Source organism: Pleurodeles waltl, chromosome 1_2 (assembly GCF_031143425.1).
Source record: "Pleurodeles waltl isolate 20211129_DDA chromosome 1_2, aPleWal1.hap1.20221129, whole genome shotgun sequence".
Taxonomy (NCBI): Eukaryota; Metazoa; Chordata; class Amphibia; order Caudata; family Salamandridae; genus Pleurodeles; species Pleurodeles waltl.
The window spans coordinates 316298388-316370476 of record NC_090437.1 but is presented as its reverse complement, the minus strand read 5'-3'; the positions used below and the strand labels follow the sequence as shown (position 1 = coordinate 316370476).

Below are 72089 nucleotides of genomic sequence, written 5' to 3'. Positions count from 1 at the left end.
ATTATGAAGGGACTCATCCGATAGGTGTGTGCTAGCCCATCCGCCCCGCCGCCCCAAAATAGGCAGGAGGGAGGGAGGGAGGGCATAGGGCCCAATATACAAAACAGACAACAGAGCGGCTAATTTAAAGAATCTCTAGTGCTATAAGCATCCCAGCACCCTGAAAGAAGGGGCCCTCAGACCCCATTGCACAGCTCAGATCAGTCATTGTCACTTAAATCTGCATGCCCATCTCCCGGGGCAGCCGAGGCATCAGCGGCCGCTTTCTTAGGTACTGTCTTAGCAAACCTCGCCACCAGCTTAGGATCTGTAAAGAAGTACAATTTACCCCCAGGCTGTATCTTCAATTTCGTGGGATAAATAAGGGAGAATCTAGCATCCGTTTGGCTCAGAGTACGTTTAATCGGCCCAAAGGCTCTCTGTACACTGGGAGTGTAATCCGGGAAAATACGCAATTCGGAGTACTTGTAGATCACGGATCGTCTATCCCTGGCCAATCTGAAGACAGCATCTCGGTCGCGATAGTTCAACAGCCGGGTGATAATAGGATGCGGCGGAGCGCCGGGCGGGGGCCGAGGCCCCAAGGATCAATGCACCCTCTCAACCACCAACAGGTGGGAAAGTTCTCCTGGAAAAAGGTCGGTTAGCATACCCTCAACGAAATCCTCCATCCTGCTCATGTCTGTGGACTCCGGGAGACCAACGATACGAATGTTGTTACGTCGCGATTTGGCCTCCAAATCTTCATTTTTGCTGCGGATGACTTCCAGTACTCGTTCCATACTTGTCAGCTGTTCTCGCGCACCCTGGCGCTGATCCTCCAACTTCGATGTGCGTGCTTCCAACTGCTCAAACCACGAGTCATGGTCATCTACTCGCGCCTTAATTCGGTCTAGTTGTTCAGTCAGATGGTCGAGTTTAGCGTCAATACCGGAGAGGCTGCTTTTTAGATCTAAAAACATAGCTTTAACCAAGATGTCAGCAGCTCCTGCGACGCCCAGCAGCTCCTCCGGCTGAGAGGTGGAAGTACCGCCCTTCTTCTTACTACCATCAAAAGTAAGAATGGACTGCCTGTGCTCCCCCTTACCCCTCTTTACAACAGCAATGGCCCAATAGGCAGGGAGATCGCCAATTGCTAATGTTAAAAAGTCTATCCCTTCCCAGGGCACAGATCACGCAACAGCACTAATCACCCCAATGAGCAGGGTGGCCGGCACCGCTGCGCGGCAAACGAACCTTCAAGGTTCCACCGCCGCTAATTCACCAGTCCAACTCCGACACAGCATGGTGTCTTACACAGGGACTAGCCCTCAATCCCCACAAAGGTCTTCACAAGCAGCTCCCGGTAAAGTCTCAAAGGCACCGCGGCCTATTGGCACCCACTCCGGGACAAAAGTGTTGCAGTCTCCCTGAGTAAATCCAGGCAGACCCTCAGCGCTGCAAGGATCTTCCCCAACCACAAAGGGGCCCACTCTGGCCAAGGTGAGCAGCTCCCTGTCACTCACCAATCACACAGTCCTTCAAATGGAGGGTCCCACCAGGAAACCCCCGCTCCTTCTCCGCGACAAAAAGCTGACCTGAATCCTCCAGGCCCAGCTAGTCAATACATCTGGGGGGGGGGAGGACCACAGAATCCACCAGCGACCACCAAAAGAGGAGCAGGTGAAGAGCGCCCGCGCCCACCGCCCAGATCCCAGAGCAGGCTGCCGGGAGAAAGAGAAGCGCCAGGCCCCAACCAAGAGGCCGAAGCGGGCTAAAGTCCAAATTCCAACATCCGAGGTCGCGGTCCGGTCCAACTGCCGAAATGACCTCGGACGAATAGGCCACTGTCCCCCCCTCCGTCCTCGGAGGTGAAGCCCCGTAGCTCCTGCAACGGGAACCGCAATGCCGACCGAGAGGGAGCCTCCACAACAGGCAAAGCCTCCCGAGCCCAGGCCCGGCCGGGCAGCAGCAGCAGGAAAAAGAAAAAAAAAGGAAAAAAGAGCCACCCAGCTTCAACTGAGCCGGGCGTCCGGCCCAGAAGCACCAGCTGCCGCCCAACACAGAGCCGACTCTGCGCGACTTCCTACTCCCAGGGAGGAGACAGCACTCCAAGCCCGAGCGACTCAGGGCGCGCACAGCGGGAGGAGGCCGCAAGCAAGACGCCCCTCCCGCGCCTCGGGTCTGGCCGAGCCGCGGGGCCCACTCACACAGCGGCAGCAAAACCAGGGCAACCGGCCCCCTCCAGCGCCCGCCGCCGACACCAGACCAGGCACACCCACCGCAGAAGGGGGCCACGGGAGCAAATAAGATGAGGTAGCCGCTCCGTCGAGGATAAATGAATCAAAAAGGTTCCCAGCCCAACAGAGCTTTACAAGGTGACGGCCATCTTTCTGGCTGGCCTAGCCACGCCCCCTCGAGGTACAGTTTTTATCGGGAGACTTGGGGGAACGCTTAGTGGAAGGACCTTTGTGGCTCCTCTCATATTCCAGAACTTTCTGTCGCCGAAATGTGAGGAAAAGGTGTTTTTTTGGCCAAATTTTGAGATTTGCAAAGGATTCTGGGTCACAGAACCTGGGGAGAGCCCCACAAGCCACCCCATCTTGGATTCCCCTAGGTGTCTAGATTTAAAAAATGCACAGGTTTGGAAGGTTTCCCTGGGTGCCGGCTGAGCTAGAGCCCAAAATTCACAGCTAGGCACGTTGCAAAAAAACGGTCTGTTTTCTTTGGGAAAATGTTATGTTTCCACATTCTGTTTTGGGGCATATCCTGTCACGGGCGCTAGGCCTACCCACACAAGTGAGGTACCATTTTTATCGGAAGTCTTGGGGGAACGCTGGGTGGAAGGAAATTTGTGGCTCCTTTCAGAGTCCAGAACTTTCTGTCACTGAAATGTGAGGAAAAAGTGTTTTTTTGGCGAAATTTTGAGGTTTGCAAAGGATTCTGGGTAACAGAACCTGGTGAGAGCCCCACAAGTCACTCCATCTTGGATTCCCCTAGGTGTCTAGTTTTCACAAATGCGCAGGCCTGGTAGGTTTCCCTAGGTGCCGGCTGAGCTAGAGGCCAACATCTACAGCTAGGCACTTTGCAAGTAACACATCAGATTTCTGTGTAAAAATGTGATGTGTCCATGTTGCGTTTCCTGTCGCGAGCATTAGGCCTACCCAGGCAAGTGAGGTACCATTTTTATCGGGAGACTTTCTCTACATTTTTTCCTTCCAAATGTAAGACAGTGCGTAAAAAAGACGTCTATTTGAGAAATGCCCTGTAATTCACATGCTACTATGGGCACCCAGGAATTCAGAGATGTGCAAATAACCACTGCTTCTCAAAACCTTATCTTGTGCCCATTTTGGAAATACAAAGGTTTTCTTGATACCTATTTCTCACTTTTTATATTTCACCAAATTAATTGCTGTGTGCCCAGTATACAATGAAAACCCGTTGCAAGGTGCAACTCCTTTATTGGCTCTGTGTACCTAGAGTTCTTGATGAATCTACAAGCCCTATACATCTCCACAACCAGAAGAGTCCAGGAGACGTAACGGTATATGCTTTTGAAAATCTGACATTGCAGGAAAAAGTTACACAGTAAAGCGTGGAGAAAAATGGCTGTTTTTTTTACCTCAATTTCAATATTTTTTTATTTCAGCTGTTATTTTCTGTAGGAAACCCTTGTAGGATCTACACAAATTACCCCTTGCTGAATTCAGAATTTTGTCTACTTTTCAGAAATGTTTAGGATTCTGGGATCCAGCATTGGTTTCACACCCATTTCTGTCACTAACTGGAAGGAAGCTGAAAGCACAAAAATAGTAAAAATGGGGTATGTCCCAGTAAAAGGCCAAAATTGTGTTGAAAAATGAGGTTTTGTGATTCAAATCTGCCTGTTCATGAAAGCTGGGAAGATGGTGATTTTAGCACCGCAAACCCTTTGTTGATGCCATTTTCAGGGAACAAAACACAAGCCTTCTTCTGCAGCCCTTTTTTCCCATTGTTTTAAAAAAAAGAAAATGTTTGCTGTATTTTGGCTAATTTCTTGGTCTCCTTCAGGGGAACCCACAAAGTCTGGGTACCTCTAAAATCCCTAGGATGTTGGAAAAAAAGGACGCAAATTTGGCATGGGTAGCTTATGTGGAGAAAAAGTTATGAGGGCCTAAGCGCAAACTGCCCCAAATAGCCAAAAAAAGGCTCGGCACAGGAGGGGAAAAGGCCAGGCAGCGAAGGGGTTAAGAACATGAAGCATCACAAACATAAATTATATCTTCGGTTATGGTATATTAATACAAAATTTAAAAATTTTCACATTATTTAGTACTGTTAACACAGATGGTGACCATTCCCCGTGGGCACATTTTGCACATTACACGTTAATTTCAATTACTGTTAATCAAATGTCAAATTTTCTCATTAGTAAATATACGTAAATCATTTGCATATTCTCATATTAGCATATCAGCTGCAACAGTCCCTCCTCTGATGACTAAATTAGTATTAGTCAGAGGATTCTTTGAGCCTACACTAACATTTGGCACGGCTTATGCGCATCGTAACAATTTGACTTGCTTATTAACTCCTATGGAAAAGAGCTTTATTGGGCATACTGATGATAGGAGAAAAAAAGGACTTACAAAAATAATTATGCTTACACTGCTATTAAAACACAAGGGAAGTTAGCTTTAGATGCATTACATGTAGGGAAGCTTTGTATATATAGACCAAAATCACGCACTGACACTTTATTTGTGGGAACGAGTGAATGTAGGCATGTGTTTTTGTTTCAGGGTAAATGGACGTTCATGTTGAATGGCTACATTCACTCGTTCCCACAAATAAAGTGTCAGTGCGTGATTTTGGCCTATATATACAAAGCTCTTTTCCATAGGGAGTTAATAAGCAAGTCAAATTGTTACGATGCGCATAAGCTGTGCCAAATGTTAGTGTAGGCTCAAAGAATCCTCTGACTAATACTATATCATGATCCTTAGCTATCTTACTTAAATATCTAATTATAGGAACAAAAGAAAATACTAAGTCATAATTTGAATAAAAGTACTGAATGTACTCCTGGTTATAGAAGCGTGTTAGTAACAAACTACAACTTATACCGTAAGTCAGAGGTAGACCATGATAGGTAACCCCTTCTTCCACAGATGAAGGTATTTGTGTCCACACAAGACAATCCTTTGCATCCATCGTTTCCACATACTTATTCAATAAACGATAAAAGACGTTAGAAGACAAATCTCCCTTTGCGTTAGTATACGCATGCAAATATTGTTCATCTAATTTAAACTTTTCTATAGCTGTTAGTGTAGTAGTTTCAAGAACTGATGTAACTCTTGCTTCTTTCATCTCATGAATTGACATTCCCACAATCATTATTATAAACAATATTCCACACACAATAGCCATTCCTACACTCAATTATCTACAATATCTAATATACCTCACGTTATTAAATTAGGCATGATCTGTAAAGAAATCAGAAAGCAGTCTTCAACTCCTAATTATTATGCAACACAAAAATCAAAAATATACTACTTCTTTCTTCACACTTTTTACTTCACACAACAGGACCCCTTCTTCCTTTGTCAAAATCGGTTAGCAGCTGGTCAGTTCCAGGGTTTATATGTCATATCAGGCTATTCAATGTCTTTTCCGGTAAATCAGTAATCTCAATCTCGTTTCTGTATTCAACAACACAGTCTATTGTTTCTTTCCTTCAGGTTTCAACAAAATACTGATTTGGAACTTCTCTATCAAAACAAAAGGACAGAAACTCGTTCTGCCAATCACTTGTTGTGGCGTATGCCCATTCTGGTCCTGCGTACTTTCGACTTGCCACTCTCTTTCTTTTTAAACTCCTTTCCCCTGTCAGTTCTCCATCACTCAGTTCATCTTTCTTTGTGGTGTCGTGTTCTACCTCTATTGTTTAATTTATTATTAAGTCCTTTTTCGTGCCTATTTGAGACTCAGGCCAATGATCCCCTTTTCTTACTCCTTCTGTCAACAATCTCTTCAAGATCAGACTTTTCTCTTTCACCTTGTCTGATGTGCCCTCTCTTGATGGGCCTGCAACGGGTTCAGGAGGAGTCAGGTCACTTTTGCTTTGACATGCCTCAACTCTTTCCCCCTCAGGCTCTGGCACTGGATCTTCTTGTGTTTCAACACTCTTTGTTTTTGTGAGAACCTCTCCTGTGCATGGATCTCTGGTTACTTCTTCTGCATTGGTTTCTCGTTCAGCCTCTGCATTTTCTACATGCTCGTCTCTCACTGGGGTGATCGATCCTTCTGCCAAATCTGAGTCCACTTCCGGCTCAACTTGCCCTGGCTCTGGTTCAGGCAGAATTATTTGTTTTGCTGCTGCTGGCGTCCTCAGCAACACCTCTTCATGATCCTGGGGACTCACCACTTTTTTTGTATGGCTTGCATGTATCCAATTAGGCAATCCTGCACACTTCACAGCTGTGGTAGTTGTCAACACCACTTGATATGGACCTTTCCAACGTGGCTCTAGGCAGGTTTTCTGCACATGCGTTTTGATCAAGACCCAGTCTCCGGCTCTCAGGTTGTGACCTGGGTCATGGATAGGTGTCAGAGTAACAGCTTGTACCTGCTGAGAAAAAGATCGAACCATATCAGCTAGACCCTTGCAGTAGTCCAATACCATATCATCTGTAATATTGACAAGAGAGTTAGCTGGTACTGCCGGCAGTCTCATTGCTCTCCCCATGAGAATCTCATGTGGGGACAATCCTGTCTTCCTGTCAGGTACAATTCTCACTGGCATCAACACTAAAGGCAATGCATCTGGCCATTTCAGATTTGTGGCAGTGCACATTTTTTCAATTCTTGATTTGAGGGTACCATTCATTTGTTCTACCAATCCTGATGCCTCTGGACAAGAGCTGCAATGTAGCGTCTGTTCAATGTTTAGTGCTGCACATAAGAGTTTAATCACTTTGTTATTGAAGTGCATTCCCCTATCTGATTCTAAAGAGATCGGGAATCCAAACCTTGGTATCAATTCTCTAAGCAGTAGCTTTGCAACTGTGAGACTATCATTTCTACATGTGGGGTATGCTTCAATCCAATGACTAAACACACACACAATCACCAACACATACTTCAATCCACCACATGCGGGCATTTCAATGAAATCCAATTGCATTCTGCGGAATGGTCCTCCTGCTCTTCCTATGTGGCTCAAATTTACCACTGTCCCTTTTCCCATGTTTAACTGCTGGCAGATCACACATCTATGACACACTGCCTCAGCTGCTTGTCTAAATTTCAGATTGAACCAATCAACTTTGAACAATCTAATCATGGCATCCCTTCCAATGTGTGCCTGCCCATGGTAAATACCGAGCCATCTGAGACAACAGACAATTCGGTAGCACTATCTGGCCCTCCTCAGATACCCAGATCTCATCTGGTCTTTGTATACACTTTAGCTTTGCCCACAGCTTTTTCTCTTCCTTGTCTGCATTTTCTTGCAACTTTTTCAATTCCTCCAGAGTGTCAATTACTTTTAGAGCAATATTTGTACAATTGGTTTCTTCTTCGTGCATTAGTTCCCACTTATCCTTGAACGATATACAGTTCAGGGCGCAACATCTTGATACCTGATCTGCATACCCATTTCCCAAGGAAATGTAGTCTGGTGTTTTCTGGTGTGCACTGCATTTTACTACAGCAATTTCTTCAGGCAACTGTATTGCGTACAATAACTCTTTTATTCTGTCACCATTTCGTACTGGGGTTCCGCTGGAAGTCATGAACCCTCTTTGTGACCACAATTGACCAAAATCATGAACAATTCCAAAGCCATATTGGCTATCTGTGTATATTGTCACTCGCAGCCTGGTAAAGACATAGCATGCTCTAGTAAGAGCTACCAATTCCGCCACTTGTGCTGAATATACACCAGGGAGCCAAGATGCTTCTAGGGTCCCTGTAATAGTACATAAAGCATTTCCTGCTCTCAATGTACCTGTTCCATCTCTGAGGCATGAACCATCAACAAAAACAGTTTGATCATTTTCCTCTAGTCAGGTGTCTCTAATATCAGGTCTAGGCTTGGTGCAAAGGTCCATAACCTTGAGACAATCATGCTCTATATCTTCCTCCTTTTCAACTTCAACAGTATCACTTGGCAATAATGTTGCTGGATTCAACACTGTACATCTTTTCAAAGTAACATTTGGAGCTCCCAATATGCTCGTCTCATACCTTGTCAGTCGGGTCCCCGTCAAATGTTGTGTTTTTGTTCTCGTCAGCAAAATTTCAACTGAATGTGGCACCATTATTGTCACTGGGTATCCCATGACCACCCCTTCACATTGGGAAAGACTTTGACTAACTGCGGCTACTGCTCGCAAACAACCTGGTAAAGCTGCTGCAACTGGGTCCAAGGTAGCTGAAAAATAGGCTACTGGGTGATAAGCACCTCCATGGACCTGTATCAAGACAGACAAAGAACAAGCATCACGTTCATGACAAAACAGTGTGAAAGGCTTTGTGTAATCAGGCATTCCCAACGCTGGAGCTCTGCACAAACTCTCTCTCAATTCAGTGAAAGCCCTCATCTGATCATCATCTAGAGTAATTGGGTATGTAACTCCCTTATGTGTCAATTGTTGTAGAGGCTTGGCAATCTCAGCAAAATTTGGAATCCATTGTCTACAGTATCCTACCATTCCCAGGAACATGCTCACATCTTTCTGGGAAGTCGGTGGATTTCTCTGCAATATCATTGTAATCCTTTCTCGGGAAATTCTCCTTAACCCTTTCTCAATCTGATGACCCAAATATTTGACAGACTTCTGACAGTATTGCAGCTTTGCAGGTGAGACTTTGTGACCAAAGTCTCCCAGATGATTCAATAGAACAATCGAATCATGTTTACACTCGTCCCTTGTTCTCAATGCACTCAACAAGTCATCAATGTACTGTACAAGAGTCGACTGGCAAGGTAATTCCAAAGACTCCAGTTTTTTTTTCAGAATTTGATTAAACAAAGATGGTGACTCCGTATACCCTTGTGAAGCCTGCCCCAACTGTAGACTTTATTTAGGAATTTGAAACTGAAAACAAACTGACTATCCTCGTGAAGTGGTACTGAAATAAAGCTTTTGACAGATCGACTACTGTGAACCACTCTGCCTCGCATGGAATCTGAAACAGTATCAATGCTGGATTGGGCACAATCGGGCAACACTTAACCACCATGTCATTCACTTTTCGCAAATCCTGCACAATTCGCACTTTCCCACAGGGCTTTTTCAATCCCATTATCGGTGAATTACATGGACTGCTCAACACTTCCTTCAAAACACCCTGCTTCAAGAAATCCCCAATTATCTGTGCCACTATCATCAACACATCCTGTAGCATGTTGTACTGTAGAAGTTTTGGGAACTCAACATTCGGCTTCAAGGTGATTTTAATTGGTTCCACACCTTTGATCAAACCCACTTCTTTCCCTGTTAAATCCCAAACTTTCTCCTTCCCTGTAAATCTGCGTGCAACTCCTTCAAAGTGAACATTGGGAAAATCACAATCAAAGGGTACTCTTCAAATGTTTCATTAAGAACCATGGCTGATGCCTGCTCTTCCTCATCATCACTGTTTGTCTGGACTTCTATTCCTGCATCTGTACAATTTATGGAGCATTTGGTTTTACACAGTAAGGGGGTTATTCTAACTTTGGAGGAGGTGTTAATCCGTCCCAAAAGTGACGGAAAAGTGACGGATTTACCACCAGCCGTATTACGAGTCCATTATATCCTATGGAACTCGTAATACGGTTGGTGGTATATCCGTCACTTTTGGGACGGATTAACACTCCTCCAAAGTTAGAATAACCCCCTAAGTCTCTGCCTAACAAAGATGCAGGACTTGAGTCGCACACCACAAATCTATGCAGTCCTGTATAATTTCCAATTTCGATCTGTACTAGTTCGATAATAGGATTCGTTAACCTCCTATTCTCCACTCCCACAACCTGCACTGTTCTTCTGGAAAGGGGCAAATCCGGTACTTCTACACTCCTCTCTGTAGAGCGTGTAGCTCCATTGTCAACCAAGAATGAGACCTTATGTCCCATTACCTTTCCCTTCACAAAAGGCCCTCTCTGACCTACCTCTAGAGATGCGGCAAGAATACAGGCTCCTTCATCCGAACTGTCACTCATCCATTCATCGTTTATTTCATCCTCACTGTGAAATGAGAATTGGTGTACTGTATTGTTACTGTTATCTGATCTGTGACCGTTGACATGCTGAGTAAGGATAACTTGTTGCTGCTCCATCGGGGCTTGAGGTATGTGCATTTGCTGTCTAGGCACCATAGAAATCTGCTGCTGTACCGGTGCTAAAGGGGTAAATTGTGCTCGTGGCACCTGCATCTGTTGCACGGGGAAAAAGTTTTGACCTCGAGTTTGGACATTCGAGACTCGTCCCCTCACTCTGGGAACTCACTGTCTGTACTGTACTGACATCACCTTGCTGAACCATTCCTTCCTGTACCATCAATGGGCACTCCCGCTTCCCGTGTCCCACGTTTCCGCACAGGTGACATGGCAACATCCTTTTCATGCCCTGCATGTCATTCTGAATGACCACTGTATTCAGATCCGGACCACGCATCACATCCGTACCACGTCCCTTACCCCTCACTTGTGGCTGAAACGCGATAGCTCTCTGTTGCGGCGGCATCAACGGCAATAAAGCTCCTTGCACTCCTGATTGTGCTGCCTTAATCTGCATCACCATTGCCTTTTCCTTTAATTTCTTTTGCTTTAATTCAATCTCATCACTACAATATTTGGCATACTGCAACACCTCATCAATCGGCTTAGCCTGCCAACAAATCAAATGATTCTTAATCATCTGTCCTACTTCTGGTCTTAAACCTTCAACAAATCTGAACACGAAATGCAACATGTCCTTTGGTTCGACTGCTTCCTTACCAATGTACTACTTGAAAGCCTTTGACAATCTTTCTTAATAGGTGTGTATTGACTCTTTGGTTTCCTGAACTGTCCTGTCAATCAATATTTTTCGGAGAAATCCTAGTTTCTTTTTATTTTTCACATTATTTAGTACTGTTAACACAGATGGTGACCACTCCCCGTGGGCACATTTTGCACATTACACGTTAATTTCAATTACTGTTAATCAAATGTCAATTCTTCTCATTAGTAAATATACGTAAATCATTTGCATATTCTCATATTAGCATATCAGCTGCAACATTGCTATTGCCAAAGATCAGCTCTTCTGTCTTTGTTTTGTATGTTCAGCTTCAGGCAGTTGTACTTCATCCAGTCAGAGATGCTTGTCATGCATCTGTGGAAGTTGGTTCTGGTGGTGGAGGGGTTGTTGGTGAGTGAGATAATGAGTTGGGTGTCGTCTGTGTAGGAAATTATGTTGAGACCATGTGATTTGACTATGCTGGCCAGCGGGGTCATATCTGCGTTGAAGAGCATGGGGCCAATGGGGCGAGGACCAGTTAACAAGAAATATGTCTGAGTCCCACAGGTGCTAGGAGTTTCGATAGCAGAATCTCCCACCCTTTCATCTGGAGGAGAGTGATGTCAGTGACCTGAAGAATGGAGAACAAGTAGAATCTCGGTCAAGTGTCCTTGACTACAGAGACTAAAGACCTAAGAGAACCCTTTTCACTTAAGGCCACATACCCACCAGCCCACTAGACTCACGAGATTTTGTGTGTTCCTGTGTTCCAATTGGATCTAAGTTTATCAGGCAGCGTTGTGGACCGCATATCCCTTGTCAAAAAGGAAGATCATCCTAGAGTCATTCTAGAGTCATCGGATGACTTCAGCTGGGCTATTCCTGTAATTATATGAGGAAGTCATCCCAAGCCATCCTGAAGTATGTGTATAGGGCGAAATATTTAAATGAGATGACTCCAGAGTCAGCACAAAAACTACTCCAGGATGGTGTCCTGATTACCTTAATTAAAAATGCGTGATGATCTCGTACTACTCCAAGAATACTAATTGACAACTTCAGGAGGAGTGTGAATTACTCCATGATGATTTCAGGACGATGTCATGATTACTGTGGATAACCCATGGATGATTTCCTGACATCTTCAGAATGAGTGTGGATTACTCCAGGATGATTTTAAAACAACTTCAGAACGAGTGTGGATTACTCCAGGATGATTTTAGGACAACTTCAGGATGAGTGTGGATTACTCCAGGATGATTTCTTAAAATCTTCAGAATGAGTGTGGATTACACCAGAATTTTTTATAACAGCTTCATAATGAGTGTGAATTACTTTTAGAGGAGTTCATGCCTACTGAAGGATGACCAAAGATTACAGTTAACATACACCAGGAGAGTGGGGAAACACACACTATGGTACATCCCCATATCAGCACAAAACATCCAAGATCACCCAGTGGAAATAATCAGAAGTATTCCCTATTCGTAATAACCAAGAGTATCCAGTGGGTGGGTACTCTAGGTTGTTATGAATGGGGATTACTTCCGAATGATTCCATAAAATGTTTTTTAATGCGTGTGGATCACTCCTTAATGTTAAAATAGCGACTTAGGGTTGGATAATTTATTTTAGAGTCTGTGACGCAAGTACCTTCTCCTAATGACATTTATCCAATCCAGAATTCATGAAGTCTAATTTAAAAACACAAATCTGAAATTAAATACTTGGGAGAAACAGGACGTCCCTGTAAAAAAGAAATCTGATTGGGTTTAAAACATGTTTCTTCTTTAAACAAAGTGGTGAGGGATATAAAATGAATTTGTGAGGAAAGCAGATGTCAGCAAGTACGCCAACATGCATTTAGTAGCAGCCTTGATGACATTACCCCATACTCGCTGTGCAGTGTCTTCATTTGAGCTAAACAACATTACTCTAAGTTTTGATATGGTGGCCTGTGGCAATATACCGAACAATGTATTGGCTGAAATAAAATGAATTGAAATGACTTGCCATTGTTAACTTTTATTTAGCCAAAGCATGTACTTGGCTTCAAAGAGAAATAGGACACTGTAGAAGACAACATTACAAGCAAGCAACAAGAATTGTAAAAAGTCAACGAAACAAGCAACTGTGTTGTGTGTTTACAGATTCATAGTATTTTGTCCTCTTTTTCAATTGCAGATCATTATGGCAAGATTCCTCCTCATAGGTCAGTTGTTGAAAGGGAGCCAGCTTGCACAGAGATGTCATAACATTCTAAAAAAGATAACAAAAGCATATATTAGTATCCTTTCTTCAACCAAGTTACTTTAGGCTTTCTTTTAGACTGGCTGCTTTCATAAATCACTGGATCCCCCTCCAGCATAAAGGGTGCCTTAAGAGATGTTTTTAACCCTGCTTTGCTTATGGTGCTTGTTTCAAAAGTGCATGTGTGAAACTAGGACATTGTTAGATCGAAGGTGAAGAAAGAAAGTGTCCCTTTCTGGACTGTACAAGCAATGGGGCAAGTAAGATTCAGAATATCAGTCCTAGAGTTACAACATAACATAATGATAGAAAATCCTTTTTTCCCCCCTCAACAGACAAGGGAATATGCAGTTTCAATCTCTTCCATACATTAACACTATAGTTTGACAGCATAGTGTCTTTACACATTGCCCCTCTAACATACAGGATAAATCACAGATGTACAAAGGTTGAAAGCAGCAGGTTGTTGTGTTTTAAACTTCTATCTAAATGTCTAATATGTCTTTATGGAATGTATCAGCTGGAATTCCGATGACCTCACAGATTCTGAGCTGGGCAGTTGTGTGGAGTTGCCTTTGACTTGGTGGCTGTGAGGACGTTGGTGTTGACTGAGGAATAAATCTTCTTGTTCGAGACAAACAAGCTTCTTAGAGTTTCCCTTATTTCAGTGGAGGATACAACATCTTTTGGCGACGAGCTGGTCAACACCATTTGAACCCACGCGACCTCACCTATTTCTTCGTGTCCTTACAGCCTTTCCTTCGGTTACTTCTGTAATCTGTGTCCTTGCTGCCGGCATCCTTTTTCGGGAGATGTTCGCTGGATGACTGCGGTAACATTTCTAAAGCGCCGTTTTTCTCTGTTTTTCACTTACGTGCAACATTATTTTGTTGCCAGGTAACGGACGCCACGCGGAAGAGTGAGGCAATCTGTTATCTAGTTTCGGATCCACGAGAGATTACGGCGTCCGGACGCGTGCATTCCTGGCTCGCTACTCTGTTGGTTGCTAAGTAACAGACGCCACGTTTGCACGTTCTCTATCCTTCGAAGGCTAGATGTGTACGACAAGTTGTTACTGTTGACAGAGGAGTCAACTTTCCGGCTGTGTTGATCTTTATTGATTTTTCAATTCTGGTTATTCTGCCACTTTCTTGAACTGTGCGTGATCTACACATGTCAAGGACTTACTGAGCCTCTTGGAATCGCACGGCTCAGTATCTGCCTCAAGTTGGGTTGCTGAAACACAATACTCACCTAGTTCTCACTCTCATCACGGGTTTTGCACACGCCCTGTGCAGATTACTTGCAGCAAGTGTTTATTTCTGACTGGCGCTTCGCACGCTCACACCCAGCTGTCTGTCGTTTTATTTTACTTTCATTATGCAAACTGCTAACTTACCATTAACATTTCTTCCTGAACCTGGCATCCCAGTGATAAGATGGCAGCATTGGTTTAAATCCTTTGAGAGCTATTTGGTTGCTATTGATGGGGTTAACTTTTCTGCTGCTCGCAAGAAGGCGATTTTGTACAATTGCCTTGGCACAGAAGGGCAAAGAATTTTCGACCATCAACCTCAGGCGCAACCTTTAGCCACTGGTGATTGGGACGTGTTCACCGAAGCTGTGAGAAGATTAGAAAACCACTTCAAGGATGACCTCAGCATCATTGTTGAGAGACACACATTTTTTTACACGGAAACAACTTCAGCATGAATCAATTGACAGTTTTGTAGCTGAACTTCGAATGTTAGCATCTACTTGTGAATTTGTAGGTTCTTTGGACCAGTATCTCAGAGATCAACTTGTTGGTAATTGTTATGATTCTAAAATTCAAGAAAAGATCTTATGTTGTAGAGACCCAACGTTGAATGAAACGTTGGAAATTGCTAGAGGGATTGAACGTTCTATGTTAGCCTCCAAAGAATTGGGTAAAGTGAGAGGGTCACCAGTTGAAGATGTTTGTTTGGTATCACAGAAATCTAAAACAGTTATGCCCACTACCCCGGATTTGAAAAAGAGCAACACCAAAAAGCTTTTGTGTTTCAGGGGTGGCTCTAATTCACACTTGGGCAATTCCCCTATTTGTCCAGCTTTAGGAAAAATATGTATGAAGTGTAAGAAGACTGGCCATTTTGCTCGAGTGTGTAAACAAGATCAAAAGGTGATGTTGGTTGAATTGCAACAATTTGTTGAGAGGCAAGTGGGCGAGTGTGGTGATTTGCATCTCTCCAAAAAGTGTGTTCTGATGGTTAATGATGCATCCAATTGTAAGTCTGGTCTTAAGCGTTCCAAGGATCCGGTATGTGAAGTCATGATTGGTGAAGTTAAATTGAAAGTTACTGTGGATTCAGGTTCAGCAATAACGATTGTTTCTGACGCAAATTATCATTCCTTTTGGAGTGACTCTCCTTTATCTGCTCCTGATATAAAAACCATAGCATTTGATGGCCAAGAGATTGACATGTTGGGGTACTTTTTTGGAAAAATTGGTTACCAGCACAAGAACATCGACACTAAAGTGTATGTTGCCAAGAGAGGGTACAATATTTTGGGGTGGAAGGATCAGGGGCAGTTTGGTATGGTGCTTAGACCAGGCACCGATCAACCCATTACGTTGGTGGGGAAAGTGGAGGTTAAACTAGATTCCATCCAGGATGTTCTTATCAAACACTCAGAGGTTTTCAGCAATAAGCTTGGTTTGGTGAGGGGGTATGAACATAGAATTATTCTCAAACCTGATGCTGTTCCTGTTGTACATAGAGCACGTAATGTGCCTTTGAGTGTCAGGAGAAAATTGAAAGAGCATCTGTGTGAGTTATGCAGTGATGGGGTTATTGAACCAGTTGACTCTTCACAATGGGTGTCTCCAATTGTAGTCACGGTTAAGAAGACTGGGGAGTTAAGATTGTGTATAGACTTGAGATCTCTAAACAAAAACATTTTGGTTGATTGTTTTCCTTTGCCCAAAATTCAAGAGTTATTGGCTCGTTTAGGGGGAATGAAGGTTTTCTCTACGATTGAACTTAGGTCTGCCTATCATCAAGTGGAGTTGAGTAAGGAATCCCGTTCACTCACCACGTTTATTACCCCGTTTGGGGCTTTTAGATTTTTGCGAATGCCTTTTGGCTTAGCCTCCGCGGCGTCCGTATTCCAGAAACTTATGTTTCAGTTATTTGGTGATATACAGGGTGTTTAAGCTTACCAGGATGACATTCTAATTGGTTCGGAATCTTTTCAAGATCATGTACTCATGTTGGACAGAGTTTTGGGAATTCTGAATGACCATGGGATTACGGTTAGAAAAGACAAGTGTAAGTTTATGGTAGATTCAGTTGATTATCTAGGTCATCAAATTTCTGCACAAGGTATTCTTCCCAAAAGAGACTTATTATTGGCTATTGAGAATTCCCCTGCTCCTAATAATAAAGATCAGGTGAGATCCTTTTTGGGTCTTTGCGAGTACTACTCACGTTTTGTGCAAAATTTTGCTTACTTGTCGGAGCCGTTAAGGAGGATTCTGAGGAAGGGGGAAAAATTTTTATGGCTGGAGGAGCAGGAGCAAGCTTTAAGTCTCTCATTGTACAGGCTCCTGCTCTTCATCCATTTGACGAGGATCTACCTTCAGTGATTACTGTGGATGCAAGTGGTGTTGGTTTGGGAGCCATTCTTAGTCAGATGGAGAAAGGGAAGGAGCATACAATCGCATTTGCATCTAGACGTCTATCGGATGCTGAGATGAATTATAGCACGATCGAGAGAGAGGGGTTGGCTTGTGTATGGGGAGTTAATCATTTCTCAACATATGTTTGGGGAAGGGAGTTCACGCTTGTCACAGATCACAAGCCATTGGTCTATCTTTGGAACGACAAAGTTTTTAATAAAACCAGTCCTAGGCTGACCAGATTGTTAGCCAGGTTGTATGAATTTAATATGAAGGTGAAGCACATTGCAGGGTCAAATAACTGCAGGGCAGATTTCCTGTCTAGGTGTCCTGTCAATAACACTAGGATTGAGAAACTGTCAGTCGAGGAAGACGTCGTGGTGGGTATGATTGATGGTGTGGTTGCAGCTGGTGAAGTCATCTCTAGGCCAGTTTGGAAAGAGGCGGTGAGCAAGGATACGTTTTTACTACTCCTTAAGAAGTATTTTCGTGAAGGTTGGCCTACGGGTGGGGGATTGTCGGATGTAATGAAATCTTATGGCAAGATCAAGGAGGAGTTAAATGTGGAAGACGATTTAGTTTTGAGGGGTGAACGTTTGATTCCTCCCAGCGAGCTAAGGCTCAGATTGATAAAGTTGGCTCATCAAGGGCATGTTGGTATTACTGGTACGAGAAGGCGTTTACGTTTATATTATTGGTGGCCAGGTATGGATTCTGAAGTAGAAGTAGTAATTAAGAATTGTGGTAGTTGTAGAGTAGCAGATAAAAGTTTGCACACCAGGGAGGTGCCTTTGTGTTCTGTACCCTTCCCTGACAAGCCGTGGCAGAAGTTGGGTCTAGATTTTATGGGTCCGTTAAGAGTTTGCAATGATGTGAAGAAATATGTATTGGTTGCAGTGGATTATTTTTCTAAATGGGTATCATATACATTTTTAAGAGAACCAAATACCACCAGCGTGATTGATTTCTTGAAGGAGATTTTTCATTGGGAGGGGATTCCTGAGTTTTTAGTCACTGACAACGGTGTACAATTCATCTCACATCAGATAGTGAACTTTTTAAGGAAATGTAACATAAAGCATCTTACTACTGCTTTATATAGCCCGCAAGGGAATGGTTTAGTAGAAAGGGTGAACAGGATGATCAAGGAGACCATTCAATTGGCTGTCAGTTCGGGGGTTAACGTGCAGGAAGCAGTTTCAGAAAGGATCTGGAGTTATCACAACACGCCACATTCTTCTACATGTGTTGCTCCTTTTGTGCTTTTGAAGGGCAGACACTCTGGTAATGAACTCTCTCCTGAGTGGGTGGTGCAAGAAACCTTGGGGAGTGACGCAAACGTTGATTTCAGTCAAGTAAAAGAAAATGTAGAGAGACATCAAAGTAGGAGCAAAAGGAGATATGACAATCTCAAAAGAGTTAAGGTGTTTCCATTTGCTGTTGGTGATGCAGTTAGAGTGAAGAAACCTCAAGGGAAAGGGAAGGGAGTTTCTAGTTTTTTTCCTATCACTAAGGTTATTAGGGTGTCTAAACATTCTGTTATGGTGGAAGGAGGCAAATGGTGGAGCATGAGGAATGTGGTGAAGGTTGCTGTTCCGGTTCCAGAGCTGAATAAAGGGTTGTCTGAAATTTGGTTTGATGGATGTTATGATGTTAATGTGGGTGATGGTAGTACCTTGGAGAGGGGAGTGTGCGAGGAAGCGAGACAAGGTGGAGACCTTCAGGAAGGAGGTTCTGGACCGCTCTTAGGGAGTTCAGAAGGTGACTTACGGGGTGATGGAGCATTGGATGTTGGTAGTGGTACTCACACTACTTGCGTTTTGGACCAAACTGACAGGTCCAAGGAAGGTGTTATTCAGGTGGATACGAGGGAAGTGTTGGATAGACCTTGAAGTAACGTGTCTAAACCTAAGTATCTAAATCAATATGTTATGTATTGAGGGTGGCCACATTTTAATGGTGGTTTGGTGGGTTTTTTGTTTTTGTTTTTATTTTTGGCGTCATTTTATTTGAAAGGGGGAAGATGCGTTGTGTTTTAAAATTCTATCTAAATTTCTAATATGTCTTTATGGAATGTATCAGCTGGAATTCCGATGACCTCACAGATTCTGAGCTTGGCAGTTGTGTGGAGTTGCCTTTGACTCGGTGGCTGTGAGGACGTTGGTGTTGACTGAGAAATAAATCTTCTTGTTCGAGACAAACAAGCTTCTTGGAGTTTCCCTTATTTCAGTGGAGGATACAACACAGGTGTGTCCTCCAATTACCAGACGCGGTGAGTCACTAGATGTTGCCTGTGCAAACAGGGAGTAACCATCTTGGGGCCAACATATGCTGCCCTCTCGATGGATATTGGAGGTTGCACCATTGAACTATGCTTGCAGCTTGTCCATCTGAAAAGAAACAAACATTTGCAATGCAATGGGTCTCATGTTTGTTCGACTTCAAGCTATTAGCATTGAAAATTTCTAACTGGGCTTTTCTTGCCACACAAACTGAAAATAAAAAGTAAAAGAGTTGACATAAGTAAGCCAATTCAAACTGCCAAAGCCATCCTGAGCTTGAGCGCGAAGGAGAAAAACAAAAGGAAAAAGAAGTTCGCTTGCAGTCAAAGTGATCACCGAAAGAGCAATTATCCATGTAACAGGGTTGATGGCCAAGGTGGTAACAAAAAAGCCCCAAGGAGGGACAAACGTAAAGCATTTACCAATGAAAAACAAAGGATTTTTGAAAGGCAAGCCCATGAATGAGCGATAGTGATGGGTGTGGTTAAAAGCCCAGATACATACAAACATGTCGGAAAAGCAGCAATTGCGCTCTGCTATGCTTGACCTAAAAAATGAGTTAAGAGATTTCCATAGTGACCAGTACATGACTGTAGGAAAGTACCCCTTTTTTGCACGGGTATCCCCACTTTTTGCCTGTTGTCAGCATGTTTTGACTGTGTGCACTGGGATCCTGCTAACCAGGACGCCAGTGACTCTCTCCCTTTAAATTTAGTTGTTTGGACTACAAACCTCCCACATTTGGCATACTGGTGCCCCCTCATAAGTCCCTAGTATATGGTACCCAGGGCATTGGGGAATCAGGTGTTGACCGTGGGCTGCAGCATCTATTATGCCGCCCATTGGAACCCATGTAGAATGTGTCTACAGGCCTGCTTTTGCAGGCTGCGTGAAAAGGTGCATGCACCCTTTCACTTCCATATCAAACATGTCAGAATCAAACCCAAATACTGTTGCCAATATTGATTGTATGATGCCATGCACTTTAGGAGCTCCTTAGAGGATTCCCAGCATTGCTCCTAACAGTATTCAGTCCATCCTACAGACAGGTTTCTGCCCTCCTTCTGCTTGATCAGTTCAAGCGCAGGAAGGCAGAACAAAGAATTTTCCTTTGGGAGACAGCAGCAGCACCCTCTCCCTTTGGAAATAGGTGTTGCAGGAGGGGTAGCCTCCCCAAGTCACTGGTATGCTTTGAAGGGCACATTTGGTGACCTTCTTGCATAAACCAGTCTGCACCAGTTCAGGGACCTCCATCCCCTCCTCTGGCACAAAACTGAACAATGGAAATGGGAGTAACCACTACACTGTCCATCACCAACCCAGGGATGGTGCCCAGACCTCCTCCAGGTGGCCACTTGATTGTGCCATGTTGACTCCAAGGTGGGTAGAGGCCTCTGGGAGCATCTGAGTGGTGAGGTCAGGCAGCTGATTTCACAGCCCCCCTCCTGAAACTTGGTCACCCTGCTAGGTGACCAATCCACCTTCCAGGGCTATTTAGGGTCTCCCTCTTGGGTGGGTCCCCAGATTCGACGTGCACAACACCAGGAGGACTCCTCTGCAATGTTTACTTTGACTTCTGGCCAATGGAACCACAAATGTACTCAACAGGAACCTACAATCTACAGCTACAGTGACAACTCTGTTCTGCAACATTGTTTCTTCGGCTCCTTCCAGCACCTGCAACATTTCACCGGCTGTGAACACTCTGAGGGTGACAAGTCTTCAGTCTGCGCAAGAAGGAATCTCCCTTGGAGGGAACTGCAACATCCACTGGCTGCATGGGTCTCCTCTCACCCTGAGGTGCGGGGATCTTGCATCTCGGGTGGTGATCTGGAGTGGTCCCCTTGATCCTCTCTGCCAGCTGTCCAACTTTGGAGATGGTAGGCTCTTCCCTCTCCATGCAGGACAGTACTCCCATGCACCACGTCTCTTGCTGCTACCAAAACATGTTGGCATCTCATCCAAGGGATCTTCTGGCTCTGTGTAGCCCCAGCCCCCAGCACTCTTCCCTGCGACACACAGCTCTCTGCATGCTTCTCCAGCAACAGGGAACTCATTTCCAAGTTTGCTGCGTGGGCCTCACCGTGACACCTGTGCTTACTGCCCGTGGGTCATCTGTGGGGGCTGCCTCCTCTTCTTCTGGCTCTTGTGGTAGCTAAGGGTCACCTGGGACTTCCTTTCATGGGTTTAGTTCCCTTGGACCTTGCTGGGTCCCGGCAGCTCCACTTTTCTTCATTCGCGACATTTGCCTTTGCCAAGGCTTGTTGGTGGTTTATCCACACTACAGACCAACTAATTCTTCATCCAGCGTGGGACATCGACTGCATTAATCAGGAACTCTTCAGGTGCTCCAGTGCTGCATTGCTGACCGTTTTTGTCTCACCATCGACCAGATCTTGCATCCATACTAGGGTGGGTAGTGGCTCCTGCCATGACCGGACACTCCAACGTGAACTGGACTTGGTCCTCTTCTTTTCCAGGTCTTCCTCTTCCAGGATCCACCTCTGGTTTCTTGCAGTCTTGTCTGGGTCTTGCAATATCCTCCTTTGAAGTCTTTTTGGTGGGTTGGGGGAAAAAACAGTCACTTCCCTCTTTTCTCCTGGTTGCTGGCGGGCACTCTGGTACTTACCTTTAGGGTTTCCTAGTTCCTCCAGCTCACCTCTACCAATTCCACTTCCTTGGGTGGGCCCGACTTTTGCATTCCACTTTCTTCGTATATGGTTTGGGCACCCCCCCCCCCGGCCTTCAGTATTACCTATTGCTTTTCACTGATTTCTATAGCTCTTTATACCAATTTCTGATTGCTACTGTATATATAATAGTGTGTTTACTTACCTGCTATTGAAGTATTGCGTATCTAGCATTTTAGTATTTGCGTCACTAAAACAAAATACCTTTATTTTTGTAACACTGTGTGGTTCTTTCATGTGTGTAAGTGATGTGTGATTATAAGTGGTACTGCATAAGATTTGCATGTCTCCTAGATAAGCCATGGCTGCTCATCCACAGCTACCTCTAGAGAGCCTGGCTTCCTAGACACTGGCTACAATGTACTAATAGGGGATACCTGGTATAAGGTGATAATACCATAGATACTCAACACACACCAGGCCATCTTCCTACTATGATGGCCTACAAATAAGTGTTTAGACCACCAAAGAAGGTCCAAAGTAGAGCTGGATGCACTGCGTGCTCTCAGTGCTGTCACCAAGAGTTCTGGTTTAAGCCCTGTATGGCTTGCTTATCTGGGTAAAAGTGACTGAAGGAGTGGAAAGACAATACAAAACATCATTAAAAGAACACTCCTGTAATAATGTGAGCTGCTAGGGGACCACTTAAGCCTAAAGGTTTTATCGCTGAAAACAAATTGTAATGTTCATTACTGTTTTTACACAAACAATTTGCAGCTTTGATCTGAATGTTCATTATCAGAACGGTAATTAAGTTAACTGAAATATCTTACCAAATGAAGAATCAATTTTCAGTTGATCATTGCCCAATACAAGTCTCAGCACACAATCTTTGAAAATGAATAGGGCCCAATAAAACCTTCACCAGCTGCTGCATCTCAACCTGAAGATAACAATAGAAACCATTATTATACATGCCGTCATATATACATGCTTTGAAAAAGAAAAAAAAGGTTTCATTTCTGAATGGCTATTTGACATTCATAAGCGTCCTGTGTAATAGTGAAAAAAAACGTGGTGATTTAGTGCCAGAAATACACAGTAGCCATGTCAAAATTGTACTCCAATATGGATTTCGTTTTGCAGGGTATCTAGAATCTTTGTCAAAGCACAGTGCTGCCTGCATATGCAAAGATTGGGTATCATGCAAGGGATGCCTAGTTGCCAAGGAATACTGCTGTTATGTGAGGGTCAGCATGTCACCAGTGTGAGCAATAGGCGCAACACTTCCCACCCACGCACTCACAGAACATCAAATGTTTTTCTAACTTACCCTCTACTGCTGTCCTGACGCCAAATGGTGCTCCAGGCAGTTTAGCTTCTCCCTCACATAGGCAGCTGCAGTTCCCCGGTCATTACTCCTGGGAGAAGTGGGCGGGAGTCTTTGGGTAGACTGCAGGAGGCGGCAACTGGGAGCTTAGGGGAGGGTTTCAAACAGAAGAGTGTGGGAAGCAGCAAGCATGAGAGAGCATTAGCAGGTGGCCATCAGTGAGCATGGGCAGCTAGATGTTGCAGAGTTGAGAGACTATGTTATATGAAAAATGTAGGTCTGTTACACTCCTGTGTAAAGGCTTGCCAACATTTTCTGATAGGAGCATCAGAAAGAATGAAGTAAATAAGAATGCTAGCAGCTGAAGGACAGTATGAATCAGCATCCACAAATATTTTATTGAGTCATCCATTTAAACTCAATATTTGGTATCAGAACTTTCTATGTAGAAGCCTCCACACCCTTCCAACCCCACCACCTTCAAAAGTTACCAGAAAAAAAGACAGAGTTAAAGACTAAGGGGGTCATTACGACCTCTGCGGTCTTTTTGCAAGACCGCTGAGGGACCGCCGTGCGGAAGACCGCCTGTGCAGGCGGTTTGCCACTCGCGTATTATGACTGTTGGCTGCTCTCCGTCGTTATTCCGATGGAGAGCCGCCAACAGCCATACTTGCGGGCGGCGGGAAGTGGAGGTTGCTCCACCGCCACGCCAACAGACCACCGCCCAGCGAATCATGTCCTGTGATTCGCCTTGGCGGTGTTCTGTTGGCGGTGTGGTGTCGGCGGAGCTGCCCCCATGGCTCCGGTCCCCTCCCGGAGGATCGACGGACCAGGTAAGTCGATCGTCCGTTAGGGGAGGGGGATGGGAGGGTGTTGTGTGTGAGTGGGTGCATGGGGGTGTGTGTGTGTGTATGTAGAGGGGGTGTGTGAGTGTGTGTATGCTTGCTGGGGGGTGTTGTGTGTATGGGAATGAGTGCGTGTATGGCTGTGGGTATGTCTGTATGGATGTGTGCGTGTATGTTTGAATGTGGGTGTGCGTGTCTGACTGTGTGGATGTAGGCATGTATGTCGGGGTGTGTGCGTGTGTGTGTTGGTGGTGCCAGCATGTGTGTCGGGTGTGTGTGAGTTATGTTATGTTGGGAGTCGGGGTGGGGGAGACCCCTATCAGTGCCAGGGAAGGAATCCCCTGCCACTGATAGTGCTTACCGCCGGCGGTATACTGACGGCCGCTGGGCTGGAAACCCAGGTCTCCAGCCCGGCGGGCGGAACGGAGAACCGGCGGATGACCATGGCGGTAACCGCCATGGTCATAATTCCCCAAGATATGACCGCCAGCCTGTTGGCGGTCTTACCGCCGGTTCTCTGCCATCCGCCAGGGTTGTAATGACCCCCTAAGTAGTGTTTGAGAGATAGAGGCAGACAGGGAGTCTAGATGGTTCTGTCAGGTTTCTTTGGCCTTGAATATGTATTTAATTGTACCTCTATATACTATCTAAGCGTAGGGTAAGAGCAAAGACAGAGCTGGCGGCAGACAATATAGTTGGAGGAGGGATAGGAAATGGGATAGAGAAGAACAGTGAAAATAGTGGGTGAGATGGATGTTTCTTTTGGGATGCAGGGTAGAAGGGAGGTGAGCCTAGCCAGGGTTTTGTGGATGGGCCCAAGGCTTGTCAGCAACGCCCGTCTTCCAATATGTATTTGGACCTGTTTTTTAAAGAAATTTGAGGAAGCCTTTTCAGGTAGGGGCTGAGCAGCTGGATCCCCTGGTGAGTGGCACTTGATTGTTGCGCCCCCCCCCCCCTTTTACAAACATGTACTGGGTCTAGAGAACAAAAGTATGTGAAGCAAAATTTCTACCGCCACATGTGCAAAAGTTGAACAACAGGACATATCCCACAAACCAACGTCTTGTGAGATACAGGCAGACGAGGGGTCTAGTTTGTGGAGAAAATATCTCCTGCAAGTTATTTTCTGCTTGTACCAGTCTCATACAGAACAGAATTGCCCACACTTTAGCACTGTGAAATTCACATGATTTTGCATAAATTGAAATTCCCCAAGTGTTATGACAATTTTGGTAAGGCCTAGGCATACATTTGCTGTGGTGCTGGGAGATGTTCTAATAGGGAAGCTAGGTCAGTATCATCTGGTTTGAGGGTGAAGATGGTGAGGGGGACTCTGGCTTTGTAGCACCTAATTGAATGGGGATGTAAGGATTGTGAGTTGGTCTTGCTGCAGAGAACCCAATCTAAATATACACTATAGCCATTCCCAGTCGGGGCACCTTCCCTTTTAATCCTCCACCACTTCCAGGGTTTTCCTTGGATTACCTTAATGGGAAAACTGTGGATTTTTTTTAAAGTTACTTGCCATGGCATCCACATCAAAATGCTCTCCATTCCAGTATAGCGGCAAGGGTACAATGTATCCTATCACTGACACATGCTTCACTGTCCATTTTAAGCACCACAGAGCATTGCTATGAGGGCTTTTCTGCAGATGGTTACAAGCAATTGTTAAATTGAGCTTTTCTGTATTGTGGGTGGGACCTTGAATAGAGGCTCACTAGAGCAGGGAACATAGGTTGGGGAGGGTCATGTGGTGCAGAGACTGGATGGGTGCTCATTGCACTTATCCTAATACATGTCTATTTATCTGACATACATGTACATTTTCATCCAGTAAAACTGTTATGCAGTTCAGTACACTGGAAAGATAAAAGGCAGAGTTCACCTCACCAGGTTTCAAAGTGTACCCAGAGCTATGGGCCTTAAGTCACTGAACTATCTTACACTGTACAGGTTTAATGTCAAATAGTATTAGAAACTCTGTCAATAAGAACACTGCATGTTAGTGTGCCTGCTGTAAATAGCCTTGTGAAACATTCAAATTAGGGTTTGTACTCTGCCAATTCGGACTTTCACCTACCCATTCTAGATGGAATTTGGAACCTTTATATTTAGAAATCCTTGCATAATGATGATACAAAGGGCTTACAGTATATTTTGGAAAACAAAAGCTGCCAAGAATTATAGAAGCAGAAAAAACATGGTAACTTTCCCAATAGCTACAAATATTTTTAAGCAGTTTCACATAGAGCAAACTCGACCTGAAAGAACTGGAGTGGTTTACACAAGCATTAGTTAAAATACAGAAGGTCACATTCATTTCTGTTTTATGCATGGGCAGATTATGTGATTTGCCCATAATCACAGGATGTTGAGCAGACAACAGGACTGGAACCTGGTTCGCCAGTTTCAAAGCGGACAGCTCTGACCAGAACTCCACATAATTCTCTCCCCAATCACCATTAAAATACATTCCCTGAAGCACACCAAAAAATGAAGTAGAGAAATATGTTTTAAAAAAAGCAAACTAAAACGAGAAAAAACGATAATTTATGCATTTTTTTTTATTTCCCCAGTGCATTTCACTAAGTCAGCTATTTAATATTCAAGCCCACAAAGGCGCTGCAAATAAACTGAGCAACAAGAGTCACACAATCGTGACAAAACATAAATCTTTAACAGGACATTTCAGAAAGCCGAGATAGCTGAGAAACACACAAACAGATGTTTTTTTCTTAATGGGCACATCTGACTAGTGTGATACGAACCTCCAAACTGCGAGAAAGAAATGCCCCGCTCCATACCTGCTGCCTGCATTCCATTCACTAGCTTCTGAATAAATCTGTCCCCGTGGCCAGAAAAGACTTGCAGATTGTAAATGCATCCAGAGCGGGGAAAACGCCATAGTCCCCTTTTGCATAGACCTCGACTACTTTCTCACCATCGTGTTTTTTCCAAACTGCACAGTAAAGTGACGTAGCTTCCGGCAACACCGGAAGTGCGTGTGATGACCTACAAAGCATTTAGTTTCTTCTAGTGTTACGCGCGCAAACTTTGTCCAAGAGCATGATTGGAGTGGTTTGCATGAGCCCCAGAATTACTTTACACAAGGTCGGATTTTATTTTTATAGTTAAAGAGCAGGAGACAGTGATTTGCCCACAACCAAAGGATGTTGAACTGACTCCAGGCCTCTGCATGGTTACAATACCCTCTCTTTTTACAGCAAAGCTTGAATAGAAGTTTTAATTGTTTTAGGGTGTTCCCAGATGCACAGCTTCGATCTATTCATGAAGCACAGTGGGCATTAAAGAACTCTGAGCGGCTGAGGAGCCCTTAAACCAGGGGCCAGCATCGCCTACTTTCTACTGGACTTTATCACAGCATTGGGGACGGGAAAGAACTTGGGTTAAAAATAATATAATGCATCTAAATGAAGCGTTAGTTCACAGGGCTTTCTTCCAGCAATAGACAGTGCCACAATTTTAATTCTATATTAAGTGTGAAAAAGTGGTGTGACCATTATCTTTTTTCGTTTTGTGCTTGCAAAATGCTAATAATTCCGATTACGAATCGGTGTGCATTTCTTGCCTACTCTGCTTTACCGAAAAACTGATGAAACATTAGCCCGTCCTCTTTTTATAATTTGCTGGCTGGTACCTATGATTTAATACTTGCCACTTGAAAACCAAGACTACATGTCCTACAGTACAACCACTTCAGACAGTGAGCTAATAATGTGTGACGTCACCATTAGTTCTTTCTGTGACTATAAACTATTTCTGAAAGGGCAGAGTTTGTGAAATTCTCATCTATAACTGCCACCAAGGACAAAAATGACAGTAAGTCTGTTTTGGCTTACTTAATTGGTCACAAGCAGGTTGCACTTTAAACCACTTGACAGGGTTTAGGCACATGCTGCAGAAATGTTTGTGTCCAGCATTAATCAAGGCATTTTAACACTAGGAACACAACTGCTAGGGTAAATGTGATTGCTGGGGAGATCTGGGTTTTGTCTAGTTCCAGTTTCGATTCTTCATAAAGTAGCATGGAACTGCAAACATGAAACATGCATAAGACAAATTTGTATTTTATGTGGGTAGTTCTGTTCAGTGGGTTACTGCTTTTGTCACAGAAATACTTTCGTTACTTGCAGAGTAAAAACTGCAATACTTCTAATATTGCACAATGAGCCATAAACCAACACCAAAATGCAGCATGCAAATATAGAAACCTAGGGGCATATTTAAGAGCCTCTAGCGCCACTATAGTGTAATTTTTGTTACGTTAAGGCGGCGCTAAAGTGGCATTTTTTCCGCGCTATATTTACAAAGTGGTGCAATGCATGCATTGCGCCACTTTGTAAACCGTTGCGCCACATTATGCCTGCACCAGGCATAATGTATGCAAGGAGGACATTCCCCCGTTGGGGTGTGGGGGAGGAATGGCAGAAGGAAATCTAAGAGATTTCCTTCTGCCATTTTTTTTGGCATTTTTAACACCTGCTTAGGGCAGGTGTTAAAAGAGAGCTTACATTATTTATAATGGGCCCCTATGTACTCTGCATGAGTTGCACCAAAATGTTGGCGCTACGCATGCACAGTACATCAATAGCGTAAAAAACAAATGACGCTATTGCCCCCTACCCTGTGCCATGGTGCGTTGTATTTTAAATGCAGCTCAGATATAGTGGCGGTAGAGGCGCAAGGAAAGCGGCACTGCTCTAGGAGCAGAGCCACTTTTCTTAAATCTGCCCCCTAGTTTTTTCCTCAATCTTTTGTTATTCCAAAGTTTCTAAGAAGGGTTTCTTTAGGTAGTATTAAAGTCTTAATAGTAAAACAGCCCCACACTCTGTGTTATTAATATGAAATGTTGAACATATTAAGATTTTAATTGTTTGTTTTAACAATTATAATAAATAAGAATGATTTAGAAGTAACAAAAGCCAGTAAAAATACTAACCTCTGACTTAATTACCACATGATCTGATGTATATCAGATGCTGATCAATAGATATCACATGAAGTAATTTAACAATAATTAGGTAAAACTCCAGAAAACACCCAGCTGGTTACATTTTAAAACAAAACTGAAATAAATATATGAAAGTTGCTCTTGAAATAATCAGTAAATCATCCACAAACATTAGTAAACACTTTCATCTTTTTGAATGTAACGATCCTTGTGAAGTAATCATATACTAGTTTGAAATCATCCTCCAATCATCAAGAGCAAAGTCATCTTCTGTAGTCATCAGACAGTAATTTTCAAGTCATCCTCAAATCATCAGGAACAACCACCTCTAGAAGAGTCATCAGGTACTCATTTTCATGTCATTCTCAAATCATCGGGCACAAGTTTCTAAGCTTTGCTGATGACTTCAAGATCTTGATGATGTCTGATGATGTGAAAATGACTTCTAATGTGGTTGGATGATCATCCAATGACTCTGGGATGGCTTCTAAAGTAATCCTGTTTGACCTGGGATATCATGTTTAAAGGCTTAAATAAATGTAAATAAATTTGGGAAAGAAAGTAGTTTGTCGTGTGAGCCATCATCACATTCACGCATGCCTGAACTCTGAGGGTGAGCGTGTGAAGAAATTATTAAAAAAGCGGACAAAATCGAACTCAAGTGGCTCCGCAATTAGTCCGGGGAGCCACAGTGTGTATGTTATTCTTTTGGGGGGGGGGGGGCTCCTCTTAGTCTCGATGTAGCCTCGCCACTGGCAGGAACGTCGAGATGTAAACGTGAAATCTGATGGGATCCGTCACCTTTCTGAAATGTTAGTCACCAGCCCTCGACAACTGTGCCACGTACAACGAACACTTAAGTTGGCCTTTGTTTTGCCGCTGGGGTACACTGTAACGTTAGGCGGGGAACCTGTTCTACATTTACAGTGACTTTCCTCTTGACTACATTTGAGTCGTTGTTTGTTTTTAGTACATTCGCTGGAAGTTCTGTCCCCTTTCTACCTCCCACCATTATCAGACTCGATCCTGAGGGAAGGTCGTGATTGGTTGGGAATGGGATTCCTGCTTACGTTGCTCTGTGCGAGCGCCCGGTCTCAGATCTTCACCTTCTAGTCCTTGTGGTCCTAGCGCCGCCAGCTGCTACCGCCCTAACCCGGCATCGCGCCAGTCTGCTCTTTCGCCTCCATTCTCTCTTTTTCGTTCCGGCGGTAACATGTCTAACTCTAACGTGGGCACCATGCAGAGGCTGGTGGAGCAGCTCAAGATGGAGGCGGGCGTGGAGCGGATCAAGGTGAGCGGGGTCTGAGCTTACCCACCGCGCTTTTACTCTATTATTCTGCACCAGAGAGCTCAGCTTTTGCCGTGCCGTTAGCGGGCTCCACTTAGTGCAGTATAGAAATCTCGCGCTTCTCGCCTACCGCCGTAATGGAGTGTATCAGTGAGATGCTTGATGGCTGCTTATCCGGGGCATAGGGCTGTGTATGTTTTTTTTCTCGTTATCGGCTGCAGCATGATCTAAATATGTCGTCTCATGAGTTTTGGAAACGGGTTGTTTCTGCATTGCTGGCGGTGCCAGACCGTTGTCTATGCACAGTCGTTGTGCCAGCGTTTGCATTCTTTAACGGGTAGAATTTTGGAGGATGTGCGGATGTTAGTTCTGATGTGGCTGGTAGTCAAGCCAGAGTGGCCTTACTGTTTACATCGGGAATAGAGCTGAAAGAAGTTTTAGCAGTCCTCAACCCTGATGCAGCCTTTATGTCTGTGTCAGGCGTTTACACGCTGGACTGCCTGTTGATGAGCGAGAGTAATTGTAAGCGTTTTGAATATTGAATAATTTTAGTGTCACCGTTAAACCCGTCGTTCCAGCCCAAACATGTTAAATACATTTCCTTCTGCCGCAACATCACTTATCCGATAGTTCCCGGATCTTATGAGTTTCATCTACTGTGTTCGCAGTGTTGGGTGCCTAGTCTGACCCCAGTTATGGCTTTTTTTTTCTCAGAGAAGGCAGGTGATAAGACAGAGTGCGGCTTCTTTACCTGGTGCTTTTATGTGTTTGTATACTTGACTTTTAGGACTCACGGTTGTTGCAGCATGCCAAAAGCTCACAGTAGAGCAGAGGTCTTCAAAGTTGTTGATGCTGGGACCCCCTCTCAAAATGTTTTAGGTGTAAGGACATCCTCTGACAAAAATGTCTGGAACCTGGTGGTACTCATCATTGACAATTATAAACGTCTCCAATTCCCACAACAAATCATTTTTTCAGTGAGGAAATAATATTAAACATTGTTTAGCAAACCAAAGGTCAGTAGTGTCGGGCGTGGCTAAAAACTAAGGTCTGAATTTATGAGGACTTGGCATAGGGCAGTGGCGCAAGTCTTCTTGCTACACTGCCCGACGGCAATATAAAAGGGCAGGAATGGACCGTATTTATATGACATACAGTGCATTCCTGTCCTTTCCCCCTGCGCTGGTGCACAAATTGCTGACTAGCACCAACAAAGGCAGGATTGTTTTTGTGCAGGAAGGCGTACCTTTCTATACAAAAACAATCCAGAGAGGCATTTTCCACTTTCTATATGTGCAGCAGATAGCAACACACATGGAAAGAGGAATAAACAAGGAGAAATTAAAACATTTTTTATCATTATGCCTGCTCTGGGGAGGCGTACTGTTTTGGCACTGCTCCACTTTACGTGATTTTGTAAATCTAGGGCAGCGCCAATATCTATGGGTGTTGCGTGGGAACACCCACCACAATGCCCATGGATTGGCTCCTTAACGCAAAGTAAGGCATCACAGTGGCTTGCACTGCTTTGCCTTACTTCATATCTATGAGGCCAAGCTCAGTCATGCAGAGTGGCTTTGCATCGCCTCATAAGGTATGAATGAGAAGCTTGTGCCGCCGGAACGTCAAATATGCCCCAAAATATTCTGTACTTTTTTTTTTTAAAAGTAAGTCTTTCACCGTCCGGTAGCTGAATATAAAATAACTGTGAGTTTAAATGAAAAAAAAAATAATAAAGTTGTTACTCAGTGGGAAATGCACTGTAGTGCACTATGAAACCTCTATTAGTGTTAGAGCACTGCAGAGGTCTGTGTGTAACAGAAGAGCAACAGAATTAACTCTTAGTTGGTGCAGTGGATAATAGTGAATTGTGTATTTTTAGTGCCATGAGGTCACAGCCTGTAACAGAAAGCACTGTGAATATGTAAAACATAATACTTGCGTTACACACGGTATAAGATAGGCCACTACAAAAAGGTTTAAGATAAAACAGTGCTTCCAAAATGTAGATTTAAGTAATATCAGAGCATATGCCATATAACACATCCAGGTGAATGAAGTAAGTGCTATGTAAATAAAATTACAATTAAAATCACACACTTCTCAGCACTGCTACTCATAGAGAATAAAGTTTGTCATAATAGAGCTTTGAGTGACTCGATCATTTAAAGCCAAGAGCCGGCTCCCAAGCATCCTTTATAGTTGCAGATTACCCTTTACATTAGCAGAGCATCTCGTAGCTCACATTTGCATTTCATTCACGAAGCGGGCACCCTGGCACAAAAGCGTTTTTAGCTGTCTGTATAGCTTTATTTCCCAGCACAGGAGACTCAGTAAATCAAAGTTCAGCTGAGTCATTTTAATGATGGGAGAAGTGAGACTGGGGGAATGTGCGACCCCCCTGCCTATGTCTCCCTGACCCCCAGATTGAAGATCTCTGCAGTAGAGGAAACAGTAGAGTACGGATTCATATCTGAATACTATGTACTTTTTAAAAATACACCCTAAATGCCATTGTACAGAAACAAAGTTATTGCGTGGCCCATTAAGAAAATACCATGCTGCATATAGAAAGGATTTATGGAGTATTTTCCGGTTCCTCCCGTGGCCGTTGACAATGGTGCTTTTGCTTTAGGTTGAGCAGTTAGTTGCCTGCTTTAGCCAGGAGCTACTCTGACACTGCTCAAGTTATACACAAAATGCGCATGTTTTATTTCTACTTATTTTTGATCCTACCCATCAGGATTTTGTTCACTTTTCACTGTGCATATTAACCCCCCAAAAAGTCTGTATGCGAATCAGGAGGCAGATTATTTGGGACAACAGCCCCACTGTAATATTTAGGGTTAAGTTTGAGTTGGATCTGGAATAGGCAAGCATTGTGTGGTTTGAAAAACGTCGTTAGAGTTTCGCCCAAGTTTCGGGGGGAACCATTCGCAGTACAGATGTCAGAGGATGAAGGACAGTAAAGCTGTTGGAAAAACACTCCAGCCAAGACCTTTAAAGTCGTATAAAGAGACTGCAGTGGAATTTGGTCCCAGGAACTCAAGAATAGCCATCCATGCATAATACAAATTACTGTCTTGTTATAACGTGGCACAACTCGTGAACAAGAAAGAAGTTCGTTTTTTTGGTATGGCGCGATGGTTTGGATAACGCTGGAGACCACTTCTCATGGACTTTAAAATGAACTTTTTATCTCCCAAAACAGCTGTGTAGTCTCTCCCGAATTGTACCTATGGGGAAAACAGTGAATTTACTTTAGGAGGCAAGCGTCAGCTCTGCAGAAGGGGTTTGCCAATTTCAATGCAAATAGTAACTCTGAAACTCTTTCTTGTTACCCAAAGCGTAGTCAGGAAATGTACCGTATTACCAGTGTTGCAAACTTCTCCCGTACATATTCCATTACGTTTCTGCACATGGCCCAGTTCGAAAGTAGTTTCACATTATTTTGGAGAAAGAGTCCCCCCCGAGCTGCACACAAATCATTAAAGCATGGCTTGCCTGCATGGATTGTACTTTTATGGTATATTTCGGATGGCGGTAATAGGAGGAGGTTGTAGATCAGTTAATGGTGGTCCAAATTCTCATCTTGCTGTCAAAGTGGAGTGCGAGATCGCTGGTACACCGGTACATATAGTAATGTTGGGGTGGCAGGTTTGAGAATGGCGGTGGAGAGCGAGAATACGTTTTCTGCCTTTTGGTGCTTGAGCACTAGGTAGTGGTTTATCATTTAAAATCTGATTGTAACAAAACAGAATACTACATAGCTTTGATAGAAAGAGGAGACATATATTTGAGCATGTTCTTCAAAGCAGTGTTGGGGAAGCTACTTGACAAGACCCACACATTGCTCCTACATGGGGGCCCTCTCGCAGGTTCAATGTAGCCAGACGCTAATTCAGTACGTGTACACGTAAAGGCCATATGCAGCATTATCCCAATGCTGCCCCTGTAAGATGTGCACGATCTTGTATCATCACCCAGCACTCACAATAATGTGCTCCCTTGCTAGGTTTTCACTATATATCGGTATATATACATATAACACACATTAATCTCTTATAAAACACTTTAAAGAGCTGTCAGAAACGGGGGCTTTCTCAGTTCTTGTTAATCCTGCCTTCTGCCCTGGCCTCTTACAAATGCTATTCTTGACAGATTCAGCATCCCCGCCCGGCTCATTGATCTCTCTTGTGTAAATTTCTGGGTTCTGTCTTACACGTTGTAAGCACTGGGATACATATTGTTTAACAGGACACATACAAGTACATCTCACAATGCACATATATCCTACATACCTACACTTGATACATCTGCAGATCATTGGTTTTGAACCCCAGGAAAATAACGCCCTTCGCCACTCTTTCATTCGGTGTGAATAGCAAACTAGCCCTCAGTGACTTATTTGTTCCAAAAGTGCACTTTGGATTGAAATTTGTTCAGATGAGAAACATTTGTCATCTTTGTCCTTACCTGTGATTTTTCTGTTAAAAATTAAGATAAAAGCAGAAAGTGAGAGTAAGAAAATATTAATTGACTAGTCCATGTTTCAGTAGATCCTATTCCAAGCCGAGAATTGTGCTTTTTGCAGGGTGCGACGCAGTGTTTTGGGGGCTAATTACGCTTGAGGTGCACTTGATACCAAATTCGCATATACTTTGGTGAACAAAAGGTAAAGTTATTTGTGCTCTTTGCCATCGTTTCTGCTGCATGTTGGATGCACTCTCTGTTCCACAGTGGAGGGACTGGTAGGACTTTGCCACCTAATGACCACCTATTGCAGGCAAGGTGCTAGGTCCGTATCTGTATCGAATATGTACAAACACAACAGTGTCTGTCCCTGGACCGTTGTATTTGCTATTCTTATTAGTTAATTTGCCACATTCCAGCGTTCGTTCCCTCTCTTGGGTCTGGGGAGCAATGTAGATTTTCCTAGTAATTTATGAAGGAAAGTCTTAATTTTATTAAAGACACGGAGGCGCGTATTATGCTTATTGTTCTTGCTTTTATTTCAATAGCAGCACAGTCAAGAAAGAAAACTCACCAATCCCATAATGGCCAGAGAAAACTTCGGCTAATGGGAACAAAACAATAAACAGCATGGACCACTCAGTACATAACATAGTCAATATATCCCTATCTAGACCTCGAGCAGTCCTCTTTTCTTGAGCGAGAAGTCTAAGAATAAGAAGAAAACATTGGGAAGATGGAACTAATTATCAAAATGGCCAATATCAAAGAAAAACAGTCTTGAACAAGTTGAATCCAGCGAAGGTCCGCATCGGAGAACAGGATCCGACTTGTTGACGAGCCCTTCGGACCAGAAAGTGTGACTTGGGAAGTCTGCTTGAAGGCTACAGAAAGAATCTGTCCTTTATGCATATTCGCTTGAGCGGCGGAAGATGAAACTGATTAATATGATATTGCGGTGGGATAATACTCGCTGCCTCCGTGTCTTTAATAAAATTAAGACTTTCCTTCATAAATTATCAGGAAAATCTACATTTGTCAAGACTGGAGGCTCCTATTATGCTTCTTCAAAGCATATCAATCACCACAGAAGGAACTGTAGCAATTGGTTGACAGTCAAAGGTACGAAAGATACTATCATTAGACCAATCTGCTGATCTTAGAATGTCCTTTATATGAGAAGCCGTAGCACCCTTGGAAGAGTGAGCGCCAAATTTGGATTTTTTTTTTTTTTTTTTTTAAGAACTGAGAAGTTGAGAAACAGGACGTTCTGAGATGGACTGTCTTTTGTTCGCACACTTTTAAACAAGTTTCTACACACAGTTTTGGTTGATTTGGGAAATAAGGATTAAAAACTGTAGAAATATTTGTTTTGGTTTGTCTGCAGTTTTTAAAATGAATACCTGTGGGAGTGAAATGACGACAAGAAATGTCTAAAGCTTTGACATATGATAGACTTCTTATGGAAACTAAACATAACATTGTCAATTTAGCAGAAAGCATCTTAAGAGATAAAGATGAATTTTCCGGCTATGAGAGGAACAGTTGCAAAACCACATTAACATACCGTAACTCACTATATTTCGGAGTAGGTGGATTGGAAAATGTTACTCCCTTTAAAAGATGGCAAATAAGGAGGTTTTCTCCAACTGGTTTCCCATTGATGTGTTTATGATTAAAAGATATTGCAGAACAATAGAGATTGATGGTTCTGTAAGACTTACGTGAACTTGCTTGAGCTGCTAAAAAATTAGCTATTAAGGATATATGTGCTGAAAAGGGATCGCAAGATTTTCCCACACACCAGCTATGCCATAAAGACCAAGCTGATTTATAAGCTTTTGTTGTTCTGGGAGCCCACGCTTTAGAGAGATAATCCGAAGCATCCTTTGAAATTCCTGAATAAGATTGAGACGACCTGTTACCTTCCAAGCCGAAAGGGTAAGAGAGTTGTTGAGAATCAGATTGTGTGGTTATCCCTCCGGGTTGAGGAGGAGATCTGGGAGCACAGGGAGAATGCCCGGAAAATCCATAGCTAGTTCCAGAAGAGGAGGATACCATACCTGGGATTGCCAGAGGGGAACCACCAAAATTAGACAAGCCTTTTGACGTTGTACCTGAGAAAGGACCCTGTTGATCATTAGAAAAAGAAGAAATGCATAATTGATTGACTGAGACCAAACTTGTTGAAAGGCATCCATTGCTAACGTTAGGTAATCTGGTCTCCAGCTGAAAAACTGAGGCATTTGAGCATTTAGGCGTGATACAAATAGATCTATGTGTAAAGGGCCCCATTTGTGAAGTAAAGTTTTGAAAACAGAATGATTGAGCTTCCAATCGCTGGAATCGGTCAGAAATCGGGAATTCCATTCTGCTACCCGATTGAGATTCCCTGGTAAATATTCCACCTGAACTGATAAAAACTCCCAGCTGATCATAACCAAGCCCAACCTCCACGAAGGAATGAAGGCCATCGCCAAATGGATGAAGGGCAGCTGCCTCAAACTCTAATTCCGACAAGACGGAAGTCCTCATCTTCAGCTCCACCCCTTCCGCATTGGATGACTCCTGGTGGCTTGCCACTCTCGTAGTCGCTCCGACTCCCACCGACCATGCACTCAACCTAGGATTCATCTTGGACTCCTCATTCTCTATGACCCAGCAAGTCAACGCCATCTCCTCCTCCTGCTTCAACACCATCCGCATGCTCCGAAAGATCTACAAATGGATACCCACTGAAACCAGAACAAGTCGCCTAAGTCCTCGTAAGCAACAAACTGAACTACGGCAATACCCTCTACGCAGGAACCATGGCCAAACTCTAGAAGAGGCTGCAACGTATCCAGAACGCCTCCGCCCGACGCATCCTGGAAATCCCCCGCCACATTCACAGACCACCTGAGAAACTGGCACTGGCTCCCAGTCAACAAGAGAATCACCTACAAACTCCTCGCCCACAAAGCCCTCCACAACACCGGACCAGAATACCTCAACATACGGTTCTCCTTCTACACCCTGACTCGGCATCTCCGCTCTGCCGACCTCGCAACCGTCCCTCGCGTCCGCAGAACTACAACCAGAGGTAGATTAATTCTCGCACCTCACTGCCAAAACGAGGTACACTCTTCCCACCCGCCTATGCCAGACCAAAGACGCTCTTACCTTCAGGAAAATTCTCAAGGCTTGGCTGTTTGAGCAGTAGCAGTACCTCGCACCCCCCTCTCCTCAGCACCTTCAGACCCTCACGAGTGAGTAGGGCGCTTTACAAATGATTGATTGATTGATTGATCATCAGGAGCGAGGTCAGGTTTTAGCAATTGCGTGCCCATCGATCTGTTTTGGGAACATCATCAAAAACCCCAATGTTAGCTGTGTTCATTCATTCGATGACTGCATGTGTGGAACCCAAGCCCAATTAAAGGCTTCCTAAGGAACTGTCTGCATTCAATTAAAAGATTTTGAAAATGCATAGTACATGTCAGTGTTTCTTTGGCCCTGCCACACACTCAGCATGCTGCGTTTTCTGATGTTTTGAGCCAGGAGGGTATCCTATCAAATGGCGCCAATGCCCCGAAACTGTATTGCAAAACCTTACTTTTTACAGACTGGGAGTGATACATGGACAGATAGGTCTGCAGGGCAAAGGTATGATAATTATTCATGATTTGATAATAGTTGGCTATGCCAGGTCTCTCTTGTCATCCAGCATGGAGATTATGCCAATTAATTTACTTATAACCCTTTTAAAATATAATCCCTGATCATGGTAGGGTGAATATGTCTGATGATTGTAGTATATAGAGAGAGGAGACCATGTAGTCTCTGTATTTCGAGGCGCCTGGAGGGGAGGTTTGCTTCCAGATCAGGTGATCCAGGGTTCCTTGTCAGATGGTTTTAAATTAGTGGCAGGCCTCACGGAATCCTCCTCGTCTGGCAAGCTTTGTTTAGTAAGACCAAGTTCCAGGCGGACATAAGTAGACGATAGGTGCATTGGTATGAGTTGGTTATTAACCTGTCCAGAAGGTCTGAGTCCTTCCCTCTCATAATTTCGCTCCAATAGGTAATAGTGCGCATCAGGATTAGCATTAAGGATTTTTAAAAGGGGGCCGTACTTTGGACCTTTTTAGTGTATTAGTGAACAGACCACATGAGAAATTCAGAGAACCGATTATGGTGTTCAACTGCTGATTGAATGTGCCTCTGGTGTTGACGATGACCCCCTAGGTATTTGTACTTGATTTAATCAGTTAGGGGTGTACCGTTGATACACCAATCGGTGGGCTTGTTTATTTTCTTTCCACTTTTAAGCACTTTGATTTTATTCAGGGTTGTAACCATCCTGTTGGCAGTGGTGAAGCATTGCAATTCATTTAGCAGCCTTTGAATTCCTGTCCTGGTTATGCTAATCAGAAATAGATCATCGACATAACGAAGCTTTGAAATCATTTACTGCTTAGCTTTGGTGGGTGAGTGTTACTTGGTCCAGCTTTCTCAAGAGGTCTGTAATGAACAGGTTATAGAGCAGGGGAGCCAGAATGAAACACTGCTTCTGGTGTTCTATAACCAGTGTAAACGAATTATGGGCTGCATGAAAATACATTTGCAGATAACCGCATGCCTAGTGCGTGGACAAGTAGCTATTTTGGGGAAACGTTACTCTCTCCAAAAATGCTTAATTTCCACATAAAGACACGACATTGCAGTCAAAACCCCTTTCTGTGGGCTGCCGCGCAGGCAGGAGTTGCTGGGCCCATCCGTGGTGGCAAAGGCATTTCACTCTCAATGTCCCGGGGCCTAGCCTGTGGATCCTGCTCAACTGGGCCAAGCACCTCTTCTCTGGTGACTCGGTTAAGTAGCATCAGATGAGCAGTCAGACTCCTTTGGCAGATACAGATCAGTGAATGTGTCTCATAACTCAATGTGCAAACAGCGCGAACAATAAATGAATGCCCAGTCGGATACTCTTTTCTATACAAAAAGAAGTATTTTAATGCTAATTCTACATGTGGAAAAGTAAGCAACATTCAAAAGCTGTACTCAAGAGTCCTCCCTTTGGCTCCTTTCAGAAACATAGTCACAATAGTCTATGGGCTCGCCGTACCGATCACATTATGTCAGCCAGGGCCTCAGAGGTGTAGTTCATTGCTTACCTGCTCTGGCGGTATGGAACCCTTCAACAGGGAAGCAAAGTTGGGCTGCGCCTGGTCTCAAGAGGCAGCACTCGGCAAGCTTCCTTCTCTGAGCCACACTACTAGCTGGTTCTGACGATCAAGGTTGTCCTCACTCTGGTGATCACACAGTAAGTCACATTTCCCTTCACAGTGGAGGAGGGGTGGGTTGATCTCCTTACTCTGACGGAGGTTCGGGATGTCCTTTGATCCTCAGGCTTTCTTTGATGCAGTTCGCAGTATGTGGCAGGAACCGCTTTGGTCACAGTAGCAGTTTCTCTGTCCTGGGTGATGGCATGAACACTTGTCTCCAGTGGCCCTTCCTGGCATATGGGGTCACTGCTGTGGCACTTGCATGTCCGGCCACGGTGACCTGATGTTGACAGTGGCCCTCTCTCTGGCACATGCCACCCCCCACCATCACCTCAAGTTCACGTGGGCCTGGCGTCCTCTACACAACCCTTGCTCCTCTGCTCAGTCTATGGCAGCCCCTCGGGCACACAGGTGCCGAATCAATCCAGCACACAGGCTATGGCCCGATAAGAGCAAGAGTGGATTTGGCCCACATCACACAGGGAGTCCTCACAATAGGGTTACACTGGGACCTTGCTGCTTCCGTTGCTCTCCTCTTCCTCACAGGGCACACTGGTCTTGGTGAGCAGGCAGGCGCTGATGCTCCAGGGTAGATGACCTTGTTTTCCCTTGGCAATGTCCCCTCACTGAGAAGGAAGACCAGCAGCCCTGGGCCCCGGTCCTGGTCACAGGCAGAAGTCTTGCAGAGCTTCCCCTCCTCATACAGCCTGTCTGGCTGCTCAGCAGATGACAAAGTTTGGGGTCCCAATCTCCACTACTTGTAGTCCTTTTCCCAGACACAATATAAAATTTAGAGTCTGAGTCTTTGAAGTTTTATGTTCAGGAATTCTGTTTCTTTGAAATGGACATCTTTCCCCTTTCACCTTCCTCCTTAAGAATGCCTGTCAAAGCAGGCAAGATTCCAAAGCTGATTAACCCACAATGAAACTCATTGGAGTGATCGAAGTTCACACATGGACGGCAGCCACAGTGATAGGTGCATCAAAAGCTTAATCCTGAGTTCCCAGCTCTTATCTTTATGATTCTCTTATCAACCTCATCTCTCTCTCTCTCTCTCTCTCTCTCTTCCTGAGGTGTCTAGACCCCTTCATTGTGATCTATCATTGAACAAAAGAGCTGTTTGAAATGCCCAGAGAGATCCTGGCTCTGCCATCGTCCAGCGCAAGTCCCTCTAAGCTTACAGGAATGCAGCAATGCACAAATCTGTATTTGGGGGACAGGGATATCTCTACGTCTGTGATTTCCCCCAGGGAGGCCTGGGCTTCCTAAAATGGAACCCAGGGTCCCCCATGTAATGTACTAGAGCAGACACATTTGCACGCAGTGTGTCCACAGCACACATACTGCAAATCACTGTTATCCTGACTTATTTTGCCACTACAAGTATAACTGCCACTACGAGCATATCTACAAGCAGCAAACCATTCAGTCTGTGCACACCATTCCATACTTCAAGATTTCTGTGTTGTACCAGAGCGTGTTATTTTGAAAACACACACTGCCAGGAAGGACACATTTACCAAGGGCGCACTGTACTATATACACTTGTATAGTGTACTTCTTGCAAGCACACATACTCTCTGCACGTTTCCATCACACGCCTTTCCACACCTACCCGACGTAGGCCAGAGGTGAGTTAAGCCCCACCCAGTCTGAAAAAATAAAAAAAAATAAATGCGATTTGTGAGACAGATCTATGTCATGGCGAACACACATGATCCGTGCTTGCCTATGACAAAAAAAAATCAAATCTGCATTAGAGATCCAGACAAGAGTACAGTTGTGCACTCAGGGCAGGGGCACACATCTCTTACCATGGAGATGACTTTTCATTACCAGCAATTGCATTCTAAAGTAGTCCTGGAAATCTGTCCTTACAAACCTGCGCAACAGTAGTAGAACTCAGGTATTTAGTGCTCCAACACTTTAGTTTGTCTTGGTTGTGCTAAAACAATTCTTTAAAATAAAATGCATCATTTAGTCTTGTACAGTACGTTGGTAATAGTCTGCACTAATAATGTGTGACTCTCCTATGAAGTAGCCTCGGGGATAAAACAGCAACTTTCAGGTTTTTAGCTGAATATTTTGGCTTGATCAGATCCTTCCAACAGAGCTCTGCTGTTTTTAAATCACGCAGTGCTATTCCTGGGTCTCTAAACTATGAATCACTAACTTCCATGTGACGAGCACCAGAAAAGAAAACAACAGTCCCCATTGTGTGGGCATGGCATTCCCTCAATTCCTAGCTGAGGTCCTGTTTTGACATGTACTCCTTCGCCAAGGCAAACATACCCATTGTACATTTAAAGGTCATATAGTCCGTTAGCGCCAGATGATATAAAGGAACACTCCCATGTTTCAACGACTGCAGAATCTTGGCACTTTGGTGAGCAGGGTGTCAAATGAAACCAGTGTCCATCGTTCTATTTTGGAAAATGGGACATATTTGTCCTATATCTGTGCAAATACCATTACGTCTATATACAGTTCGCCGAGAATAATGTCGAGGTTGACGAGTCTTTTCTCATGCTTCCTTTTGTGCTTCTGAGTTAATTGTAGGCATGCACTTTTAATTATCTGTTTTGTTTAACCTTAGTAAAGAATTCTGTTTTTAGGAGAAATTTAAAGGCACTCCTTTGGGAAAGAGCAAGGTGAAGAAACATTTTGCAAAAAAAAAACTCAGTATTTAGAAACGAAGTAACATCTTCATATTTACAGTATACAGAGACATTGCAACACTAGTTAAGCCTTACCTGCTTTGAATATCTGTGCAAAATTTTAAAAATCGCATTTTAGTGCTTATAGACAGTGTCTAGATATGAAACAGATCCCTTACTGCTCCGCCACTCTCTTTTGACATAGAGGGCATTAATTCTTGTGTGGGAGTGAAGTGCTGGTATATGTTACCTCTTGAGCTAAATTAGTTAAACCCAGCCTAATTTATAAGGTCACAGATTGTCGTGCCTGTAATGATGTTAAATATTGCATGGAGGAAAGGAGAGTGCATTGATGCCGCTTCAATTTTAAAAAGTGCTGTTGCTTGCTTACCAAGAAATTGCAGTGGGCTTAAAGCACTCCCATTGCTTACCATTGGTTGGCTGTATTGTCCTTCATTTTCTTACTTCTTATTCAGTGGCTTGCCTTGTCCACCTTGTGTTTGGCCCTTCAGTTGGAGCATAGCCCCTTTACTTCCTCTTGGTTTGGCAGACTTGTGTTCTTCCACTGCTCACTTTCAAGAAACTACTTTTTTACTTCTTGATTAAGCACTCCATGAGAATTCATGTGTTTTCCAGCTCGTTTGTGTGCTTCCGCAAATGTCCCCCATGTTTTTCCCTCAAGTACTTCTCCCCATGCTCTGTTGTTCTCCCCTGCTCCCAGTGTTGCTGTCACCCCGTATGCTTCTTGCTCTTTAATGCACCTCTTCCCTACAGATATGCTGTGTATTCTCCCCCATCTCCACTGGGTGCTTCTACCTCTTGCCCTTCCCCCACTCTTGTGCTGCTCGCTCCCTTGTGAATATCTTTTCCCTCTTCTCTCTCACCTGCTCCTCCCACTTTAACCCACCCTGCCACTGCATTTGTTTTCCAATTTTGCTTCACTCCTTGTATGTGAGCCAGAAATAAAACCTCTAAATCAGTAGAGCATTGAGTGCTGGGCATTGCTGTTAAGCTTCATGTATGAGAATATAAAGTTATATGCTGACGTAATTATTTTGATTGACTTATGATGCACTGGATGAGACTGCACACATTCCAAATGCTGTGTTGCGCTGTGATTATTTTACAGCTTTGCCAATATTAAAGACTATCAGATCTTTAAGAATATCTACAAAGAAAAGCAAAGTTGTGCATTTTTTTTAAAGTATTTGTGTTTCCCTTCTGCATCACACAAGCAGTTTTAGTGCTGGTACACCAACATTAAGTAAACAACTGTTACATCATAGTATATAGAAATGACTATCTGGCATGGTAACTGAAAATCTGCTCTCTTGCCCTGCCATTTTTATAAACACGAATGTTGGTGCAGTTGGTTGGGCATTCACCTCTAACAAATGCAGTGGTTTATGACCAAGCTTACCCAACCTGAACCCTATTGAGAACATTAAATTGAAAGCCTTAAATTGGATTACAGTAACATCTGCAATTTTTAGTGATTTGATACTGCAAACATTTAGTATAGATGACATTCATGTGTGTCAGTTTAAGAAACCCTGAAGCTCCAGCTCTTAAGATCTATCAGTTGTTTTTGTCCACTGTAAGACACTGTAAAGGAGGAATGCAGACATGTCAGCTCTTGAATGCTAGTGCCATTTATATAGCGATTGTTAGTTTTGGTGGGGCTCTGAAGTGCTGAAGGAGGCGTGCTGCTGTTGACTGAATGCTATGGCTTGAAATAGATTTTTCAATTCAGTCCTGGCGGAGTAGCATCCAACCAACTTTCTTAGTGTGAAATGTGGGGGGGCTGCGTGGACTCTCCCAAAAAGAGGAGCTTTCCTTCAAAGCAACCCATCATACCATAGGTACTTCTGTTGACTTTGCCAATTCCTTTTAGCCATGCTTTACACCATCCTCTTTTACAAAATGAAGGGGAAAAAAGGCAAGGGCTCTTCTTTTGGTAGGGTGGAGGTTGAAGGGGGGGGGCATGGGCAATGGGGTGAGCGCACACAGGATGCGTGTGGGAAAGCGATGTGTAGAGAGCAACGTGGAGCAGGTGGTAGAAAATCAAACTTGCGAAAGAGAGCAACATAAAGCTGGGAGAAGCACAGCTGAGAATTCTTTTTATTATTATTTTTTTTTAAATGATGGCAAAGCTTTATGGGAGAGGAGTTATTTGGGCGTACCCCTTTGATGTGCATTTCATGAAAGAGGAGAACAGGTTAAGTGTGGAAACCTTGCCTTTTCATCCCTGGCTCCATGGCTTTTAAAGAGCCATGCTTACATTAAAGTCTGCAGTCACCAGTTTACCAGCCCCATTAGAACAGTGGTACTCTCAAAATTGTACTCATGTGTGGCCTTTCACTTTAAAATCCTTGGGCTAGTGGAATGTTCTCATAATCTCCCATGAAATAGCTTTATCTGTTTCTTTTTTTTTAAAACTTACTTTAAATAACCAGCTGAAATACACATCTGCTTTCCAGTCGAGCGCACAAGATCTGTTGTGCTAGGGCCACCAGCAACGTCATAACATGCCTTTTGAGAGGCCAGACTGCATCTTTGGTATGGTTTCCAATCACTTTAGAGCGCCTTTGGGCCCTAAGAGTGTGCTGGGGCCTCTTGTGAAGTTACCACTGGCAGATTGTCCTCTGTGCTGATTGTACCCCTTGTACCTGTTTTGGATTCCCCATTAGTTATTAGTGCCAACTTTGGGTCCAGTGCAGAAATCTCCACTGGTCCCTTGAACATCAATGCTGTCACTAGCACCGGAGTCGTCGTCTCAACCTGTGATGGTATCGGACTCCAAGCCACATGCCTCTCAGCGTTGACCAAAGCTGCGCTCAGATCCTGATATAGCGCAGCCAATAGCCAATCCCACAAATCTAGACACTATTCCATTTCAATACCAGTAGTAGTCACACAAAGGCACTACACCGACCTTTTGTCTTAGACTCCTACCAGAGCCAGCCATATGTAGTCAACAATGGAAGCAGTGTGGAAGAGTTTGTCCCGTCTTATGATGAAGGCAATTGGCACATGGATCTACAAGATGGCAGTGGGCTGGATACTGGGTTGATTTCCACTTTGACTGGGCCATCTAGGGAGGATAAGTATGTATTTTCCTACTGTTATTAGGAGTGTTGCTGTGTTCCTTGGCCTTCACTTCTTCCCTGTGGATGTAAAGACAGATGAGCATTCATTAGCCTTTCCAGTATTTTTGTAAAGGGCTATAATTATTTTAAAAAATGCTAAGGTCCAGCGCAGGCTTCTTAAGTAGCGGGATCACCATGGCAAGTTACCTGGCGGCCGGCATGACCTCTGAGGCAAGGGAGAGTTTGAAATTGGAGTTAATCACTGGATTAATAATGTTCACTCCCTCACCAAGCAGTGTAGGGAGGCATATATCCATACAAGCCTGATTTGTGTTTCAGGGTGACTTCCCTGGACTGTTCCAGAGACCTGTGCTTAAACTGAGTAAGCCTATTGCTGAGCCTGTCTGGATCTAGTCATTAAAAGGGCGACTCTCCGGGAAGGCCGGCAGTGTTCTCTGAATATTGGAAATTTTGGTTGCAAAGTACGTTGCCAGCCCATTGCAGAGCCTATGGGAGGGACAGATAGCTCTTTGGCAGGATTGCAGTGCGGTAAAAAAGTTCACGATTTGGAAGATGGAATGGGAACTGTGCTCAGCATAGTTGATTTTTCCCTGTAAAGAACCGGCTCTGGCCCTATTTAAGAGAGGCTTGTTAGGCACTAACAGCCTATTTGTAAGAGTTTTACTTCCTGAGGATTAGTCTTTATGCCAGATACTTTCTAGCTTTTTGCAAGCTTTGCATTCCTTGACCAAGCGCAAAGAGAACCATAGAGCAGAGCATCTGCCCTTTCTCCTCTTGTAAGGGACCTCGCACGTCTACTGCCCCCAGGAGCCAGGTTTTGACAGCCTAAACATTTTGATTGATGTAATTAGTCCAGCAGGGGTGGTTAATGGCAAGGAAGTCCACTTAGTGGGTTTTTCACCTTCTTCCTTGCCCTGAAAGAATTCCGGTCCACCATCCTACCCTGCAAACCGGGTTTACCAGAAGTCCAATAAAAAGAAATTAAATCATGGTCAGACCACAGGGCGGGCTCGGGAGGGCAGATCATTAATGAACAGTTGGAAAAGATCATATCAGTGGTGGGCCATGCCATGTGAGTGGGTGCCAGAAACAGTTGAGGCAAAGTCAGAGTGAGCAAGCACTCAGTAAGGGAAAAAGCCATTTGGTCCTGAGGATTGTCCCATTAGAAATTAAAGCCCCCCCCCCCCCCCCCCCCACACACACACACACACACACACACACACACACACACCCCGGACAGGATAAGGGGGCCAGGACTCCTTCTAAGGAATCAAAAACTCCCCAGCGGGGCACGGTGGATGATAAATTAATCCCCCTGACAATTAAATTTGGGCAGATCGTATAAGGCGGAAACTGAGACTATTGGCTTCCCTGAGATCGCCAAGGCTCGAAGGTGGAGCATGGTAGAGGCTGTTTGAAAGCTTTCGTCGCTCCTCCCTCCCGTTTATGGCATCTAGGACAATGGAGAAAGGAATACTCCTCGGGGATAGCCAGTGCATAAAAAGCTCATATAAACCCCTATTGATAAGAAGATCAAAGATGTGGCGGGCATGTTTCTGCAGGGACTGGACATTAAGGAGGGCTCCTTCCCTCTGTTGACCCCTGGTCCTGAGTTGTTTAGGGAGCCAGCCTGAGGCTCACGAGGGACCGGGGACAACAAATCAGGTGGGGTGGCCTTTTTTGGGAGGTGGGTGGGTGGGGGTGGGAGGAGGACATAGTGGTCGGAAGAGCAGGTTACCCATCCCGGGAAAAACCTCTGGGTTCAGCCGGCAAGGGCAGGTAAAGCTTGTGCAGAATTCTCTGAGCTCGCCACTGGAGGAGCAGAGTTGAAGGTTAGTAACGGGGCCTCCCGGACAGTGTGGCTGGCACTGGTCACAGTTGGGATGCGGACAGGCACAGATGGGTGTATCTAAGGCACTGCAATGCTCCTTAGATGCACCTGTGGCTTCAGAACTCCCCCGCCTACTGATGAGCACTAGAGCAGTGGTTCCCAACCTTTTCACTTCTGTGGACCCCCATTTTATCAATACTGGAGCCCGGGGACCCCCACGGAATCATTATTGGAACCGGGGGACCTCCACTGAGTCAATACTGATAGCTGGGACCTAATATTATTACATCTTTTTAAGCTGCCGCGGACCCCCTGTTTAGGCTTCGCGGCCCCCCAGGGGTCCCTGGCCCACAGGTTGGGAACCACTGCACTAGAGTACTGCCTCACCAAAAATGACACCTAGTAAGCCCAGTAGGTAGAATGGTGGCAAAATTCCCTGTATTTTGGCCTTGGGCCCCACACAGCAGCAGAAAAGTACATTTTTAGGGACAATTTAAAACGTAAAAACCACACAGATTTAAAAAAAAGCATACCACCTACCATTAAAGGGAAGTTGGTGTAGATTCTCACCTGCAGCACCTCTGCAATGTCATATTGCAATAATCAGGGTGGGTTCCTGGGTTGTGTACCTTGCATCTCTGAAACTGGCTTAATCTTCCAGGCAATTCCCTGATTGAGCACCACATTTCAGGATCTTTAAATGCCAGGTCGGACAAACTGAGTCAGTGATGTCTAGTGAATCACAAATGGCAGTTACTTCCAAAAGTGGCACAGGGTGTCTTCAGCAATGGGGAGCACCCTGCCTTGATCTCTTAACCACCACCGGAAAAGTGCAATGTCCTCACTTTTGTGTGCTGGCCTTCCCAAGAAGGCTGTCTTGGAGGTGCTTTCTGCCTAAAGTAGAGCACAGGACTCTTGGACGTCACTACCTCTCCTGCCCAGGGTTCTGAAGAAGATTAGGAATGACCGGGCCCGAATCAGTCTAGTGGCTCCGGATTGGGCTTGGAGAGTGTGGTATCCAGAAATTCTGGGCCTGAGCATCTTACCTTCTGCTGTCAGCCTTGCACTTTACACCTTGGAAGCCTGCATTCTCATCTGGGAAGTGCCTCAAGGTTCCTTGCTCAGCCCCACCGCCTTCAGTGCATATATGGATGAATGAATAAATGAGGGGTTTTATAAAGCGCACTGTCACTCTCAAAGGAGCAGCCAAGCGCTAACGGAATGAACTCTGGCCAGCATTATCCATGCAAATACAGCCACATCCAGTGCTGATGACAAGTAACTTGTACTCTCCCTCTCGGACAAGAATCCCCAGCACAAGAAACAAGTATATGCTTGTATGACAAATTTATGGCAAATACATTTTTAAAATATATATGTTTTGGATGAAGGCAGGGGTTCTTCTGGGACCCCACTACCAGTTCTAGAGGGTCAAGGTATTGCTACCCTGCTCCCTTAAGTTTTTTTTTTTTTTTTTTTTTCTTATTTTCTGGGACTGAGTCCAGAGTTCTAAAATGTAGCCAATCAGATCTCATCATGAGTTCTGTCATCCCACTCTCCTCTGGCATTATATATACAGCCGTTTCTGTGCATTAATTGCCCAAAACTACTGAACTGATCTAAACCAAATCACAAAAGCATTCTTTCTAGACCAAGATCTAGCTTTCTTCCACATGTAATGTAAATCGGTTCATCCGTTTGGACTGTAGCTGTGTCTAGAGTTGCTGAGGAAAATGCATTTTGGGACTCCCTGTTTTTCTCTGCCGCTTGACAAATCACCCCGAAACTTTCCATGCACAAAATATACAAAAGTAGCACTTCTTTGAGGGGGGATTGTGAAGATTCATCAAACTGCTCCTGAGACACAAAAGGGCATTTCGTAAAGAAAAGCACACTCCTACATTACCACTGTTTCATCTTAATGTTCACATCATCTTATGCACTGTTGCAAAATGACTATCAGCCTTCCTGAAATGGTAGAATAATAATAAAGTATACTAAAATCCATTCCAGGATTCATGCATGTGCATTGGTGGCCATCTTACATTGGTTTTTGGTTACATTAAAAAAAATATCTTACTACATTGCCTCGGTGTATGTTTTCAATACTTTATCCTTCTGAGAGGTTCCAAGATGGATGATGTTCTTTCAGTGCATTAGTCATCTGGGATTGGTAAAGAATTTCGGGAATTAAAAAAAATATATATTCATAGATGTCCACCTGTATTTGTGCACATCTGGAAAGCCATATTTGGTAGGATGCAAATTTGGAGTGCATACTTTGTGTGGGGGAAAAAAAAGTTACATAGCCCTAAGAGCATACTTCCCCCAAATCGCGAAAAGGGATTGCAGGTTGGGGGGGGGAGGCCCAGCAGTTAAGGGGTTTGGTTTAAATGTATTTTTAATTATAAATATGTCTTTTCTCTATAGTGAACATGGCCTGTAGAAGGGGTCGGATGCTGTGGGGATTAAAACCTGAGAGGACAAGGATAGCGCATCATTGACAGCCGTTGCATTATCTAGTTTGTGATGATCCTTTTGGACATCTCCGCGGTCACGTTTTAATATCTTGCGTGGCGCAGCATCTTATCTTCAGCCCTCACTGAAGCCGTTTAATTCGGCCTGGGTAGCTTGTCGCAGTTTCACGAAACATTACAGTTTCTTGATTGGGTACTAAAGAGTCGAAAGGCAGTTGTATAATCCAGTGCGTCTGTTTTGTGTTCACGGACATCAGACTCAGTGACCCGAAGAGCTGCAATGCCCGGATGTGGCTGTCCGCACATCCGAGCAGCTGTTTGCCAGGGGCTGAAAAGCCATGTACATCACGGCACCGCCACAGAAAGTACAGTTAGCATCGAGGCAAGTGAGCGTGCAGTGTGAAAATGCACGCGCGTTTACACGCTCGGAAAAGGCTTCGGGAATAGCATCAAGTGAAAATCAAAGTGCTTGTAAATTATTCGCATCGTCTAGTCCGATCTATAGGAACTTACTGTCTCGGTGTGAGCCCCCATTGTCATACACACGGTCCGTCTGGCTTGCACCCGTTTTTTCAAGGTTTAACCAAAGCAGTGCTTTGAAGAACTTGCTGCAATACAGTTTTCAGCAACACATATAAAGTGGAGTGTTGGGGCGGGGGGTGTTACAAAGTGGAAAACGGAGCCGCTCAAATAGGTCCTGCTATCCGTGGCCAACAGTGTCGTTGCTTTTTGTAGGGCAGCCTGTTGTTTTAGCACTGCGCTGAAGAAGTGCCTCCTGAACGCAAGCCGCGTGTTGTCTGCTGTAAGCTAACGGTAGCTGGCAGGTGTGCATAGATGTTTACGATAAATGAAGCAACGTTTAAACATCTGTTCATGGAACGAGTAAGAAAAGTGCTGCATTTTTGTAAATTCTTTATAGAGGGTATGTTTACCCCGTACCCTCTCCACCTCATCCTCCTCGAGAGGCCCTAATGTAGTCTCTTTAATTGATACCTCTTTTCCAGTGTCTCCCCGTCATTATTGCCTGTTCCTTCTGGAATAATATGCCATTGTCTGCATGGTGCTTTGGAACCATAACACCATCTGCTATTTCATGTTCTATTATTAGAACTCCTCTGTGCATTTGTTTTTCAGTAGCAGTTTGGATCTCGGTGCCTAGAGACTGTGTTAATTAATTGCCATTATCTCTGTTATTTAGCATATTGAGAACAGCGCAACACGTTCGCTGTAGCCTTTGGCCACCTACACATACGAAAACATGTATACCTGCATGACAGCAATCGTTTAAGCACCATCTGTAGAAGTATATTTGATAGCAGACCTTCATTACTTTTAGGTCTAGCCTACATAACGTGTTAGGTTTTGGTTGCCTCAATTAAGAACAATCTTACAAATAAAAAATACATACATACGTACATAGAAGGTGCTTTGGATCTGTCCTCTATTTATTGTTGTGTTCAGCAGTCCATCACATTTTTGTTATACACACACACACACACACACACACACCCCTCCCGCCCCCCCCCCCCCCCCCCCGTACGGGGCAATGGGTCAACTCACTTTAGCCACTGGATCTCTCTGATCACACATGCACATCTTTCTAAAAAAATGTTTTCAAAAAAATGGACATACACTCGCTGTTTCTTTTTTTCTTTCCATTTCATTCTTTTTTGTCCTGCTGAGTATAAACTAGATCTCAGGTTACAGCAATCCAAAGCAAGTACACCTACCTGGAAGTATTGATGTATCATATTTTTTTTTTCCTATTTACATTTTGTTATTATAATCATATGCCTGCTATGTTTAGAGGGTGGTATGTTGTGTTTTTTTTTTACATTTATGTTTGAAACATAGGCATTGGCAAAGCTAATAGGTCTCAGTGATGCAAGAGCTATTGGCTTTGCCAATGTGTTTTAGCCATGTTGTACACCAGCACAGCTGCAGTTCAGCACGGATAAAAGTTAATGACCTAGAGGAGAGTGTCGTAGAATGGAATGGCATTGCGTGTCATGTATTGGAGTGGAATAGTGTGGAGTGGCGTACAGCGGACTGGTGTAGTGCATTTGCATATTGTTGCAGAGTATAGTGGCATAGGCTGCAGTAGTATAGAGTTCATCGGCATACGGTGCAGCGTCGTAAAATGCAGTGTTGTAGATCAGTGGTGCAGAGTAGAGTGGCATAGAGTGCAGGGATGTAGAGTGGTGCAGAGTATAGTGGCATAGAGTAGAATGGAGTGCATTTACATAGAATACAGTAGTGCAAAGTAGGGTGCAGTGGCATGGAGTACAGCAGAGTAGAGTGGACTGATGCAGAGCACATGGCGTAGAGTGCAACAGCAAAGAATTCAGCAGCTTACATTACAGGGTCATAAATTGCAGTGGAATAAATTACAGTTGTGAATAGTAGGGTGGAGTGGTTCAGAGTAGAGTGGCATAGATTGCAGTGGTGTAGAGTAGTGTGCCATGGAGTGCTGCAGAGTGCAGATGTAGAGCGCAGTGGTGTAGAGGGTCATAAGTTCTGTGGTGGAGAGAGTAGTTGTGTAGACTACAGTGGTGCAGAGTAGAGTGCAGTGAAATAGGGTGCAGATGTGTAGAGCACAATGGTTTAGAGTAGAGTGACATCGAGTGCAGTACAGTGAAGTAGATTGTAGAGTGAACTGGCATGGAGTGCTGCAGAGTAGATTAACGTACAGTGGACTGGCATAGAGTGCAGGGGCATGAAGTGGTACAGAGTGGAGTGCAGTGGCGTAGAGTGGCACAGAGTAGAGTGCAGGGGTGTGGAGTGACGTAGAGTGGAGTATGCATGGTGTGATAGCACACTGCCATTACAGGCAAAACATTTTCAATTGAAATTACTATTATATTTGCAGAGACACACAGATTTACTAATAAAATGCTACAGTGCACAAACAATGTGTGGAAATGGAATCGCCTAGTGTATTGATTTTGTTTTGATTATATTAAAGTATGTTTTCAATACACTACAAAAATAACACAAGATGTCCTTCGTTTGTGCGTTTATTATTCTGATATATTTTGAAATACATACATAGTTCATTTAAATATTCTTGTGTGCTATAAAGAAACCATTTCCTCTACCCCCAGTATCAAACAAGATTGTCGCACAAATCCTCTCACATTGAAGTCAAAGAAAAGTAAACACTAAGCTCCTGAAGACAGAGCCTCCTCGGTCTTTGAATGCACAGCAGATGTGACAAGATGAGAACAAGATTTACAGGCCAGTTTACAGAATGGAGTACTTGTGGAAAAATACAAGGAGAAGTAGTGTGAAAAAGCTTTGCTCCTTGGGAGGGTCAAACTAAACATGGACAGTCCAAAACAAAGACAGTAAATAGAAAGACAGAAATTGTGAGTTAAAAACCACAAAGCCAATGGTAATCAACAGGCAGAATTAATTCCCAGGACAGCTTTATGAATGCCCCGAAGATTGGTAGACTTTGACCTAAAATTGAAAACATCTAATCATTTCACAGACTTGCAATATTTAAGTCTTCAGGTGATTGACTGAATATAACAATATAACTTTTTTTTTTATTTATTTTTTTTACCTCAGGTGTCTCAGGCGGCTGCAGAGCTTCAACAATACTGCATGCAGAACGCCTGCAAGGATGCACTTCTCATTGGAATGCCAGCCGGTAGCAATCCATTCCGAGAGCCAAGATCCTGTGCTTTACTTTGAAATCAGGTACTGAGTGCACAAGAAATCCCACGTTTTGGCATGCAGCTTCTGAATGATGTTCGTTTGGAGACAGCGAATATGCGCTCAAAATGGCGGACAAGATTACTCTTCTGATCCTTTAGCACCTTCACCCTTATATTGATACTTATAGAAATTGTAATTTATGAGAGCCCAATATTGGTCTCTGTACCGATTTTTGTCTTATTTGTGCAAATCTACCTTGCTAGAATAGGGCTTCCCACTGTCCTTTGTGGTATAGTTGATCATTGCGGAACATGTGAAAAAATACAGTAACCTTAACCAGCAGTATTAACCTTCTTACCATGATGAAGAATATTTGACCCGATTACCATTTAAATAACTAGATATATTATTGTGCCGATGATGACATTTTATGCCAAAAGAAACTGATTCTGCCACCTTCTGAGCACAAGTTTTGTCTGCTGTATGCTTCATTAGTCCTTTCCATTTAAATAAGCATGAGTGTTACAAACCACAATATAACGCCTGTGTGTTGCTTTTTTTTCTTTCTTTCTTTCTTTTTTTTAATTTGTTTTTTTTTATAGTAGGAACCAAAATCCTAGTCGGGGGTAAGTCAGATACACACCATGAGTAAAAGTGTACTCACCCTCTGTTAGCTTGGCACAGAACAGACAGTCTTAATTTAGGAGGCCATGTGTAAAGTATTTGTGCAACACTTCAAACAGTGAAAACACACACAAAAAGATACCACACCTGTTTAGAAAAGTTGAGCGTAATTTTTTGAACAAAACAAGATGAAAACAACAAAAATCCAATAAGCAGAAGGCGAGATGTGAATTTTTAAAGAATAAATAAAACTGCAGTGTTAAGAAACCTAAAGCGCCAATTGGGGATGCCTGGTCATGCTCGACCGGGTAAAATCTGAAAAGTCAGGCCAATCGCGATGGAGTGCGTGTTGGATACAGGGACCCAACTTGGCCCGCTGAAATCAGTACCTTGGGTCGAGTTTCTGGCGAGAGGATGTGAGTAGTTATGCAAAGCCGATGTGTCGTTTTTGATCCTGGTAGTATAGGTGATGCCCTGGGTCTGAACCGCGTGATCGGTGATGTATTGCTGTGAACCGTTTGGGATGAAAATGATGCATCATTGTTGAGCTGCTCAGCTGGCGATGCAAAGCCCTCGAGCAGTAATTGTGGTGTCGTTGAGGAGATGTCTGTTCCGACCGGCACAACAGCGGCGATGCGTGGATTCTGCTGGGTCAGCACAGGCATACCTACTTCCAAGTGGACTGGATTGACACCACTTGCCAGGGAGGACTCCCAGTTGGTAGAGTCAAAGTGGCTGTTGCAGTGTTGCTGGTAGTCTTTGGTGTTCCTGCGACTTCAGAATAAAAGGCAAGCTCTGGGTCCAAGTGGTGTAGGTCCAGTCCTTTTAACCCAGGCAGAGAGGGCAGCAGGCAGGTCTGCACAACAGAAAAGCAGTTATTTCGGAGCAGTAGTCCAGAACAGTAGCAGTCCTTCAGCAGGCAGCACAGCAGTCCTTCCTGGCAGAGAATCCACAGTTCCAAAAGTGTACTGATTTGGTAGGGTCAGACATCTGATTCTTATACCCAGGTGTGCCTTTAAAGTGGGAGTGACCTCAAAGAGGGGTCCTTGAAGTGCACACTGGTCCTCTCTTCCTGCCCTGCCCCCAGAATCACTACAGTTGTTTAAGCAGTCCTTTGTGTGGGAGCAGGACACTGCCTATTCAGTTGTGTGTCATTTCCTCTCTTCCATCCTGCCCAGGAGGACCTATCAACATGCAGATGGTCACGCCTACCCTTTCTTTGTGTGAGGCTGTCTAGAGGGAATGGAGGAAGCCAGCTGTCACCGCTGCCCAAACATGTATTGAAGACAGGCTGCAGGCATACATGGCTAAGAGCAGGAAAATTACAACTTTCTAAAAGTGGTATTTTCAAAATTGTAATAGTAAATCAGACTTTACCATTAAAGATGATTCATCATGACAGTTCCATAGGTACTAAACATGAGGCCTACTCATTTCTCAATTGTGAATTACGTTCAGTAAAGTGTAATAAGAAATCTTCAATGTTGTCTATGAGAGGGGTAGGCCTCACTGTAGTGAGAAACAAATTTGAGAGTTTTTCACTACCAGGACATGTCAAATTTGAAAGTATATGTCCTGCATTTTAATTACATAGCAACCTTCCCTATGCGCTACCTTAGTGGTGACTTCTTTATAATAATAAGGGAGCTTAGTACTTGTCAAGGGGTTTTAAATGGAAGGTCAATATGGCAGTCAAACTGCACACACATGCCCTGCAGTGGCAGGCCTGAAACCTGTTTAAAGGGTGACTTAAATGAGTGGCACAATCTGTGTTGCAGGCCCACTAGTAGCATTTAATGTACAGTCCCTGGGCACATATAGGGTACTTTACTAGGGACTTCAAGGTAAATTAAATATGCCAACTGTGGATACACCAATGTTGCCATGTTTTAGGGGAGTGAGTACATTCAATTTAGCACTGATAGTGCCCAGAGCCCTAAGGCCAACAAAACAGATAAGCAAAAGTGAGACAAGGCAGGCAAAACCTTTGGGGGGAAGACCACCCTAAGACTGATAGGTCTAACAGTGCTTCTCTATCAAACACCATAGTGTCTTTAATTAAAACAATGGCCTGCCAGATTCCAGCCCAATTGATTATGATGTTGCTTTTTAATCTGTATGCAACCAAGAATGACAACAATAGCAGACTTATGCAGAGGGCAGTTATCTTGTCACAGGTTTGTGAGCTGCTACAGTTTGTCCACAAGAAAGTAGTCCGTACCTGCAACAACAAAGTGGTGGTTACTCCCTATCTTTGCAAATCCCTATTTAAAACGTTTAAACAACTGCTTTTGTTGGCTAACATTAGGATTATATCAAAGGTGTACAGTTAAGATAAAACCCTTGCCTATCCTGAAAATAACAGTGAAAGGTATGTTGTATTTGTGCGATGGGTGCTTCCAAACAGCACCTGAGTTTTTAGATCACACCAGCAACAAGGGGTAAAAACATCTTAATTATTGCAGCAGCTCACATGTTTAATAACAGTTAGGATTTAATAAACTATAAAGTTGTTCATGTATATTAGCAAATCAGGCCAATCGGTGAGTGCAGATAAAAACTGACTTGCCTCTTACTTCATTCTCCCACCCTCCTACTATTTTTTTTTTAACTTGACATTGTCCTTAAATCATTGTACTGAGCTCTAATTAATCTTTTTTGGGGATTTCAGTTTGAACCTCTGCATTCATACAACATACCTCATCTCAGATTATGCTCTGCTGAACATGCCCTGTGCACCAAGGTATAATCCCAGGAACCTGCTGTTTCTCATCCTGATAGACAGTACACGGTCAGACTCTTTATCAACGACCCCCTCTCCCTCAAATCATGCTGTTGTAAATGTTTTAGTCCACCTCCCTACACTTCTCTCCCCTTTTTTCTTAGTTATCTCCAAAAGAAAACATCTAAATTCTTTAAGTGAGAACATTTCCATAGTGTTCCAAGGCAGTTGAGTGTTACTGGGCTTCAATTTTGACAATTGATGTTGTTTCATGCTGCTGCCTTGGTGCCACTTTACTGTTGAACTCCAATTCAATGGCTAAGTACACCTTGTTATCCCTTGATGCTTAAGATGGGGTTGAGCAGTCTATGGCTTTCTTAAGGTGGCGGTGTAGATTTATACGCTCAGTTACCACAGTAATACCAGTCAATTTTAACACTCAATTCAGTTCTTTACTTTTTAAATAAAATTGCTTTATTACACATAATAAAAATATAATACATGAAAAATAAAGATCAGCAATAAAGAAAGCAGAAGTCTGTAGTACTTAATCAGAAATACGACCCCAAGCATTTATTGTTTTAAAATGCTAGAAAAAGTTACCATGGGTGCTGGTGTTTACTGGAAGATATTTGTGAAGCAGAATTTATGACTGTACAACACAGACACAAAACTAGTGAGTCACGCTAGAGGATCATGTAACCCAACAGTTGCACAAAATCAGTCTCATAAGGTTCACTTACTACTTCACTTCAAATTAAAATAGTGATATTGTTTGACGTGTAGTGATGTAGTCTGTTACTGATGGAGGAGTGTTAATGGGGTTTCAGTGGCCCTGCCATGAAATCGGCCCAGACCTTCCAATCTGCCCTTGGACTCGTACCAAAGAGTGAAGTGTCCCCTAGCAAATAACACATTCTCTTCAGGGGGTACAGTGACACTGCTTGGTATGTTTACTAGAGTGCTATTCTTCATTCGACTGGTTACAGGGGATAATAGCAGGTGTATATGCCATTACATCTTGATAACTATAAAGACAACAAATTTTGGGGTTTTGGTATGTCTACACCCACCAGGCTTAGTCCAGTCCCGCAGGGATGGTGGAATCCACCACTGGGCATTCAACCTGCAAGGCCAAAGCTGTACCTTGTGCCAGTCTGTGGTAGGAACTAGGAGTTTAAGTGATGAGAAAATATGATACACCTGGACTAGACCTAAAATAATTCCCTAGGCCAGGAGTGAAAGTCATGGTCATCTTCAAAATCTCTGGAGGCCACTAGAAGGTGCACACAAGCTCCCTGCTGCACAGGGAGAGAGGAACCATTGACATTACGATAGTGACAAATGACTGATCTTCTTCTGGAACCTAATGGTGTTGCACAGTAACTGATGACCCTTGAGCTACTGGATGAGGGCCACGTCATGTTCTTGGAGCAGATCTAATGCAATAGATATCTTCCTCAGGTCCAGTCAGTCAGCTGGGCTCTTCACTTGACTGGCAGGAAGATCATCCTCCTTGCACAGGACAGACACAGCAGCAGTTTCTTCAGGTATGGCCCAGGCTTACTCCTAGTGCAGGAGTAAGATAGCAACTAGCAAATACCTATTCCTAGAGTACAAGTCTTCACTGCTGTACTAATGTGCAGGTTCTCCTTAAATGTTGGGAGACACGTGGAACCCTGTACTGGTGAAGGGTCCCGGTGCTCAAGGCCAGATCTTAGCCATTCAGGCTGTACACCGCCTCTCAATGCTGGGTCCTTTCCCAATTCTGACGTGACTACCTTGGGGTGAGCGCTTGCAAGGATTTTGTCTTCCTGGAACTACTACTAGGCTGGTTTGAGATGGCCTTACAAGAATGTGCAGTAGCTGTTGAGATTGAACTGGTTTACAGATCACAGCAGAAAGAGGGAAGGGGCTTCTGTTTCTCAAGCAGAGGAACTGGATGCACTTCAGAGAGGCTGGGATTCTCACCCACCCACAGACCGCTGTAGTTGTGGCATAAGGAAAAGGAATGCATAATTCTCTGGCTCCCACCAGTAGCATGGATCTTAGCTAGCCTAGTCCAAAGCCAGCTGCTATCCTATTGGTCACCTCACCTCGCACTTGAGTCCAGCGGATTCACCATTCACTCAGGTATGCCTAGTTACCTCTCGCTAGACAGCACCTCACATACGTGTCCAGGGACTCTTTACATACTTCATGGGTGCAAACGACACTGATCAATAGAAACTCTAAAAAAGAAAAGTTTAAATTGGAGATGTCTGGGTGCAGTTCCCCCAAAGAACTACTGGTAAAAGGAGATAGTATGCTTTACAAGAACTATGATATGTTGCCACCATCATCGGCCTTTTACACCCCAGACAGAGCGGGCAGTCATCACACTTTGAAAGAGTAGTGCACTTTGGGTGTCCGTTTGACTCAAGTCTCAACTCTCAGATCCCATAACTTTTTAAACTGAAGAACACTAGTGGGATTGCATAATTATCGAGCTTACTGGGGGAAAATATAGAGTATGACAGAAAAGACACAGGGTTGTGCACCTGCGTACTTTCTTGCCAGCCTTTAACTCATCTCGAGAAGAAGCCGGCAGTAGCTCTGCAAGAGATTTGTACTAGTCTGCACCCATGTGGTGGTGCTTCCTTTCCCACTCCCATTGTACAAGGTACGAACACTCTCTGGGTTGTTTTTTCTTGTACAAATGTCGTTGGTTGTTTTTGACAGTCCCCCGCATTAAACGATTTGTTTTTCAGCTTCACCCTGGGACAGCCTAAAGTCTTTGCAAGTGTATGATGGAGAAATCGATTTTCCAATATGCTTGTTAAGGTGGATAAGTCTATGATTTGTTAAATCAATGATAATATCTTGGATAAGTACCTTGCTTGTATACTCATTCCAAGATATTGATATGTTAAATTAATTGCTACTATCGTTATCAGGCTTCAGAGCACTGTGAATAGTACACGTTGTTATGATTGGACAAATCTGGGATACTTTTCTGCTCTGTAGCAGGCACTCGATCACACTGACAAGTTTACCAGCTTCAAATTCTGGCAAACATTAAAATCGCCAAAATAATTATTCTATTTTATTTTCAGGATCCGTGACGAGCTTAGAATTCTCTTCCAGCAAGAAACAACTGACAGATGCCTTCCCTTCTCAAGATGGAAGCACGTTTGCTGTGCCCTTACTTTCACGTGGCCAAAACGATTTCATATATATTTATTAGTCTGTTAAATGAGTAGCTCACTAGAACTTTTGCTAATATTTGTATTGTATTTTATACACAAACACGTTCCTTGTTTCATAAGTAAATGAAGGTAGCATGCATTTTAGCAACAGCGTTTCTAATAACCAGATGTTTACATTTTACAAAAGCCTCTTTTCTTGCCATTAGATAAGCGATACATTTGTCTCTTTTCTCTTTCTGTGTTTTCTGTTCTGAGTCACAACACGCTGGAGTATGATTTCACATTTTGTATAAGAGCATCCCTTAAAACAATGTTAAAATAATGAAACTAATAATCCCGTTCGATTTAAAAGATAATGCCTTTCTTTACTAAATGGGGCATTTGTTGTTTTTTAACCTGGCCCCACATGTAATCTGTAGTATTGAGGGTGCTTGCGTTGGTGGGCCGGCCCAGCAGTGGGTGGGAGCTGGTGCAGGGTAGACTGGTCCTTGGGTGGCATCTGCATGTAGAGAGCCACACTGAGTATTTTCCCTTTGCATAGCCAACAACTTGTGCCTTCACCTATATTGGAACACCACAAACCTCGAGCTGGATACACAATGAAATGCGTAAGGGGTAACGTCCACCTACTTCCACAACACCTGACATAGACGGCCAGCTGTCGCAAGGACACAATTGTCTGTTATAAACGCAGGTACTGTTAATTACGCTATTGCCCTAGTGTAACCAATGATGAATATTATTCATTTGTTGTCCACTCCTCCATGGGCTCATTAAAACTTTGTTCCTCCGCGCTGAATCATTTTACCCAGCCAAAGAACCAGTGGGTGAATTCACTGCCACTCCATCTCATGCTGATGTTTGGTGGGCGTGCAGTCTTTCTCTTTGTCCCAGGTGCATTCTCTAGTTGAATTTCTGTTGAAAATATGCCTCTGCCGGGGTTCTTCTACGCATAATATTTCTGATTTGTTGCCTCATAGCAAATACTGCAAACTTGCTTTTTTCATTGTACAGTGCAGTGTGCTGTCTGCTAGATTTAGTACTGACAGTTCCACTGAGCGGCATAGATGCAGTTCAGATATTAAATGTTTTGATAAATAAAGTTGTTGTCTCTACTGGTGGGATCGTGGTACTTCAAGTTTGCTCTTGTGGGACCCCCATTCCTCAAAGAAAATATGCAAAAAAAACTTGCTGGAGACCGCAATCGATGAACTATTAAGTTTCCTGTCTAGACATTACTGAATGTCTTACGTTTGCATGACCATGCTGCAAGCTCAGTCATTCTTGTGAAGAGGAATTTGCATAAAATGCTGTATATAAATAACAACACAACACAGTGCTTTCCAGACAGACCCATGGAGGCTAGAATCAAGTGTAAATGATTAAAATACCACCCAGATGGATTCTGTGTTGTATCATCCTTTCATTTGTTTTTATGTAAATGCAAGACTGTTCATTTGTTGGCTGCATTCTGTCCGTTTTTCAGTCAAAAGGGGCAGGGTAACATGGCCGAATCAGCTCTGGTGCTTCTTTGTCCGTTAGCCACCTAGCTAAATGCTTCTCATTCTAGTTTGCTGCTAAATTTTGAACATTATTCTGTCAAGCAAAAAAAAATATATCCTGAAAAAGAGAAATATTTTGCAGTTCCTCTACATGTGTTTAATACTCTTAGCGGAGGAAGGGCGGGTCACCGCAGAGAGGGGTAGGCTTATTTGCTAAAATGGGTTTCCGTTTTGTTTTCCCTCACGTTTTCCAATAAACTGTGCTAAGGCTTGCAGTGCCAAGGTTCAACGACCCTAACACTTTTTTTTAAACTCCTGTACTATTGTTATTTTGTCAAGTTTTTTTATTTGCTGTAATATATTTTGGGTTATGTGGAAGGGGTGTATGTTGTCGTGGCAAAGCCTAAAACATAATCGTACATATGTATGATTGTGCGTTTTTTTTTTTTTTTTTTTTTTAAAGAGTAGGAACCCTTTCTTTCAATTCCCCAAAAAGTTTTTGTTCGGTTTGTGGGTTAAGTGTTCGAGTGTCTTTTTAAATGTTTTTTTCTGCTTTTGATCTTGCTGTGTGTGTACCTTGTTACACTGTGACGTCCATTGCTGGTTAGCGAAATGTCTTTGATTTTAGGTAATTAACATTTTGGAGCAGTTTCTACTTGAATCTTCTTTTTATTCCCCCACCCCAAGGTATCCGGGCCAAATTTGGATCTCTTTCCCCACACGTGGTGATTATGATGGTACTTGGGGGATTGATGAGTCCTCTGGACAAAACTGAGAAATATCCAAAATGGAGCAAAATATTTTTTCTTCTTATAAGAATGCCATCAGAAAGGTTTTCTCAGCTTTCAGGAACAGGCAGAGTTTTAAAACATTCTTACTACAGTTTTTGCAGTTCTTTCACTGGTAGTCAGTGTTTCGTATTTTTGTGGTTTCCACCTCTTTGCAGTTTGTGATGGAAACAGGCGTTGAAACCCATGGGTTGACCCAGAAAGTTATACATTTCTGAAACGTAGACAAAAATCTCACCAGCCATTGTTTTTCCCCCCAAAAAACAAACTATTAAAAAAAAAAAAAAAAAAAAACAACGAATGAAATTAGTGAAAAATAGAAATAGGTGACAATTTCCATGAGTCTTTCACCCCACCTCATGGACTATTTACAAATCTATTATACTTTTAACATCCCTCATATTTTTCTAGTTGCAGGGAAATATAGTGCCTGTTGGTGTCCAAAAACAAGCAATACCAAGAGCCAACAGTTTATAATTTTTCACTGTGTACTGATCATACATCGATTAACATGGTAAAATCTAATGAATTTAGGAATAGTGGTTATTTGTAAAACTCTGAATTTGGGGTTACCCATAATATGTGATTCAAACAGCATTGTGCAAAATGTTCTTTCTTGCACATTAGCTTGCACCTTGAAGCCAAACTGACGATACTTTCAGTTTGTAACAACAAGTTTGCTGCAATTCTGTCCTACCCCCCACCCCATGTATTTTTCAATTGTTTCATTTTTTTATTTTTTTTTAAATGGTACCCCACTTGTGTTGTTGGACCTATTGACTGCGTCAGAAAAGGCCTCGGAATGTAACTTGAAAACCTCCAGATTTTCTCTTTAAAATGAGTTTATTCTGATGTGGTGGGTGGCTGGGATTTTTGAGCTTTGGATGGCTGGCACTCACAAAAACCTACCCACACTATGCATTACTGTAAACTAGACAAGCAGATAATTCCAAAGTATTGCCCTGTGTGGGTCTCGCCATGTTATCCTACCAAGAATGCCTGGCGAATGTCAAACTTTGGGTAAAGTCACAGATTTTCCACATACTTCTGAGGGGAAAAGTTCTGGAATCTGCAGGGATCTACAAAATGTCTACCACCCAGCATTCCCACACTTCTTCCAATCAAAACAATCCTTCACTTGTGTGACTGGGCATGTTTCCCATTACAGGAACAGATTAAAATTGTGACCAAATGAAGTCAATGTGGTCTTTCCATGGCCAATGGATTGGTCAATTCTTGCCACACGCAGTAGTCTGAGCCACATGTGTTGAGTACAGATTTCATTGAGAGAAGTATGTAAATGCAGGCTAGTTAGACATTTGCCTTGCACTGTACATTCCTGAGTTTTTCTGTCACATGAATGTGTTGACTTTGGATTCTTTGTCACCGTTACTTTACTGTTTATTGTGTAACCTGATAAAGATCTGGGTGGATAGGTTTCCCTTGGTATCAACCATCCCTGGGCCCAAATGTTGCAGTCATACCCTATGTGAAGTCACTATTGGCTGCAATGAAGCCCCTTTAGTGGGCAAAACGTGTTGGCTGTCCATTCATTGTACCATTTGCTGTATTCACGGAACTGTGGGATCACCAAGTATTGGACTTGCAAAGAATTAAAAAGAAGGATTTTACATCTTCACTACCGTAGTACTGGACTCTTTTTACAAATTGTTTGCATATGTGGTGGTGCATCACCTATTTGGGTTTCATGACTATCTTCTATCTACCTAGACAAGAAAACTAGTCTAGACTAACCGTTGACTGTCTTTATGTGTGTTTGTCACTCCTAGTCCTGGATAGTATTGTGTGTTTGGTAGGTGAACCTTTACTAACGCTTCCCCATAGCAGCCTGCATAGACTCAAAAGGGCTTGTCTTTCTGCACCTTTAGTACAGTGCTTTTCAAGAATCCTCTTCGGGTGGAATTTGCTCTTGATTAGCACCATTTCTGCCAAAATTGAAATCAACAACTGCCAAATCCAATTCCTTCCTTTGTGTGGTAAGTTGTGGGATGTCTAAAGATATCCTGTGACACAGTCCTTGAACAGCGTGAGCATATGTACATTTTAAACATGTGGTAAAAATCATGGGGCAGTCTCTTAAGTTCCCAAAACCATTTCCAGAAAGGATAAGGACCTTATAGTTTGACTTACAGGAACTGCCGCAAAACATGGTGGATGTCACGTCTGCCATTATGTGCAGTGAATTGCCTATTAAACACTTGTAATACAGCAGATTGACCATCTGCACAATTTGACAATAGATGGAGGTAGCAAGTAGGCCACAGATTAGAATAAATATCTTAATCTCCGTCCGCTATTCCACATAATGGACATGGTGGGCTATCATACTGAGACCTGTTTGTGGCCTCTTGACGTTAAGAAGGCCTTTGATACCCTACTTGTTTGTAGGATTAAAAACTAGTGATTCGGGGAGCTATGCTGAGGTGGGTACAGTTATTATACATGCACCTCCTAACCAAAGTATGTACTGGTAAAGTGTTTTCAGACAAGTGTCAACTACACAGGGATACCAGACAGGGCTGCCCACTGCCTCCTATTCGTTTTGTGTTAGTCCTGGAGCCCTTGGCATGCATTATACATGGCAGGGGATTGAGGTGGTAGGAGAATGGGGGGTGAAGAATCAGGTTAGGTGTAAGAGATCATGCGGCAGCCTGGTATACAGATGACACTTATTCCTCAGGGACCTGGTTGTCGCCTTACTCCATCTTGAGGGGATACTGAAGGAACGTAGGCAACGTGTCATGCCTATAAGTAAAGTAGGACAAGTCTTGTTTGTTCCTGGTGAGCCCCTTCCAGTCACTAGAGCGTCTTTGTTATTTGAGGGCCCCCTGTAGGCTGGGAACCTCCCACCTTTGAATACCTGAGCGTGCAGGTCTACCATGCATAGCAAGACCTATGACAGGGTAACCTAGATAGATGTATGGCTACCATGTGGAACACATCTCCCTTTTGGCTCTGCCTCCCACTCCCCGCTAGGACGAGTGGCCATACTCCAGATGATAGTCCTCCCCAGACTGCGAACTCTTTATGGCCCTCCTCCTTAGTTAGCAGTGGACACTCTTCAGGGACCTGAGGCCTGCCTTATCCGAACTAATTTGGGGCACCGAAAGACGGCGATTTTCAATGGAAAGGCCATGAACACATTATCCCTGGGTGGCATGGTAGTACCCAACCTGGAAATTTGCTAGGTGGCAGTGCAACTGGTCTGGGTGGCACGATAGTTGACGATGGATTTAGACTTGGAAAGAAAAGATGTAGTGCACCTACGTGATGGGAATTTCCATAGCACATTATGCCTAAATGCCAGACCTATGATCCCTTAGACCAAAGAGCTTTGAATAATAAAAACCTGCTGGAGTTTATACATAAAAAGGGAGGGAACAAAGGTTCTTGTTCGGCATGTACTGCCTTTACAACAGCTCCCTTTTGTAAAGGATCAAAAACGTGTTTTACTGTTATATTCTTCCCTGGAGTATAAATCTCAGTACATTGACAGCAAATTGTTCCACATGCCAGTTGTTGAACAGTCTGTCATGGATTGGATAGTTCTATGACAATTCTGCAGTCTTGTTGTGAAGTGCAGCATACAGGAATGAACTGAGCACTGTCTTGGCTCATGACATATGAGAACCTGGGACTTGTCCAAACATAGGAGAAGATGATTAAGACTGTTCTTTAGTCTATATATAGGCCTCAGAATGTAGCTTTCTTTTTTGATTTTTTTTTTTAGTTTTGATGGAAAGTTAGATGTCACGTGTCCTAGAATGAGGCGCCAGAGTTCCTCTATGCTCCCTCAAAAACATTTTGACACAGATTTATTTGCTAAAGAGGTTCCTTAAGGAACACATCAGCCACAAAAAGTTGTAAGATGCCAATGGGAAAAAAGTTGGCAGTATTGACTTTACCTCTAGCATCTCCAATGAGAGGAGAAATTAGAGGTAGGGGTCTGTTGGAGCTGCCAAGGAAGCTATCTTACTATGCTCTGTGCACTACCTGCCTGCACTTTGGATTGTGCTACACTGCCACGTTCTCAGCAGCACAGGTTGCGTTGGTGAAGGAACATCATAATGACTTTGCTGTATGGCCACGTTCTTCAGAATCACTGGAATGGCAACCAAAAGTTGCTTCTAGTTTCTGATACATAATACTTCGCCACAGATGCAATCTCAGTATCTGAACCGTATTCGGAGCTCTCTGTTGACATGGGGCCTCAGCTGTAGCCATCCAAGGACATGGCATGTATTTATCATTTCTAAAACGTCTTTTGACTTAGTGTTGTAAAAATACCTATGCACCGAGAATGCTGATAAATGTGTGTGTGTGTGGGGGGGGAGGGGGAAAGATGCAAGAAGTCAAACCCAAAACCCTTCCCCAAGCCCTGCCCCTCAATTCCCCCCCCCCACCCCCCCACAAAAAAAAAACCTTGGTCTTCTACTGATAGATTCCTGCTCTGGGATTGTGACCCGCACAGTGATCACCAAGCAGATAATCATCAACAGAGAGACAGAGAGCCTCCATTGGAAATTGTAGTCTTCCCCTTACCAATGTTTTCCCTTTTGATTGAATTTGTCCAGGGGTGCCGTCAGCACTAAACCCATCCAGGAGGAAACACACAAAAAAAAGTAACCTGTCATTTTCCATTCCCTTGGGAGAGTGGGCTGTTCTGGGGTAAGAGGCCTGATCCGCTAACACCCTTCACCCCCCCCCCACCCCCCCCCCCCACCCCCAACACCCCACCCCAAAGTAGGAAAAATACTAAAATTATTTCTTTCTGATCACCCTAAAAATTAATAAATTACCTAAAATATCCCATTTATAATTTTTAAATTAGTTGTCACTCAAGAAGACTTGTCATGATTCATAAGTATGCCCACTCCCTTCTAAATGTAGATTTTGTTCCACTGATCAACAATTTGCTGTTTACTTACCCCCGTAAATGGACGTGATGTATACATTCTTTCTTTAATCATTCCATTATAGTTGCAGAGTACAGGTTTTAGATTCTTATTATTTTTTTCAAGCAATCACACAATCTGCAGTTTATTTGTTCTAAATTGCTGGTTTCTCCTGGACTTTACATTTCTTAATGAGGGCAAGCATAAACCAGCTGATCATAAATCGATACCTGACAAAATGACTTAAGAGTGAATCAGAAAGTATTCAGGGCTTGAAAAAACTACTATGGTGAGTTTTATTTTATGAGGTGGAGCTGTTTTTAGATTTCACTTGACCCTTCTGGCCAGTGGACAAAGAACAGGTGTTCTGTTAAGTCAGAAACTGAATTAGCAATTAAGATGCTTTTAAATCTTATTCTTGTCTCTTTTTCCCTGTGTTCAGAGACAGATGTCAAAAGTCAGTTTGTCTTCTTGCAATGCAGATACTTTTCCTTGTGAATGCAGAGTTCCAGGATTTTGTAAGTTGAACTGTCCCACCTATGTGAAGTGAAAAGTTTTTGGTATCAGGTTTTTCCTAACACACAACGTTTTTATAACTATGTCAACTTTACAAACATTTCAAAATATATTTTAGTAGCTGTGAAAGAACATTTTTGTACTTCTGTGTGATAAAATATTTTTTTCAATAGGATGAAAAAAAAAGTCAGAACACTAGGTGATGTGCAAAGGATAATTGTTTTATGAAACCCAATTTTCACAGATTAATACACTATATTGTTTTATCAGTAAAGCTACAAGTTAGTAGGAAGGTTTTTGGAGATTTACTGTCTGTAAATGACAGTGCGCTACCACATCATGCGTTAGTAATATATTTATCAAAAGTGAGTGTTTAAACATAAACTGGGAAACACTCTTGCCCTGATGGCAAAGCTGTTAGTAAACTAAGAGGCAAGTCATGCATGGCTCATGTGTACCCTATATGTGGGCTAGATCTACTATACATGGAGCAAACATTTAGTATATTTAATCAAACAAAAGAGGATTTATTTTACAGCAGAAATGAACTCACATATTTGAAGGTGCACTCATATGTGAGAATGAAGAAAAAGGTGAATGTAAAATGCTATATTTGCCTAGGATCACACAATTTGAGACCCGTTTCAGGGTCAAGTACCTTACAGTTAGGTTGAGTAGATTATTCAGGCTACTCGACCTCCAGGTCCAGCAAAAAAATAAAAAAAATATATAGGCCTGGAATTGATGGGCCCACTCATGCCTTTTCTTTAATTCACTTGTTAGTGCTGTCTTGGTTTACTCCAACTTTAAACCATAGGTGCCCAGGACGACTTGGAGCTGTCCTAGGACATGGTGGCCATCTGAGGACAGTTCCAAGCTGTCCTGGCACCTACCCATGTTGGGAGCGCTGGCACTCCCAAACAGGCCCCCTGCCACATGCCCCCCACCAGGGATGCCGCTAGGCACCAGGGAATAAGTTTGTGAGCTGGAGTTTTGCTGGCTCTGTGTGTACTGGCATTTGAGTGGCGGTATGGGGACTGGAGTTTAGCTGATGGTGTGGTTGAAGTGGGGATTTTGCTGGTGGTGTGTGTGGACTGGCTGCCGGCTGGTGGTTTTTGTGGCTGGAGAATATATATATATATATATATATATATATATATATATATATATTCATTCTGACCTCCGGGGGCGGCAGAAGCCGCCCGCCTGGCGGGAACCGCCAGAAGACCGTACCGCGGTCGAAAGACCGCGGCGGTCATTCTGAGTTTCCTGCTGGGCTGGCGGGCGACCGCCAGAAGGCCGCCCGCCAGCCCAGCGGGAAACCCCCTTCCATGAGGATGCCGGCTCCGAATGGAGCCGGCGGAGTGGAAGGGGTGCGACGGGTGCAGAGCCACCCGTCGCGGTTTTCAGTGTCTGCTTGGCAGACACTGAAAATCTTGGTGGGGCCCTGTTAGGGGGCCCCCTGCAGTGCCCATGCCATTGGCATGGGCACTGCAGGGGCCCCACAACACCCGTTACCGCCAGCCAGGTTCTGGCGGTCAAAACCGCCAGAGCCAGGCTGGCGGTAAGGGGGTCGGAATCCCCATGGCGGCGCTGCCTGCAGCGCCGCCATGGAGGATTCCCTTGGGCGGCGGGACACTGCCGGTTTCCCGTTTCTGACCGCGGCTGTACCGCCGCGGTCAGAATGCCCATGGGAGCACCGCCAGCCTGTTGGCGGTGCTCCCGCGGTCGTTGGCCCTGGCGGTCCATGACCGCCAGGGTCAGAATGACCCCCATAGTGTTTGGTTGAGGTAAGGGCCACTTCCCTTTAGGGTATCAATTTCTTCCCTTTGCTTTGTGCCCCCATTCCCCCTGTGGCCCCTCCTTTCCCCCGGAGGGCAGATTGATGTTTGCAATGCTCATCTTCGTATTGTTATAATGTTAACTGTTTTACTTCTTGTCATCATTTTCATTTTTTATCTTAAATGTTTTATTTCTCCATTTTATTCTAGTGCAAAGCTTTTGATCTCCTTGGTGGCGACTCCTGCTTGCTTTTTTGGCACTGGTGGATCTGCAGTTCATGTAGTTGCATATGTTAGAAAACATTTTTTGTACTGTTTACTTCAAATGAGTATCGTTGCCATGCATTAGTGTATTTTATTGATGGTGTAATAATTGTCGCATGTTTAGCTTCTGTTTTATTGTGTGTCAGATTCTCCTTGGATTTGTGCAAGATGTGTATTGTTTTGTCTTGTGTGTCAATTGTTTGTTTTTCCTTTCTAGTGGGATAGTATTGGTGCTTGCTGTGTCTGTGCAAAGTTAGGTGCAGGTGATCCTCAGTCTAGTAGTCCCTGACAAGGGAGTGGTATCAATTTTGATTATATAGGTCTTTGTGTGCTTTTTATTGATTTACTTTTTTTCCGGATTACTAAATGCCAGTAGTTTTTTGTTTGTTTGATGAAGCCACAGTTTATTATTACTTATTTTACACAGTGTTGGTTGTTGTGGACTTATTTGCTGTGTTACTTTTATTAGCAATGATTATTGCTAACCGCAGGTTGACCACTCAACAGGTTGTTGGTTTGTTTTTCGAATCTCCTCTGACCATGGTCCTGAGACTGCATCCATGGCAGAGGAAGAAATCCAGGATTGTAGCAGTAAATGTTCTGTCCAAGAGGAATCATCTGGTGATGAAGGCACTATCAGTGTGGAAGAACTGCCTCTTTTAGAGCAGGACACTGATGAATAACTTTCTTGCCTCCGGTAATGCCTTATCTAGCTGCTGATTCCTTACTTTAGAAATCTCCACCAAGTGCCAGACTGGGCCTGGAAATACATCCCAGCAGTACCTCTGTGGGGGAGACCTCGCTAGTATAGAAAAATCAAGGCCACGACTTGGACCTACAAGATGATCAAGGTGAAATAGAGGCCAACACCGAAGGCCCAGAACAGATATTCAGCAACAATACCCAACGGTACATGATATCAGACAAAAGAGGGCGTGACAATAGTACACAACGAAAGGTAAAATACATAGTCCTCTAGAGACAAATACCCCACAAAGTGGAAGTCAGCAAACTGAAAACAAGGTAGTAAAAGGTGAATCAAATAAAGAAGTTGGAACCTATAGAAGAGAAACAATCTCTGTTAATAAGAAATAATGTTTCCTATAGGATATAGACATTAACATCACCCCAAGAAAGACAGAAGCGCAATGCTCAAGGACCACATGTAAATTACCAGTAATCCACCATAAGATGAAAGATAGCCATGAACACACAAGATGGCTACATGGCAGCGCCCAAAGAATAATTATGGAGACATCTTGAGGCCTTGGGTGGTGGGTGACCTCTTTCATATGAGGTGCCCATAGGGACCTTCTTTCTTAGCGATCAGCAAGTATATCACTTTGCTTGTGAAGGGTCAGTGTAAGAACAACAAGATCGGCAGCACAAGAGAAGAGTGCTGTAAGCATGATCCTCACAGACTCAGAATGTAGGCAAGATGCCACAAATAAAGAAGACCAGCAGGGTTTAAGCATGAATGAAGAAATCTCATTCTATAGGGAACACAAAAAGGAATTTAAACCCGTGTACCACTAGTGCCAGAGAGACCCGCAACAACAAGCCCATGCTGCTGAGGCATGGCAGGAGTAACTCGCAAAAGAAGTGCAAGGACGCACGGATGTGAAATGGCATTACCATTTGCCTCGCTGCTCTACTTGGGAAATTACGTTTCTTTCATTAGAAGTAGAACAACCCTAGAAAGAGAAGCATAGTTAATGTTCCAAGGATTAAAGCAAATAGAAACAAGAAAATCACCATAATTAGGCTGTTGTGCAAAGCATGGAGCCATGTACAAGGGGTATCAGAGAGTTATAATTATAAGCTCCCTATCAGGGAAAACGAAAAAGTACCAATGTACTTAATAATGCCAATAAGGCATACAGAAGATGCTCTACCCAGGGCAGGGAACAAATCATAAAGCTAACTGTCTCTTGGGCAGAGCTGAGCTGGCTGAGGAGAAAATGTTTCTTCCACAAGTTTCCAGCCATCTGGATTCCCTGTCTGGAGGAACGTTAGGGAGGTTGCTGGGGTCAGAACTTCTTTAAGTCGAGTGCCAGAAGAGACAAGCCAAGTCCCCTGGGGTGGTGTGGTGTC

At 43.7% G+C, this 72089-nt stretch overlaps 1 protein-coding gene and 1 long non-coding RNA gene across 2 annotated transcripts; one reads left to right on the top strand and one right to left on the bottom strand.

The window, feature by feature from the left end:
• Positions 1–12966: 12966 nt before the first annotated feature.
• LOC138299991 (uncharacterized) lies at positions 12967–26948 on the bottom strand. Its single transcript, XR_011204864.1, has 4 exons — positions 26767–26948; positions 23118–23260; positions 22618–22727; positions 12967–13220 (listed from the first exon to the last, which is right to left on the bottom strand). It is a non-coding gene; the product is annotated as an uncharacterized lncRNA (long non-coding RNA).
• A 3031-nt stretch (positions 26949–29979) lies between these two features.
• On the top strand, positions 29980–61631 carry GNG10 (G protein subunit gamma 10). Its single transcript, XM_069238751.1, has 3 exons — positions 29980–30225; positions 53605–53736; positions 60136–61631. The coding sequence occupies exons 1-2, from the start codon at positions 30148–30150 to the stop codon at positions 53728–53730; spliced, it is 204 nt and encodes a 67-aa protein (XP_069094852.1). The 5' UTR covers positions 29980–30147; the 3' UTR covers positions 53731–53736; positions 60136–61631.
• Positions 61632–72089: the final 10458 nt, after the last annotated feature.

Bases quoted from the DNA above. Each gene is read 5' to 3' on its own strand.
- GNG10 (XM_069238751.1), top strand. From the start codon at position 30,148: ATGTCTAACTCTAACGTGGGCACCATGCAGAGGCTGGTGGAGCAGCTC. The intron at 30,226-53,604 runs GTGAGCGGGGTC...TTTTTACCTCAG, and splicing joins CGGGCGTGGAGCGGATCAAG to GTGTCTCAGGCGGCTGCAGA.